The sequence below is a fragment of the Tasmannia lanceolata genome, unplaced genomic scaffold (genome assembly GCF_043159265.1).
Source record: "Tasmannia lanceolata isolate RefF3 unplaced genomic scaffold, GAP_Taslan_0.1 ptg000008l, whole genome shotgun sequence".
Lineage (NCBI taxonomy): Eukaryota > Viridiplantae > Streptophyta > Magnoliopsida > Canellales > Winteraceae > Tasmannia > Tasmannia lanceolata.
Window position 1 is genome coordinate 67,765,530 of NW_027518685.1, and position 72,089 is coordinate 67,837,618.

Consider the following 72,089-nt stretch of genomic DNA (forward strand, 5'->3'; position numbering starts at 1 on the left):
ACCCTTATGGGTATTGGGTTGCACATTTGTTGCACCCTAGGGCTAGGCAGCTGTCCGGCCCGGCTGGGTGTTTTACCTTTGCCAAATATGCATAGGGTGTAAGCCCAAGGGTTCCCCATGGGTACATTCAATCATCTTGTTTTGATGATTAACAAACGCAAATTGATTAGTTGTTTATGGACTGATCATTTGCCTTGAGTGTTGTGCTTTAGACAGGTCGTACACAAGTCAAATCGTACTAGCACGCACCTTGTTGGCCTATGGATGAAGATGAACCAAACACAATGGCAAAGGAGCTTGGAACATACTTGGACCAATCACACATTGGAAGTACCAAGGAGAAGCTCATCATCAACCATCTCAAAGCATTGAACAAACAAAGAAAGTTCATGAAGGCCAAAGGTGGAGGATCAAGAACCTAATGCAAAGGACCAAGGAGCTTGTACCACAACTTGAAGATGTCAAGCATGGAAGCTCAACAATAGAAGATCGCAGCTCAAAAGAAGAGTTCAAGAGAGTGATAGAAAGGGTAGAATGTATTCCTATCTCTCTTGCATATTCTCTTGTCAAGGCACATTGTTTAAACCCCTAAAAATATGTTTTTCAAAGAGACTAACACACCCTTTAAGGACTTAAATGGATAAGTGAATGGCCATGGTGGTGTACCAACATGTTGGGACCCATATGGCATTCAACACAAGAATGAACAAAACAGAGTTCCGAAGCAACAACCTAGACCAGCAACTAAATCCTATCAAAACTTATTTAAAACATTTTCAAATATTTTTGAAAATATTTTTAACAGATAGCTCTCATTTTTCTCATATCCGTAGAGTATAGGAACTTCAAAATCCGACGAGAAATGAGGGAGATATGAATTTTACAAGTTGGACACTGTTTGCTGGAAACCAGTCTCGGAACTCCGAGAATTATTCTCGGAGCTCCGAGCTCGGAACTCCGAGAACATTCTCGGAGCTGCGAGAAATGCACCAGATTCTAAACTTAAAGGTTCTGTTTGAATTCTCGGAACTCCGAGAATTTGCTCGGAACTCCGAGAATTTCTCTCGGAACTCCGAGAATTTTTCTCGGAACTCCGAGAAATGTTTTTCTTCAAAAAAAAATATAGCCGTTGGGGTGCAACGGCTAGTTGATTTTTTGACCCAGTTTTGACTGTTTTACCCCCCAAACGGTCACATGGAGTTGGGAGTTTATATATACCCATTCAAGGGTCCAAAACACTAGAGGAACATTGTCCAACTTCAAGAAACCATAGAAAATCATTTGTGAACTATTTTTGGGTTAAATTCTCTCACCAACCAAACTCTTTGTGCCTTGATTTGAGAAAATCTTTTGAGATTGGTTTAGGCTTAAACTTGTTTATTCTTGAGAGCATCCTTGGAGCTTCAACTTGCATTGTAGCCTACATAGAGGCAAAGCTTTTATCTTCTTCTTTATTCGATCGGTGGCAAGGGCATCCGTTGTTTTTAATTCCCTTGGGTGAACCGCTTAGAACTCGGCGGAGAAGGAGAGTCATTGTAAAGGTGGAAGGGCATCCTTATTTAATTCCCTTGGAGTGTAAAAGCCTCAGAGCCCGGCGTCGTGGAGGTCTCAATAGTGGAAATCCTCAAGTACGACCTTGAGAAGAGTGGAGTAGGCCGTTTGCCGAACCACTATAAATCTTTGTGTCACTTGTGTGATTGGTATTTCTCTCACTCTCTCTCACTTTCTTATTTGATTATTTGTGCTTAGAATTGAGTGAGTAGTCAGCATTGATAATCAACCTAAATATCTTAACCTTGCTAACTAGGCTATATTAAAATTACCTAATTAAGTTTGCTAATCAACAAGGGTTTTGAACTTATATTAATTTGTAATATTGTTTAAGTTCAATTATTTCAAACTTAATTAAACAAGGGATAAGTCTTTGGTGAAATCTTAGAAAAAGTTTTTAAAAGGTAAAGATTTTATAAACATCCTATTCACCCCCCCTCTAGGTTGCCAAACCAAGTCACTACTTGGATTTCAATTGGTATCAAAGCTTAGGCTCTTGATTAAGACCCTAACCGGTTAAGAGTTAAAAGATCAAACTTTTTGGCAACTTAAAAGATGGGATCTAGACTACCTATTTTGGATGGTTCGGATTATGGATCATGGCTGATCCATATGAAGACATACTTAAAAGGTCTAGATAAAGATATGATAAAGATAATTGAAAATGGATTTATGTTAAATGCTAGATCTAAAGGATTAAATGAATATAATAAAAAATTATCTTTACTAAATACAAAAGCCCTAATTGCAACATGTTGTGCATTACCACCACACATTTATGAGAAAGTATCCTCTTGTAAAAATGCTAAAAATGTTTTGGACTCTATTGAAAATCTTCAAAATCAAAACATGTGCTTAATGGGATTATCTAATGAAGACCCCTTGGATAATGCCGAATTCACACTTGAAGAACTTGTTGAAAATGTCCAAGAATTACATAAGAAACTTGAGGATCAACTAGCTAAGAATTCAAACTTGAAAAATAATTTAGCTAGTATTCACAAGGAGTTTAGGTCACTAGAAATAGATCATGCACATCTTAGTGAAGAAAATGAAATTTTTAAAAAAGATTTTATCGAACTAAGTAATACCATTGCTTCACTAAGAGAGGAAAATCAACTCCTTAAAGAAGAAGAAGAGAAAATCAAAATGCTTTCATCTCTTGAATTAATAAATTTTAAAACGGAAATCAATGACTTAAACATCAAGAATGAAACATTAAGGTTGGAAAATCATAAGTTACAAGAGAATGTAAAATTCAATTACCATCATGATCACTCTTGTAATTCATCATGTTCATCCCGTCCATCTACCTACTCTTATGCATCTTGTGACTATTGTGGTAGATTTGGACATTACAAGTTTAAATGTACATTTAAACTTGTAAAAAGTAGTAAGTTTGCTTGGGTTAAAAAGGACTTATCACCTAGGACAAACTTGCTTGGAACCAAGATGGTTTGGGTTCCAAAACCCCTAACATGATCTATATTGTGTTTATTTTAGATTAGGGGATGTGCTTTAATTGAATATCATTTGAAAATATATTTGTTGATACAATGTGCTTGTTCTTGTTTAATTTTTTTTTTGTATCAATACATGTTGTGCCTAAAATTGAAAATCCTTTCAAAACATGTGTATATAGATATCATATGCTCATATTTGCTTAACATATATCTATATATATCACCTTAAAATTCAAAGTCTATATGCTTGAATGTAATTAATTTGAGACTTTGATATGATGAGCCTAATTGAATATCATTTTGAGTTTCCTAGTTTAAGTGCCCACATATACTTAAAAATCATCATGCACTTAAAATATGTCATTCATCCACATGACAACCACAATAGAGCATTTAATGTGAAAACCATAAATTGATCATTATAGAGTGTACAACAACATCTCTTGCCCATGTGTTCAAATTAAAAGCTTCAAGTACATCTTTAAAATTTAAACTCGTTTTGGTAGTTGCTAGGAGTTAGGCTAATTGATCACATCATTCTAGAAAAACCAAAAGAAAAGAAACCCATAGGTTTTAAGACTTGAACTTAAATGAAATTATTTTTGGCAATCAAATAGTATTTGAGCAAAAATTGAGAAAATGCCAAAGTACTATTCTTTTAACTTTATTTTGGACAAACATGGCACTTGCTAGACAATTGAGTATTTAATTGTTTTAATATATCATTTCTAGCAAAAATAAGGTATTAGATGCTATGTCTAAGAAAACAACTCAAATCCCTTCTTAGATATCTTTTTGTGCCTTAGGTGAACAAACATGTTTATTACTTTGCACCTAATTGTCCTATCAAAACCCATTCTATTACATGCTTAATGATTTTCATCAAATCTAATAAGAATCATATATGGGTTAAAAATTAGTGTATTTCCAAAGAGCTTTAATTGGATAATCTCATGACTAAGATGAACCTTAATATGTATAGATATGTTATATGTATTTTGTTCAAGTAGTCATGAAAGTTCATAAATGGAATACATCTGTCCAAGGTAGTTTGCATCATTTGATACATATATTATAAAATCCTTGGATCTTTCCTTAAGTTCATAAAAGGATATATATTATATAGGAAAGTTAAATCATGAATCTAGATTCAATGTATGACTTCAAATGAAAATATCATAGAAATCTAGAATCATATTTGGGCATTTACTCACTTGAGTAAAATTAAAATTCACTAAGGTGGTTGTATATATTAGATTGTGATGGGAACATGTGCCTCCCACACATTTTTTGGTTTTCAATGGGTTTATGCACTTTTATGCCCAATGCCTTGTCATTTTACATGTGGTTGTGGATGTAGATGTAATGTTTGGACCTTGTACTTCATTTGTCATGTTCACTTTGTCCAAACATAGTAGACTATCCATGAAGGCCTTGATATGGATCATATCCTTCTTGTAAGGTATACTCTCACCTTCATGATTCATGGATGTCTCTCTAAGACATGGTACTTTATTAACCATTCTCATTATGTCTTAGTCCTATAGAATTGAACTCAAATTGGTTTATATATATTCTATAGGTATCACCCCTTGTTTGATAATATCTACACGTATGAGATGTTAAACTTTAATCTTAAAAGTCACTCAATTGGTGCCCTTAGCCTTCTTAGATTCTAAGAGGGAGATGGTACATTCACATTAATTAAAATATCTAACAAATTGGCCTTGTGCCAACATCTCAAACATGAATAGGTATACATATATATGTGATCTCCCTAGCTAGTAATGTATGTTACATACTTAAGGAAGTAACGCGTGAATTTGAAAATATGATATCACATTTAGGGGGAGCATGAGCCAAAGATTGAAAATCTTTTGTGCTATTCTTATTTATCATGATGAGCTAAACTATGGCTATCATTTTATCATGATAAACTGACACTTGGAGAGTAAGTGTCATTGTAGCCCAAGGGTTGAGTCTAACATGTCATCTTTTGGAAAATATATCCAAAAACCTTTGGAGTCTATGCAAGGACATCCCTTTGGATTCATGCATTGCATGATTCATTTTCAAAGGGGGAGCTTAAAGGTAAATTTGTCCTTAGTTACTTATCATATGATTCCTAATGTAGTTATCACCTCACATATGATAAGTTCACTCATTTGGAGCATGATTGCTCCATATGGGGTGTTCGGGCTTGTCTTGTGCTTTTATTTGTGTTTTAGAATTTAAGACAAGAAGCCCATAGCCTAGGTCTCAGTGACATATTCTTCTAGGCTTTTTGACTTATCTTGGATGGTCTAATATGATATCATCTATTCCAAGAATAAGTTTTGGTGGCCAAGTATTCCATTGTCATATCTTTGGCCTATTAGGTCATGTCATGCCTTAAATCTTAGGTTTATCTAAGGCCAATGACAAATACTAAGGGGGAGAGCTAATTATTGCTATCTTTATGTTTATATGGATCATTGTAAGATGCTTACACTATCCATTCAAGCATTTTCCCACTAATTATGCTAAAAATTGCATATCATTAAATTTTTTTGTTAAACTTTAAACTTGCTTGTTTTCTTTCATGATAAGTAAAATATAAGCTTTAACTTGCTAATCTATTATTATATTATGGGTCATAGGGTAGAATTATATTGGATATATATATACTAAGATACACCCTAAAAATTTGTGCTAAAATTGAAATGTCTTTTTGTTTTGCCAACATAGGCTTGATTTGTTTTGTTATTATTCATTTCCTATGTTGATTGTCTCTTATCATGCCATATATACTTTGGATTATACTTTGATTTTAATTGCTAACTCATGATAAGAAGTTAGGGGGAGCATCATATTTTCATTGAATATCTTTGATGCTTTATGTAATTGTGCTTAAATGCTTAATCATTCCTTTTTGCTAATGCCAAAAGGGGGAGAATTTGTATAATTGATTAGATCCATTACCATATGCATTCTCGTATTATAACTTGTTAAATATAACTCATGCATATGTTGAGGGGGAGTAGTAATGACTAATTTGTCTATCTTATCCTCATAAGAGGTTCCTCCCACCTATCTAATCAATTTGGTTTGTCATCATAAAAAAGGGGGAGATTGTAAGCCCAAGGGTTCCCCATGGGTACGTTCAATCATCTTGTTTTGATGATTAACAAACGCAAATTGATTAGTTGTTTATGGACTGATCATTTGCCTTGAGTGTTGTGCTTTAGACAGGTCCTACACAAGTCAAATCGTACTAGCACGCACCTTGTTGGCTTATGGTTGAAGATGAACCAAACACAATGGCAAAGGAGGTTGGAACATACTTGGACCAATCACACCTTGGAAGTACCAAGGAGAAGCTCATCATCAACCATCTCAAAGCATTGAACAAACAAAGAAAGTTCATGAAGGCCAAAGGTGGAGGATCAAGAACCTAATGCAAAGGACCAAGGAGCTTGTACCACAACTTGAAGATGTCAAGCATGGAAGCTCAACCATAGAAGATCCCAGCTCAAAAGAAGAGTTCAAGAGAGTGATAGAAAGGGTAGAATGTATTCCTATCTCTCTTGCATATTCTCTTGTCAATGCACATTGTTTAAACCCCTAAAAATATGTTTTTCAAAGAGACTAACACACCCTTTAAGGACTTAAATGGATAAGTGAATGGCCATGGTGGTGTACCAACATGTTGGGACCCATATGGCATTCAACACAAGAATGAACAAAACAGAGTTCCGAAGCAACAACCTGGACTAGCAACTAAATCCTATCAAAACTTATTTAAAACATTTTCAAATATTTTTGAAAATATTTTTAACATATAGCTCTCATTTTTCTCATATCCGTAGAGTATAGGAACTTCAAAATCCGACGAGAAATGAGGGAGATATGAATTTTACAAGTTCGACACTGTTTGCTGGAAACCAGTCTCGGAACTCCGAGAATTATTCTCGGAGCTCCGAGCTCGGAACTCCGAGAACATTCTCGGAGCTCCGAGAAATGCACCAGATTCTAAACTTAAAGGTTCTGTTTGAATTCTCGGAACTCCGAGAATTTGCTCGGAACTCCGAGAATTTTGCTCGGAACTCCCAGAATTTTTCTCGGAACTCCGAGAAATGTTTTTCTTCAAAAAAATAATATAGCCGTTGGGGTGCAACGGCTAGTTGATTTTTTGACCCAGTTTTGACTGTTTTACCCCCCAAACGGTCACATGGAGTTGGGACTTTATATATACCCATTCAAGGGTCCAAAACACTAGAGGAACATTGTCCAACTTCAAGAAACCATAGAAAATCATTTGTGAACTATTTTTGGGTTAAATTCTCTCACCAACCAAACTCTTTGTGCCTTGATTTGAGAAAATCTTTTGAGATTGGTTTAGGCTTAAACTTGTTTATTCTTGAGAGCATCCTTGGAGCTTCAACTTGCATTGTAGCCTACATAGAGGCAAAGCTTTTATCTTCTTCTTTATTCGATCGGTGGCAAGGGCATCCGTTGTTTTTAATTCCCTTGGGTGAACCGCTTAGAACTCGGCGGAGAAGGAGAGTCATTGTAAAGGTGGAAGGGCATCCTTATTTAATTCCCTTGGAGTGTAAAAGCCTCGGAGACGGGCGTCGTGGAGGTCTCAATAGTGGAAATCCTCAAGTACGACCTTGAGAAGAGTGGAGTAGGCCGTTTGCCGAACCACTATAAATCTTTGTGTCACTTGTGTGATTGGTATTTCTCTCACTCTCTCTCACTCTCTTATTTGATTATTTGTGCTTAGAATTGAGTGAGTAGTCAGCATTGATAATCAACCTAAATATCTTAACCTTGCTAACTAGGCTATATTAAAATTACCTAATTAAGTTTGCTAATCAACAAGGGTTTTGAACTTATATTAATTTGTAATATTGTTTAAGTTCAATTATTTCAAACTTAATTAAACAAGGGATAAGTCTTTGGTGAAATCTTAGAAAAAGTTTTTAAAAGGTAAAGATTTTATAAACATCCTATTCACCCCCCCTCTAGGTTCCAAACCAAGTCACTACTTGGATTTCACAGGGTCTCTTATTCCTTTTTACGTCATTTGTGTCTCGGAGACAAGCCTTGTCTCATGTAGAGAGTTTCCTTTTAGGAGGCTTACCTAGCCTCATGTTAGAGTGGCCTCCTCTTTTAGAGTGAGTCTTTGACTCGGTAGTGTTATTAGAGAGTCTCCGACTCATTTGTTCCCCTCTTTAGTGTTGTTAGTTCGGAGTTTCTCCTTTAGAGTTGTTGATTACTTCGCTTTAATTAGAGGCTAACTCAGTCTTATTAGAGCTTTGCTTGCTTGGGATCTTGGATCGTTTTCTCTCTTCTTGGGACGCTATCTTTCTTGTTGTGCTTTGTCTCTTTGAGGCGTTAGTTGCTTGTTTGGGGTTTCCCCTTTTTGCTTTAGGGCTTTGCCCTAGTTTATGGTTATGCTTGTTTGTTCTCTGTAAGAGTGAATTCATCTAAAGGTCCTGAGCATGGGAAAAGCTTTAAGACAGCAAAAACATTAGAAATTTAAAACTCAAAAACATTTGAAAACTTTAAAAATATCTAAAACATTTGAAAATATAAAAAACCTTAAAAAATCTGAAGTGTGAGTGTTTCTTTTAGAAGCGTAGTTTGAGAGTTCGTTTCGAACTACGTTGGCTTGATCCTCTTCCACGAGGTACGTAGTGCAGGTTGGGATTTACATCCCAAGTCCAGCCAAACTTTGCAAATAAATGCTTTAACCCTTTTTTTTTCTTCAAAACCTTGTTTTCAACAAGATCTTCCTCTAGAGTTAGGAGTTTGTCCTAGATAGAGAGTTTTAGAGTTAGGAGTTTGTCTTGGATTTGTTGTGTGCTTGTTTGTGTTTGTTTTAGAGTTAGGGGTTTGTCCTAGAGTTATAGGAGCGCCTCTGTCCGGTCAGTTGGCGATTCACATCGCCGACTGATGACTAGGTCTAAGATGCGTTAGCGATCCCATTGTTTTCCTTAGGACGCACAGCCTAGTTACACGTAGGTTGTAGGAACCACCTGCATTAGCTTAAAGCTAACCTGTATTTAGTTAGAGTATATAGGGTGTCCTAAAATCTACAATTCACTGGAATTTAAATAATTGTTCAAGAAGCTTTAATAATTAGTCCGGTCTTTTAGATCGAGTCTAAGATAGAGGTCTAGGTGTCTTAGGCATCCTAGCTTAGAATAGGTGCGGAGAACTACGTTGCCTTGATTCTCGTGGAGACGGGGATACGTAGGCTTCTTTGGATGAACATCAGACCATCCGAGGACTCGGGCTAATCATTTAGAGTCTTAGGATTTGCTGTGTTGTTATTGTATGTTTTGATGTGTTTTCTTATTCTCTTGTACTGATCCTATACCTTTAGCTGTAGCTTGCATGTGTTTGCACATCAGAACTTAGACACCCATTAGGCATGTCATTCATAACCTAGTTATCATTAGTTGACATTTATTTCGATTATTTTGTGTGTGCTTATTTTCATCTCCGAGACATGCATGATTAGATAGACGTTTTCTCGGAGATGCGTGTTCCCATTTCATATGATTTTCGCTTGAAACTCTTCAAGGTTAATAATAAATGGCATAAGAGACCAAGTGTTCGCACTCGGGCGAATTGGGGGCGCTCTTCGGACCTTCTCCATTCGTCATCAGGCACGGACCTTTTATATCTGTGGTTATCCATTGCAAACAGAGCATTTGTTTTGGTTCCATGGTGCATCCATGGATGGCGACTCTGAGTTATTTCTAGATATATCTTGGTTTCGAGCCCTGGCTCCGGATCAGGATGTATCTCTTTCCTTTTATATCGCCACTCATGCTATGCTATGAGGGTGGCACCAGTTTCGAGAGTTCCTTGGCAGAGCTCTCCTTCACATTGTGGAGATCTTAGAGGATTGCAGGAGGGATCTCGCGTCCCTCGGCAGCCGTCCTCGGATCGGGGTCCACAGGCACGAAGCGCTCATCGCCAGAATGAACCTCGCCATTCAGGCCCGCGCTCAGAGACTGAAGGCGTACTGCGATTCACAGTTAGTCGTATGTCAGATCCAAGGAGTATATGAGGCCCGAGAAGAGCGAATGATAAAATATCTGCAAAGGGTCCGTAGCCTGGCCAGTAAGTTCGGAAGTTTTGAGGTCATCAGAGTCCCCCGGACTGAAAATACAAAGGCTGATGTGCTCTCGAAGCTAGCAGCATCAGGCTACACCGCTCTCAGAGAAATCCGTATGGAGTTCCTAAAGACCTCCAGTATTGATGGCCAGCCCGTCGTAGTAATTCAAATCGACGATGAGCCGTGCTGGATGGATGAGATCATCAGATATCTGCGCAGCGGAGAGCTCCCCGGGGAGAAAAAAGAGGCCCGTAAAGTCGTACAGCGGGCAGCAAGGTTTTCACTTGACGGCGAGACTCTGTACAAGAGATCTTACACCCTCCCGTACTTGAAGTGTCTCCGGCCAACCGATGCCCTGTATGCCTTGCGAGAGACCCATGAAGGGATTTGCGGAGAACATCTTGGGGGCAAGGCCCTTGCCATCAAAGTCCTTCTAAGAGGCCTGTACTGGCCTACATTGAGACAAGATGCACTGAGCCTTGTGAAGAAGTGTGAGAAGTGTCAGATATTTTCTCCCGCCGTTCACCAGCCTGCCGTGCCAATAGCTCCGATCATCAGCCCTCTCCCTTTTGCTATCTGGGGAATGGACATCTTAGGTCCTTTTTCGCTGGCCTCCGGAGGCCGCGAGTTCGTCGTTGTCGCCATCGACTACTTTACTAAGTGGGTAGAAGCTGAACCTCTGGCCAAGATCACCGAGCAGAACGTCCAGAAATTTTTCTGGAAATCAGTGGTGTGCAGATTCGGGATACCCCGGGTCCTCATAACAGACAATGGCAAACAGTTCGACTCAAGGAACTTCAGAAAGTTTTGTGCAGATCTGAAGATTGAGCAAAGGTTCACTTCCGTGGCACACCCTCAGACGAATGGACAGACCGAAGTGACGAACAGGACTCTGCTGCAGGGGATAAAGAAGAGACTGGATGATAAGGCCGGACGCTGGGCTGACGAGCTGTACCATGTGCTCTGGGCGTATCGGACTACCCCACGCAGTGCAACGGGTGAGTCGCCTTTCAATCTCTCCTTCGGAACAGAGGCTGTGATTCCGGTTGACATCGGCATTCCTTCCCCAAGAATTGTTAACTTCAATGAACAGCTGAATGGGGACGGGCTCCGTGTCAACCTCGACTTGCTTGAGGAAGTCCATAAAGAGTCACAGATCAGAGTCGCAGCGTATAAGCAGAAGGTGTCTAGATACCATGACACGAAGATCCGACCAAGGGAGTTCCGCACAGGCGACCTAGTTTTGAGGAAAACGGCCGTCTCGCAGCCAAGAAGGGTGGGCAAACTCTCCCCTACTTGGGAAGGGCCGTACCGAGTCAAAGAGGTCATCCGTCCAGGAAGCTACCGCCTAGAGACACTTGACGAGTAGCTGCTGCCGCACGCCTGGAATTCCAGAAATCTTCGAATATACTATCAATAGTCTTTTCCTTTGCCTTTGAAGGCCTGTAAAGAATCTCTGTAATTAAATTTCAAAGAGAAATAAAGTGGAGTTGTCTCTGAACTGTGTCCCTCACTTTTGAGTCACTAGTATATGCCAGCTCCCCCGCCAAAAGACCTGCCCAGCCTGGCCGTCCACAGCCTAAGCCGGACAGGATATGGCGCAATCGCTAGACGCCAAAAGATTCTAAGTGTTTGCAGACTTAGAGAACGGCAGCGGTGCACTCCGGCGCGTCCAATTTGGTGTGAAGATCAGTTCTAACCACATGGACCGGCCCTAGTGGAGAACCACCTCAAAGACCTGCCCGGCCTGGCCGTCCAGAGCCTTAGCCGGACAGGATATGGCGCAATCGCTAAACGCCAAAAGACCTGCCCGGCCTGGCCGTCCACAGCCTAAGCCGGACAGGATATGGCGCAATCGCTAGACGCCAAAAGATTCTAAGTGTTTGCAGACTTAGCTCTCATTCTAAGTGTTTGCAGACTTAGAGAACGGCAGCGGTGCACTCCGGCGCGTCCAATTTGGTGTGAAGATCAGTTCTAACCACATGGACCGGCCCTAGTGGAGAACCACCTCAAAGACCTGCCCGGCCTGGCCGTCCAGAGCCTTAGCCGGACAGGATATGGCGCAATCGCTAAACGCCAAAAGACCTGCCCGGCCTGGCCGTCCACAGCCTAAGCCGGACAGGATATGGCGCAATCGCTAGACGCCAAAAGACTCTAAGTGTTTGCAGACTTAGCTCTCATTCTAAGTGTTTGCAGACTTAGAGAACGGCAGTGGAGCACTCCGGCGCATCCAATTTAGTGTGGAGATCAGTTCCAACCACGGACCCGCCCTAGTGGAAGACCACCTCAAAGACCTGCCCGGCCTGGCCGTCCAGAGCCTTAGCCGGACAGGATATGGCGCAATCGCTAAACGCCAAAAGACCTGCCCGGCCTGGCCGTCCACAACCTAAGCCGGACAGGATATGGCGCAATCGCTAAACGCCAAAAGATCTGCCCGGCCTGGCCGTCCACAGCCTAAGCCGGACAGGATATGGCGCAATCACTAGACGCCAAAAAGACTCTAAGTGTTTGCAGACTTAGCTCTCATTCTAAGTATTTGCAGACTTAGAGAACGGCAGTGGTGTACTCCGGCCAATGACATCCGGACAACCACTCCAGCTCGGCAGAAAGACAAGGAAGAAGCACAGACGTCATAAATACAAAAAGCAAGGCAGCCGTACAGACAGTTAGACAAAATTGAATTTGTATTCATATCACAAAAGTGCTCTTTTCGCCGAGCTGGCTTACAAAGAATGAGCCTCGTGGGCCATTACAAAAATTTACAAACAAAAATTAAGGATAGGAGCAAGAGGGCTGCCACTCAGGCCTCCCCGTCGGCCACCTCGTCGGTGACTGCCTCTGTAGTAAGGGCTGCAACCTGGCCGGCCTCGGCGGTTGGAGGGGTGACCTCGGAAGCCAGAACGACTTCCTGTTCTACCTCGATGGGTTGGGAGGAGTCCAGCTCGCCTTCTTCCTCCTCGTCCTCTTCCTCCTCTGGAGGTGCATACGGGACGGCCAGTCCGTCCAGAGAGATGTCGGGGTGAGCCTTCTTAACCTGCTCGGAGCAGAGAAGGAACCCCGCCTTATAGGCTTGGAGGCCCAGGTTGAAGAACTGTGTGTCCTTCCTCTCTTCGGTTTTCTTCACGGCCTCCCGCACTGCCGCTTTCACGGCCGCCTCGACAGCCGCCTTTTCCCTCTGATCGGCTCTATCCCTCGCAGTTAGGAGATCCTGCATGGCCTGGTTCTTGACCCTCTGCACCTCGTCCTTCAAGCTGTTGCATTCGGTCTCCTTGACCTGGACGGCTTCGCTAAGCCCGTCCTTGTCCTTTTGGAGCTAGCCCTTCTCGGACTCTATCTGTGTGAGCGTCTCAGAGAAGAGATAACTCTTCTTCGCCATATCCCTAGAGTACACCTGGAGCTGATAGAGGGCGGAGGCGATCGCCTCTGCACAGGTCTCCGGCGCCTCTTTCTCGACTTCCCGTCGGTCGCGTGGGAGGACGCCCTGGTACATCAATTCTGTGGCCACCCGGCTATCCCCGAGGCCGGTGTCCGTTTTCTGCACCGCCCAGTTTGGGCGGAAGACGTTGTCGCCTCTCGCCGCCGTGGCGGCAGGGATGCCCAGGACTGGCCCGCTGTGTTGGGGCTCTGTCACCCGTGCAGACCCGGAGCTCTGCCCGACAAGATTTGGCCGGCTCGGCTTAACTGCAAGCTTATGTGTCGCCCGGCTGCTTTTGAGAGGCTCAGCCAGTGCGACCATTGCCGGAGTTGACTCCGGCACCTTTCTTTTCTTGCCCTTGGGTTGGGGCTGCTCATGCGTTGGGGACGCCTGGGAGGTCTGCCTGATTTTGTCCAGCATGGACATCTGCTTCACCATTTCTGAACGTGAAAACAGAACAGAGTTAGAACTAAAAAAAAAAAAAAAAAGAGAAAGGAACAGTTCAAAAAATAAGAGCTGGCCTAAAAGAGTCTACGTACGTGCCGGCGTCGCACGACTGATTCCGAGCTCTACCAGGACGGCCTCCTCGGAGATCTCCGAGCAGTTTATTTGACCGCGCTTCAGCTCTTCTTTAATCAAAGCGAAGGTCATGTAGTCGTAGCCCTTAAGGGCTGGCTTCTGACTTAGGTTCTGGGTGTCCGGCGTTCTCCATTCCAACTAGAACGGCCAGTGGGAGCCCTGCTCGGTGTCCCTAGCATAGAAAAACCTGTTCTTCCATGTGTGAATGGAAGTAGGTATGCCAGTGATCATTTTTACTTCGGGCCGTTGGCTGATGAATATCCAGCCGCCGTCCTTGTGCCTTTTCAGGTGCGCACACATCCTGAAGACGGGCAGGGTGGGGTTCCTACGAAGCCGAACTCCCAAAAGGTGCAGGAAGCCGACCAGCGTCCTCCAAGAGTTCGGCACGACCTGTGTAACCGCCAGCCCGTAATAATTCAGCACATCGACAAAAAATGGGTGCAAGGGAAGCCTGAGCCCGGCCCGTAAGGCTTCTTCGTATAGGCAGAGATCTGCACTATCGTTGCTGGCCCGGTCCCCCTCAACGGCCGCCCTCAAAATGTACCGATCAGGGATGCAGTATTTGTCCCTGACGGCCTGAAGTTTGCCCGGCCCCAGCTGATTCACCTCGTACAGGGCCCCGACGTTGTACTGTGGGTTGGCCTCCATCCGTGCCTCCGCCATCACCTCGACGGGCGCGCGCGGCAAGCGAGGAACTACCGCTTCAACGTCTTTTTCGTCCTCGCTGGTTTCTACCCGGTGCGGTCCGTCCCCACGGACCGGGATTGTGTCTAAGTCCACAATCACTTCCTCTCCGCTCTCCTCGTCTACTACGATTATTATCTCCTCGTCCTCAACACCGGCCTCCGCAGGAGAGGCCGGTCTCGTCCTCTCCGACGCCCCGGACCCCGTACTACTAGTCGAACCAGACTCCTTTGAGCCAGAGTCCGACTCGGAACTAGTGCTTGACATTAAAAGGGAAGAAAAGAAAAGGTAAAAGAAATTACCAAACTGAGGTGCTGACCGAAGATCTCCGGGCTCACTGATCCGAGGCGGGCAAAAATTTGACTAGCCGAGCAGCAGAGAAGGAGAGAAGAATGTGAAAAGTGAAAAATGAAGAGTAAAAACTCCGGTATATATAGGCTTGGAAGAGCGGGAAAAATCCCGCCCTTTTCCCACCAGCCGGAGTGCGCCACGTCACCTACCGCATTAAATGCGCCGCTCGCATTAAATGCACCGTCCGCATTAAATGCGAGGTACAAGTTCCAAAGTGATAACGCCAAAGGACCTGCCCGGCCTGGCCGCCCAGAAGGCTTAGCCGGACAGGATATGGCGCAATCGCTACGCGACAAAAGACCTGCTCGGCCTGGCCGTCCAGAAGGCTTAACCGGACAGGATATGGCGCAATCGCTACGCGACAAAAGACCTGCCCGGCATGGCCGTCCACAGGCTTAGCCGGACAGGATATGACGCGTTCGCTACACGCCAAAAGACCTGCCCGGCCTGGCCGCCCAGAAGGCTTAGCCGGACAGGATATGGCGCAATCGCTACGCGACAAAAGACCTGCCCGGCCTGGCCGCCCAGAAGGCTTAGCCGGACAGGATATGACACAATCGCTACGCGACAAAAGACCTGCCCGGCATGGCCGTCCACAGGCTTAGCCGGACAGGATATGACGCGTTCGCTAAACGCCAAAAGACCTGCCCGGCCTGGCCACCCAGAAGGCTTACCCGGACAGGATATGGCGCAATCGCTACGCGACAAAAGACCTGCCCGGCATGGCCATCCACAGGCTTAGCCGGACAGGATATGACGCGTTTGCTACACGCCAAAAGACCTGCCCGGTCTGGCCGCCCAGAAGGCTTAGCCGGACAGGATATGGCGCAATTGCTACGCGACAAAAGACCTGCCGGGCATGGCCGTCCACAGGCTTAGCCGGACAGGATATGACGCGTTCGCTACACGCCAAAAGACCTGCCCGGCCTGGCCGCCCAGAAGGCTTAGCCGGACAGGATATGGCGCAATCGCTACGCGACAAAAGACCTATCCGGCATGGCCGTCCACAGGCTTAGCCGGACAGGATATGACGCGTTCGCTAAACGCCAAAAGGCCTGCCCGGCCTGGCCGTCCACAGGCTTAGCCGAACAGGATATGGAGCAGTCACTAAACGACAGCGGATCTGCCCGGCCACGACGCCCAGGAGGTTTGGCCGGACAGACTTCTGGGTCAAATTTCGGCAGGACTGGATAGCCCAGAGGCTCCTGCCCGGCCGTGCTCCCTCAGGCCAAGCTCTAAGGCCGGACCAGGCCGCCCAGAGGCCCCTGTCCGGCCGCGGTTTCACCTGGCCCATTCTGAGGCCGGCCTCAGCTACCCAGAGGCCTTAAGGCCGGCCAGATGCTGTTTTACCCTCTTTTTGCTTCCCCTAGCCGCTGTCACGACTCGGAGAACCAGGGGGCAACTGATGGGGTCCGAACTCAGCGATGGGGTCCGAACTCAGCAACCAATTGGTTGTTGACACGTGGCCCTCACAGGGACCACTGCAAAGCCAACACCTGTCCCTGCTAGGTATGACACCTGGACCAATCAGGGACTTCCACCTGCCCCTCCTAGGTATGAGACCTGGTCCATACAGGGGCCACCACCTGTCCTGGATAGGTGGCTCTGAACCACCACCTGTCCTGGACAGGTGGCTCAGGATCACACTATAAATAGCCCTCATTTGTGCTAAGGTGAGGGATCTGAAAATCAAAACCCTAAGCTTTCTGCTCTGACATTGCTCTGCACTCCTGCTCATACTGACTTGAGTGTCGAAGCGCCCGTCCGGAGCAACACTCCGGGTTGGTCTTCTGACCCTTTGTCTTCTTGTCTGTGCCCTTGTGCAGCGCAGGACTCCACCAACCCTTCAGCTGTGGCTTGTCAGATCAGCCCTTCCGGCCCTACCATAACCTGTTACAAATTTTAGACCTAACACCCCTGGTAGCCAATTTTAATTATTTAATTGAATTCCTTTACCAATCAAAAGCTGATTGTTGGTTGACTTCTTAGTAGTATTCCATTTGTGGTTCTTGAAATACCTCTAATCCGATACATGTTTTTAACTCAGCTATTGAGGGGCTGTAATCCTGTTCGTTTGAAGGTTTCCTTTTTCCTTCAATATCGACGCCTGCTAATTTCTGACATTCCCTCAACCTAAACATGAAAGGATGTTTTTGGGGGTCTAGCCCAACTGTGATGTTACTCAAAAGAGGAAGGGATTAGAAACACCCTTAACTGAAAATTAAAAAAAGAACCCTTGAGAGGAGCACGATTAACAAAATAAGAAATTGTTGATTACATCTCCTATTGTTATTATTATAAGTTGTTATATGGTAATTATGCAGTTAATGAATGTGCAAAATGTTATTTCATGATCCAAGGCAATCAGGTGTTATGCCCCAATACAGTTTGGCCATGCCCAAAAATCTTTTTCATCGCTATGTTTATTGAGATTTTTTTTGACTTCTAAATTGATCTCTGGCCATTTTAATTTTCTGACCATCTTTTTAAAGCATTTGCTTCTCGTTTTGTTTTCTATCTGTTTGAAGGTCACTAAGAACATGTGATGTATATGCTATTCTCGTTTTATTTTCTATCTGTTTGAAGTACACAAATCAGAAGGTTAGTACTGTATGATCATTTGATGTGAGGCACTAAACATATATTAAAATCCTACAAATGTATTCATGTGCTTTTGTGTGATTGTTTGAAGGTTTTAAGCAGAAGACAAAGAACAAGTGTTTGTGTTTTAGTGGTGAACAGTGATAATTGCTGTGTCTAGCATTGTTTTATTCTTGTGGTGATTGCCAAGAATTTAATATTGATATAATTTAATTTTTTGTTTTGTATACATTTGAAACATAAATTATGGGTTTTTTGTTATAAAGGTTGCATGGTTTCTATGAGTGACTTCTTTTTTTCTGATTAGGAGATCATTTATTTTGATTTTGTCACTTCTCTTTAATAGATTTTTGGTAAATTTTGAACTGTACCAGCTATTCACAAAAATATAAAATAAATAGCGAAGTGCCATTATCAAAATTTAACGTGTAGATATCAAGTCCCTCTTTTTATGGCTCACAGTTTTGAATCAATGCATTGAGAATCATACAGTCCAAATTGCATGAGGGAGGATGGAAGAGAATGCTGGATATTTGGAGGTGGTAAACAAAGGACATGGAGACAAAACTAAAAAACAGGTGAATGAAACAAATAAGAGAAGCTAAATCAATCAAACAAAGAGAGTTGAAATACTACAGGCATATAAAAATGTATAAAAAGGAAACCAAAAGTACTTAATGTCTACCCAGCCTAGCTGTTTGACAGGCAATGCATGGGTCTTCCCACTTTATTCACTCAATGAACAACCTCTTTTTATTGTCTCTTTCCTCTCCCATTAGATCTTAAGACCAGAATCAACCCAGATCTTGAGAAACAAAAAAAATTTGTTTGATAGTGAGGATTCTCAACTAATCCACTATCTGCAAAAATATGTACAAAAAGTCGATGCAGACGGAGGGGGTCACTATCTATATCCACTTTTGACTTCAACTTTTAAGGTTGCTCGAGTGTCTAGTCTCTCTTTTTATAAACTTACTATAAAATTTTCTACTTATTATCTATATATAATGGGGAGAAATTTTTTAGCTGGCCATTGATAAGCTTCAGGTTATTTAAAACCTTATAGATGCATGTCCTTATAGTAACTAAATATCATATCTATGTTACAGATCTGGATACTATATATGATGGGGAACTTGGGTGGCTATTGACAAGCCCCATGCTATTTTTTCGAATGGTAGAAAAGTTTATTAAAGAGGAAATAATGGGATAATCCCTGTCTCAGGGGTCAATACAAGACAGAAAAGAAGTATACAAATACAGACACAAGTACTACTAGTGGGCCGCTAAGGAGGGAGAAAATCAAACAACTCTAAGCCTTCCTTAGACACTCTTGGTCTAGCTAGCTTATTATTGGCTTCGCCATTTGCCAATCTTACATGCTGGAAAGAAATATAGGTCCCAATATAAATGGCTAATGGCCACACAATTCAGTACTTAGTTGAGTTTTGAGATAGAGTTGCTAAAATTCTTGGCATGCATGGTGGCTCCAACTATATATCTTCAAGAAGTAGCATTGTAGTGCATCTTCATTTTATTTTCAACATCTTTTTTTTTTTTTGTTTTTTACAAAATCCCCTTTGAACATTGTGGTATGTGATGACGCCAAAAATCTGACTATACGAACTAGCTTCGCAGAACCTGTAATCCTGCGCTCACAGAGAAAGCGTCAGTGGGCCCGAGTTGTGGCTCCGGACGGCCACTTCGACACTCAAGTCAGAAATGGGCAATCACAGATGATGGATGGGGAATGGGAGAGAGTTTATGTCAAGTTACCAGACCAAAGGAGAAGAGGGAAAATGGAACGCCTTTTGCTTGAGTGGGTAGCCTTTTTATAGGGGATGAGATCCACGATCTTGGAGATATCAATCGTATCTTTGATTTAGCCCATGTGGAGCGTGATGGCTGGAGAATAAGATCGTGGAGATATCAATCATACCTTTGATTTAGCCCACGTGGAGCGTGATGGCTGGAGAATAAAATCGTGGAGATATGACTTCCGCTGATCATGGGCGGAGATTGTGAATGGTGACTTGGGCGGGACGTTTTGAATTCAAAAGCCGCACCTTACGTGTAACGGCCGTCCGGATTAGTCGTTTGGGGGCGATATCCCCGCGATTGTGTTTGATTTCCCTGGTAGCTCGGTACCAGTCAAGGGAGAAGTATCAAGGAGGCCCAATCAATGTTCGTTACCGAGTGTTGCTGCGGGGGTTGTATTGATCTAGTTGAGTAATGGAGAAGGGGTCGGTACCGTGAATGTCAATTTTTACCCCCAACATACTGCCCCCCTACTTTCTTGTCCCTTTGTAAGGGTCAAGGAAGTAGTTAAATTTTCAAGCGGTGAGCCGGCGCCGACTCTCTGAAAATGATGGAGTTGAAGCGTCTTTATCGGGAATCGGCGGGTGAATTCAATGTGTCACATTGTTTAATAGGTGCGTTATTCTATCCTCAGTGGTTTTCGAGAAACGGTGGAAACATTTGAATCCCGCCTTTTTTTTTTTGCGCGCTTTTTCGAAAAGCGGGTCAGGCTATTATTATCCCGCTTCGAAGGAGATTTCAAAAATCGGCGGGACATTAAATCCCGCTCGATTTTCCCGCCTATTTTCCCGCCTAGAGACCTTTATAAAATGGGAGTGAGGGAAAGAACTATCTGCCATATCTTCTTTCTTTCTCCTTTATCTTTCTCTTTCATTTTTTCTTTGTTAAAAATGTCTCAGGAGCTCGCCGGCGATGATCAATTAGGGGCGATAATTCTGGTGGTAGAAGTGAATTCGCCATCGGATAGAGAAGAAGAGCCTCAGGTTTTTGTCGGAGAGCCGGTGTCTCTTAGAACCAGGGGATCGCAGAGGGCAAGAAACTCGCCGGCGGTAGGACTTGGTTCGCCGGAAGTGATGACTCCGGTGGCGATGATTTCCCCATCGGCTGGAGTTGAGGGGGTGGATCGTGGCTCCCAGAGTAAGAAGAAGTGGAAAGTGGAAACCCAAGAACGCTCGGGTTTCCCTGCTCCCAGAGATTGCCTTGCTCCTGGCGGCGTTCCCAGCTTCATTGCCAATTATAAGCGGTATTTGAAGCATACTATGGAGAGGGGACGCGGGGTGGCAGATCAACTTCTTCAGCAAGGCTCGGAGGTTCTCCGGCTGAGGGCTAAAGTTGAGAAGTTGGAAATGGAGAATGAGACCCTGAAGGTGATGTTACAAGAAGTAACCGAAGGTGATACGAGGATCGGCTCCGCGTCATCTGGTCTCGAGCCTCATCTGGAGGTGAATTTGCCGGAGGAGGATCTTGAGGAAGACCCTGAAGAGGATCTGGAGGAAGATCCGGACGAATGATTGCATCCTCGGCCACGACCTTGGCATAGTCAGTTTGAAGCCTCCTTCTGGGGCACAGAAGATCGTGCCAAGTGGGTGTCGTGGCGATGGTGGGGTCCAATGTCTGGTAGCACTTGGTGGTTCACTAGGCGTATGATACTGAAGTTCCTGGTGTCAACCCTTCGTAGTTTCCTTCTCGAGCACCTGGTTAAATATCCCAGTAGCATACTTTTGTCCAAGCCGGTGGACCGCCGACCGCATCTCATTCCTTCTGTCTTTTGTAGTTAGCCGTAGTTTAATGGAGTCTCGGATGTATTTCTTTTTTGTTTTTGGCCAAGAGGCCCTCCTTTTCTAAAGGTTCTTTTACTTGTAAATGAAAGGACATTTGTCATTTCTATTGTTTCTCAGTACTATTCATTACCGATGGTGGTGTGTGGTCGACACTCGTAGATGTATGTTAAATATGTTGTTTAATAATAATCAGAGCCGAATGTTACGACTCACGCATCATCATGCGAGGGTGCATCGTTTTAGTTGGAGTTACGTTCATGGCACAAATGTGCACATTCGGCTCCGAGTGTACCTTGACCTTAGCGTGGATGTCTCATAGCTTGAGTGTATCGCATGATTATTTTCACCAAACGTTATTCGGCACCCGGAGAAGGTTTGCTTTCTGAGTGCTTGTTGACGTGTCCTGATGGGTACTTCGAAGAGACACGTGTAACGGTCGCGACTCTTGGGTGACGGCGGTTTGGCGCTTCAAGTAATGATGGTGAAACGATGTATTTATGGCCTTGATAACCTTGTGCATATCCCGGAACGCCACGTGTCGTGTGACGTCAGAGGGATGCGACTTTTGAGTTTTCCCGCTCGAAGGCCTATAAAAGACCCCCCCCCCCCCCGTTTTTTCTTTCTCTTCTACTCTCTCTTTCTTTTCCTCCCTCATTCCGGCGAGACCCTCACGGGTTTTCCAGTATAAAGTTCCATTTTTTCCGGCGGATCATTTCCCTTTTTCTGTCGAAGTCTTCCATTTTGCTTTTTTCTCTTGCGTTGATCGGGGTTCTGTGAGATTTCAAGCTTTCCGGCCCAAATTTTCTTTTTTTTTCAACAGTATTGGTTCTTCTTCTCCGGCAAGCTTCACAGCCTTTCTCTCCAATTTCACCGGTGCATTTCTCAACCCGATCTTTGCATGTCATTTCTTTAAAAATAGTCATGTCGGAAAATACGGATTCACAGAACTAGTCGATTGAGCTTGTGGGAATGGAGGAATCATCCTCTTCTCACCATGTCCCGTCGGAGATGGAAGTGGAGAGCGTACCAGAGCAACTGTCGGTGAAAAGATGTAAAATTAGGACCAAGAAAGTGGGAGGTGGCACGATGATCGAAGAGAGCGGAGGATCCCAGAAGAGGATAGCGCCACGTCCAAAGAAAGATGTGGATCCGATTCTCCCTATTGAGCTTCCAGGGGCGGCAGAGTTGGTGCTGAGTGTTGCTCCCGTGAGTGCTGTGTTAGTTGAGGATAGGAGTGAATCATGTTTGGCACTGATGGATGTCCAAATTAGGTGTCTTGCTAGGGAGTCAGGAGGTTCATAAGCCGCGTGTGTCTCCCGGTGGGGCATATCGTCTTGAAGCCGCCATGAGCTCAACGGGCATTCTCCAACCTTCAGATCTCAGGCGGTTGCGAGAGAAATATCATATTCCGGATGAGTATGAAGTTCGGCTCCTTACCTCCAACGAGCGGGCGTGTAGCAGCAGCATGGAGGGAGAGACAGCCTTCTACAAAGATGTTATTGAGGCGGGTGTTCGCTTCCCTCTCCATCCGATTCTGATAGACTTTTTTGATTTCTTAGGCCTGGCGCCGTCCCGGATTTTTCCAAATGGGTGGAGGGGTCTTTTGGCGTACATAGTAAAAAGTAAAATGGTAAGGGCCCCACTATCCATGGATGTTATTCAGAAATGTTTTCTTATGAAGATGAAAGGGGATTGGGTAGACAATGCCCAACGGCGGACACTGATGATCATGGGCGGAGCTCCATCTTCCATTAAACGGTGGAAGAATGAGTTCTTTTTTGTGAAGCCGCCTCTAGCAGCCGGGTGGCGATTCCTCTTCGATTGGAGAGAGCCCAATGAGGAGAAAATGGGGTTGAAGTTTTCCTTAGGAACATTAAGTCAGCTGGTTTTCAACGATGTTGTAGGTAGGGTGTGGAAGTAGGAAAGGAGAGATTTGATGTTCGGAATTTCAAGTTCGAACGAGTATTGGTCAAATTTGGTCTAAGCAACGTTGTGGTAGATTCGGAGGATGAGGCTCGGGGCAGAGGTGTGGAAGGGGGGAGGAATATGAAACGAGTGTCGACGAGAGTCAGTCTGGTGATTCCCTCTTCCGACCTTCTTTTCCGTGTTTTTGTTTGCTTCCCTTTTATTATGTCATGACTTGTTTCCTGGTTTTATCACAGAAATGGTGGCGCAAAGTTCGGGCGCTAATATTTCTGCTTCGGCGATGGAGGAGGCGAGACGATTGAAGGCTGAGGAAGTAGCTCGGTAGAATCATGAGAGAGCCTTGAAGTGCCAGGCGGCTAAGGCTGGAAAAGGGTCAGCTCCGAACATAGGGTCCAAGGATACTGCATCTCTGGAGAGGCCCGTTCATGGTAAGCGGCAAGCGGATTTGCCAGGGAAGAGCCCTAGTAAGAAGGGAAAGTCGGCAGAGGGGAGGGTCTTAAAGGTAAAGACCCAATTGTGACTCAAGAGACCCTGCCTGTCGAGGGTTGCGATGGAACCCAGGCTCTTTTCAAGCCGGTGACTCTTTCGAAGGATCAGGCGACCCAACAGGGGCCTTATTTTGATCCTAAATGGAAGGTGGGTATTGAAGATTCTACCCTTCGTAACCCGAGGGTGGCTATAGAGATGGCGATGACGAGCGTCTTGCGAAGAGACTTGGCGGAGATGGAGAAGTGTTCGCATTATTCTTTGGGCCGGGACATGGTCGCTTTGGCGAAGAAGGTGTGTGCTTTTATCTTAATTCTCCGGACGTCCTTTAGGGTTTACGAATACTTATTTCTCCCCTTTTTGTTCACAGTTGTCAAATATTTGTTCTTATACTTCACGGCGCATGGACAAGTACCAATCTCTCTATGCTCACACATCCAAGGAGGTAAAGAATTACGCGGATTCGCGGGCAAACGATAGGAAGGTGTTCGAGAAATCCTTGGCAGATGCGAGAAAGCTTCAGGCAGATGCCCAGGCTGAGCTTCAGAGGGTAAAGGACAAACTTAGCCGTGAAAAGGAGATCCGTGCTAACCTCGAAAAAGTGCGGGACGAGGTTGCGCAGCGTGAAGGAGAGATTCGGTCCCTGGCGATTGCCGAGTTTCGCCAGTCTCAAGAGTATCAAACGGATATGGCACTTCATGTCCTGGAGTTTGAGGCGAAGGGGTTCATTGACTGTCAGAACCAGGTTAAGGCCATAGACTCCACATTTCCCGTTGACAGGCTGGAGGGACCACCGAGGACCGAACTTTCCGAGGGAGAGGATTCGGAGGCGACTGAAGCGAACGAGGCAAACCTCGCGGTTGCTTCTCCTGGAGTGGAATCCTCTGTCCCGCCCATGGGAGCGTCCTCTATTGGAGAAGATCTGGAGAAGGATGCTTAGGGGCAGGGCCCTTGCAATTTTCTTTTCTCTTTTGTTATGAACTGGATTTGTAAAATTAAATTTTATTGTGGTGTGTGACGGAAGGGTTCGTCCTTCGAGGCGATCCCTACTCATGGTGATGCTTTTGAAACATTTTTACCTTTTTACTGGTGATAGTAAATTTTTTCCTGATTCTGGCGATATATTGATTTGTTTTTTGAAGCAGTACTTTGTAGATAGACTCTTCACCGAGCCTCTTTGGGCATCGGTTTATGAGTCACATCCTTCAAGTAGATAGATTCTCTACCGAGCCTCTTCGGGCACCGGTTTATGAGCTGTGTCTTTCAAATAGATAGACTCTCTACTGAGCTTCTTTGAACACCAGTTTATGAGTCATATCTTTTAAGTAGATAGACTCTCTACCAAGCCTCTTTGGGCACCGGTTTATGGGTCATATCTTTTAAGTAGTTAGACTCTCTACCGAGCCTCTTGGAGCACCGGTTTATGGGTCATATCTTTTAAGTAGATAGACTCTCTACCAAGCCTCTTTAGGCACCGGTTTATGGGTCATATCTTTTAAGTAGATAGACTCTCTATCGAGCCTCTTTGGGCACCGGTTTATGGGTCATAACTTAGATAGGCTCTCTACCGAGCCTCTTTGGGCACCTATTTGCCTGTGAAATCCATTATTTTTCAAAAACTACTGTGGGCCCACTTGACATGATGATCCAAATCGTTCATCTGTTGGCCACAACTTAAATATGTTGTATCTGGTAAATAATCTCGATAGGATGATCCTAACTCCCCAATCTATAGAGGTATCTAAAATGTGCAGTCTCTCTACAAATCGGAGGGTTAGGATCATCTCGTGGAGATGCTTATTTAATTTGTGGCCCAACATATGAACGGTTGGGATCATCCTATGAAGTTAGTCTCACAGTATTTTTTTTGAAAAATAATTGACTTCGGCGTGCAGAATATAACCCCCCCTACCTACTTTGCACCATGTTTTGATACGGTGGGTCCTACCAATTTCCCTCAAACACATGAATAGGGTGGGGCCCACCATGTATACCAATGCTCACTATCTCCACCCAAATCCATACATAGAGTCAGGCCCACCATCTTACAACATTTATTTGTTGTGTGGGTCCGACCACCCAAATTCATATTCATGTATAAGGTGGGGCCTACCATTTTGCATCTTGCTTTGATAGGGTGGGCCCCACGATTTTAATGGAATGATAAATACAGTAGTTGGATTGTTGGGTGATCTTAGCTCACTTCCCAACGCTCCATCTCACACTACGCACGTGCCGCCGACACGTCCACTTTCTTACAGATTTTTAGCCTATCATTTGCCCCTCTTTGTCTACAGAAAGCTCTGCTCGTCCTTTCTCTGCTCTGCACTACTCTACTCTTCTGTTCCTTTCACTGAGCAATTCTCTTCTCAACTTATTTTCTTAAAACCCACTTCAAATTATCTTACACCCATCTTTTGAAGCTCTTATTTTTAAATTTAATTGCTGAAATGTTTGGACTTTTTTTTTTCTCTTTCCTCTTTCTATTTCTCTAACAAATGATACATCTGGGTTTGCTCACTTTCTGGGTTTTTTTTTGTTATAACTAATAAGTACTTAAAATTCGCAACCCATTGTAAGAATTTTCATCTTCTAGTAAATGATTTCTCCATCTGGGAAAGAACAGTGAAACTCATACTCACTCCACACCAAAAACCATTTTGCATTGTTCTTCACTTTCAAATCAAAATTTTAAGTAAAATGGGAAAATATTTCATGGTCTTTCTTAGTCTGTAGATTTTACACTCCATTTTGCACCAAATTTCAGCTTTGTTTGCTATCTTGAGTTTCAGTCCCTCCACAATTAATTTCCATAAATGGAAAGGACTTAGATTTAGACTCAATTATGTGACTAATTTCTAGTCTTTTAGTTTCCAGTAATAGAAAATTTGGAGTTCTTGTTTATTTGCTTCTTTCTTATATTGCTGAATTTTCATTTATGTGATGTAGGACATTGTTTGTTGTTTTCTTTAGATTTCTTATATTCCTTTTTGTTTATTAGTTCTATTTGCATTAGGATTATTTACAGATAGCAATAGTTATGTATAAATTAGGAGTCTAAATCGCCGCATTAGAATGTAAATATTTTTATCTGTGTTCTTTCTACATTTACCAATCTTTTCTTCTCAACCATAGAAAAACCTCATGGTTTTACCTTCCTTACAATTCTCATTTTCTTTGTTCTTCCATTCTCTTTTGCTCAATTGCTTCCCTCTGAAACCATGGCCTCGTTCCGAGTTCAACGCATTTTGGAGTACCCATCTGTTCTCAATGGCTGGAACAGGTGGACTAATTTCTGTTACATTCCTCCTTCTCAGTCTCTTAAAATCGTCTGCTCGGGAAACCGAGTAACCGAATTAACTGTCATTGGAAACAAAGGATCCCCTTATCCCAGTAAGGTCTTTTCCATCTCTTCTCAAACTCTATCTTCGAATTTTTCGATTGATTCTCTTTTCACCACTCTTTCTAAGTTGTCGAGCTTGAAGGTGCTGTCACTTGTGTCATTGGGTTTGTGGGGGCCTTTACCTGTAAAAATCAATCGATTTTCGTCTCTTCAAGTTCTGAATATAAGTTCAAATTTTATTTATGGGAAAATCCCATTGCAAATTTATTCTTTGACCAGCATTAGAGTCTTATTTTTCATGATAATTTGTTCAATGGAAGTGTTCCTGATCTTAGGAGCTTAACAGTTCTTGAAGAATTAGACTTGGGTTGCAATATCCTCGGACCGGAGTTTCCCTCATTGGGGAATAAGCTTGTCAGTCTAGTATTGAGAAACAATTCTTTCCACTCTAGTGTTAATTCTGAACTTCAGTCCTTTGATCAGCTCCAAAGATTAGATATCTCTTTCAATCAACTTGTGGGGCCAATCCCATCTCTTTTGTTCTCTTTACCTTCAATTCAGTACTTGGATTCGGCTGGTAATAAATTGAGTGGAGCTCTTCCAATGAATACATCTTGCTGAAATGGATTCAATTTTGTGGATCTCTCTCATAATCTTTTGATTGGAGGTTTGCCTCTCTGCGTCCGTTCTAATTCTTCAGACCGAATTGTGTTGTATTCATGGAATTGTTTGTCTTCGGGGGATTCAAAGTATCAACATTCAAACTCATTTTGCCATGCAGAAGCTTTGGCTGTAGTTATGCCAAGTAAACAGAAGGAAACATCAAAAACCAAGTTAGGCCTCTTACTTGGAATTGTTGGGGGTATTGTGGGATCTTTGGTAGCATGTATGATGTTAATATGGGTGATAGTTAGGAGCTTGGGGAAAAAGAATGAAGGGAACTCTAGATCCCAGAAATCTGTCATAGGAAAAACGTCAGTTCGGATATCCCCAAGACTGGGTACTGAATCTAGTAAGCTGTTCTTTCTCTTCCACCATTATTCATTGCTATCTGTCTATAGAATGACCATGAATGATATTTCTTTCACTTTACCATCCTTGAAAATTTCAGTAGAAATATATCCAAGTTTTCCAGACTTGCGTCTATGGTTTAAGGGCCTAATCTTTCTGAATTTCTTTTGTAATGTTTCTGCTTGGTAGTGTATATAGACTTTTGTAAAAGGATTCTTGCATGGAGCACTCAATGTTTCTTTGATAGGAATGATTAAAATATGTGAAGCCAATTTTATCTTTGACAAGGCATATGTCTCAGGCAATGAGGCTAGGAGCACTTGGGCTCCCACCATATCATGCTCTTACTTTGGAGGAACTCGAAGAAGCAACAAATAACTTCGAGCCATCGAATTTAATGGGGGAAGGATCTTAGGGTCAGGTCTGAGAGTGAATCTATTTCGGATGGAAAATATCACCTACTACTCTTAATAATAATCTTATATATTTGTTCGAAATGCTTGGGGACAAATGATCATGTAATAAAATGTTTCAGTATAATGTTGACTGTGTCACCCTAGCCACTGCATAGATTAACGAAGGCGAAGGAATAGGTAGATCATATATGAAATGTTAATACACTCTAAAGAAAGGATAAGGGAATGATGTTGTATTTTCCTTCTTTTATCTAGACCTGAATGGACTACCCAAGTCGTGGCTCTAACCATGACATAAAAGTGAATGTTTCCAATGTATGTGCCTGTGAGCATTGAAACGAAACTGATTACAGAAAATAGATGATAGATTTTTAACATCTGGTAGACCTCAATGAGTCCTGTTTATTTGCCCTGTTGCCACCATAATTTAAACATCCTATCTCCTTGATCAAATGGCTATCTTTTAGTGCTTTGCCAAGAACAATTTAACTGTTGATTTTTGGCTATGCCTGTTGTGTCAAACTCTTCTGAATACTAAATATTTTGTTCATGGGTTCAACCCAAAAATCCCCTCAAATTTCAGTCTATTAAGTGGTAAGGTAGTATAGACACCCCATTTTGACCGAACCTAGTAGCGTCGTTAGATTATAAATCCTGCTAAATCAGCGTTTTAGAGTCCCAATTTGTACCTTAAGATAGGTTAGGATCCCAGGTAGGTCCTTTTAAATTTTCGTTTGAATCCGTTAGAGTTTGCCTAGCAAACGAGCGAAGTTTCTAGTGTAGTGTAGTGTAGGAATAAGAGTGGCGATTTAGCCAGAAAAGGGGGTGTACTGGAACAAGGAAAGCCAGTTCAAATTTACTGCAGCTTGCTGTCCAGGAAGATATTTGGGTGTGCAGATTAATGTGTAGCTTAATTAAAGGGTGCATTATCTGGGAGCAGGGCAGTTTGGTAAATAGGAAAGATTCCTTTCTTCATCTCCAAGTTACAATTAGGCTTAATCATGAGTTAATGAGGTTTAAGGCTAGGATTAGTTGGGAAAGAATATTAGGAAGCTTCCTAGGAGGTTTAGAGGCTTTTGATCTCATCCCTTTATTCATAAAGGTAATTTGAAGGGCTAGGATCATAGAAAGGAAAGAGAATTTCTTGCCTTGTTTTCTAGTTGGACCCCCCCTGTAGGTTAGAAAATGTACAAAATACACTATAGGTGGCTGTCTAAGTAGGGAGGGGGGGGGTCTGAATATATCATTTTCCTTTAATAAAAACCCATACGAATTAGGGTTTTAAAGGCGAGAGGAGATTTTTCGTTGAAAAATTCTCAGAGGAGAGGGAGAGAAACAGAGAGCATAGAGAGAGTGAGAGAGGGATTTCGGCCTTCTTCTCCGGCACCATTTCCAGCCGGATCTATCATTTCCACCCTCACCCCAACCATCTTCTTATTCTTCTTCTTCTTCTTCCCTTATCTCCACCATCACCATCTCTGCAACCTATCTCCACCATCACCATCTCTGCAACCCACCTCCGCCATCACCATCTCTCAGCCACATCTCAAAACCTCTCCTCCATTGACCTCTAAAATCCTAGATCTAGATCTAAACCCATTTACTCCGGCAACGGCCATAGATTCCGGCCAACACCTTCTTTGCAATTCGCATCTCTCCCTCTTTACCACCACCACCCAGATCCTATTCCAATTTCATTTTTTTTATCCCCATCAAAACCCATCACCATCACAGCCGGCAACCCCTCTTCTCATTTCCCCAAGACCTCCTTCTCTGGCCTCATTTCCCGCCGAAAATCCGGCCATCCCATCCTCCACCGCTGGCTGATCCTCCACCATCATCACCGTATCCCATCGGAGAAGAACGGAGCTTGGGCTCCACCTCATCCGACGGGCCACCATAGCCTCACCTTCTTCCCCTATTCAACCTCCCATTTCTCTGTTTTTCATCACCATCTCTTACCCATTTCAGTAACCCCAGCCTAAAATTTGACCCCATAGCAACCACCTCATTTCAATATCCACCGCCACTTAGAAACCCACATCAAATTCTCCACCACCACCATCTTCCATCAGCCCAACAATCCAGGAAACCCTTTTTGATTTTTATCTCCACCATCACCCTTAGCTCCTTCCTCAAGCTCTTGTTTAATTTGTTCCAAAGCACCCTCTCCATTGCAATTCACTCAAACATAGTTCTAATCCCTAGATTTAAGATTCTCTTCTACTTGGGTTTCACCCATTTTTTGAGACCGAAACTTCCTAGTTCAGATATGTTCCTCTGGTTAGTAATTTCGAAAAGAGGAGAGAAGAAGAAGAGGAGGCTTTGGACCAGAGCAATTTATTTAGGCCTACTGGCGTTGGATAGAATAGAAAGCGATCAGCATTGGTGAAATTCTGGATTTCGTGAGTTGCGTGATTTGGGGCAAAGAAAGAGGGATCTTCATTTTTTCTCTCTACTGGCTATGTATTGGGGTTTATGCATTATATTAGTTTTCTCGTATATATTCTTTATGACTCCGGAGTTTACTTTGCTTATCATTGTTATCCTGTTATTCCATTTTTAGTGCCCAGTGCTCATGGAATCTGTTTAGGCATTACTTGGTTTTTTTCATATACCTTAACCATCCAGAACAGACCTACATCTATGACTTGATTATCATTTGTCATTTTCATCTAACTGTATTATGGATGGTTAAAACTTAACTGTACATTGTAGGGTTCACCTCGAACCACATGCTTCACTTTGCATTTTATTTGCAGGTGCACGGTTATTTTTATTATTTTCTTCTTTTTGTTTTTAAATTTAAAACTTTGAATTTCTGGACGCCTATAATATTCGTTTGAGTGGATAGGTTCTAATTGCTAAACCTCCCTCTTGCTGTGTGGTTATTACATGTTTGCAATGTGAGAACATTTTTTTATTTTTTCTTTTTTGAATGGTAATGTGGGAACAACTTCCACATGTCTTAATTCTGTAATTGTTTCTTTGTTATATGGCAGGGTATACTTTCTTAGAAGTTTTAGTTTAGGTTATTTCCTTTTTTGAATTTATTGAGGTTCATGATTTTTCAATAAATACAAGTTTGGCTTCTTGTGGTGGATGTCAAAACTGTAGATCTCACTTTTATATGGTCCAATTGGAGAAGTTTTGTACAAGATTGTTATACACTTTGAATGCTTCAGTTTGGTTGTGGCTGATTTGTTTTATGATGAAGTTGCAATGGACCCTTTTTTTTTTTTTTTTTTAATGGCACAGGGTACCCCTACCCCGTTTAGGAGTCCAACCTTCGTTCACTAAATATTATGGCATGTAGTTAAATTAAAGCATGAACCTGGGTATACCTTTTCTGCGAGAGCCCAGTTCAAAACTCCACTTTGACTATGTGTGTAATTTGTGACTTATTTCTCTACATGGACTTTAGGGTAGTGGGTATTGGTCATTTGATACAGAACGGAAGGTGTGTATTATCTGTAGTTGTGATCTTTTCCAAAATTAGTTTCCTATTTGTACTAGGGTATTTCATTAAGAAATCATTGTTGAGAAGGTGTTTATTATCTATAGCTTGTTTATTGTATTATCTTTAGGTAGAGTGTTTGTAGTCTTTTAGGTGCCCTTAACCCATAAGTAGCCCATTCATTGCAAGGGCAAGGAAAGAATCATCTAGAGCCCTATTAGGAGACATACCTTGTCTCATGAGGCAGTTCTCTTTTGAAGACAAGCCTCATTGTTTAGAGTTTATCTCTTAGGGAGTATACCTTGGATTTAGCATTAGAGGAGTCCGCCCATACGAAACAGGCTTTGTCTCATTTATAGAGTTCATCCTTTTAGGAGGCTTGACTAGCCTCATTTGTGGAACACCCTCATAAGTAGAAGACTAACTTAGTCTTTTTAGTTGCCCTGACCTTGCTTATCACTATAAGGGTGATGATAGGGGTACTGGGAGCTCACCTTTGTGTCTAGGAGGCATACCTTGCCTCGTTTATAGAACCCTTATTTGGAGACAAGCATTGTCTCATTTAGAGAGTTTCCCCTTTAGGAGGCTTACCCAGCCTCATGTTAGTCTCCCCTTTTTCTAGAGTGAGTTTTTGACTTATTTGCCCTTGTTTTGATAGTGTTATTAGAGAGTCTCTGACTCATTTTTACTCTCTTCTTTAGTGTTGGTAGCTAGGGGTTTCTCCTTTAGAGTTGTTGTCGTTCTTCTTTATTAGAGACTAGCACAGTCTTATTAGAGCTTTGCTTACTTAGGATTTTAGATTGTTTTCTTGTTCTTGGGGCACTTGTTTACTTGTTCGTGGATTGTTACATCTTGTTTTGGGATACTAATTTGTTGGTTTGGAATTTTTCTTTTACCCTAAGGCTTTTACCCTAGGGTGTTGCATTGTGTGTTCCCTTTGGCCTTTGACCAAAAGGGTGAAAGCATTTGAAAATTTAAAATCCAGAACATTTGAAATCTTAAAATTACAAGAACATTGAAATCATTTAAAATCACAAAAACATTAGAAATTTGAAACCCAAAAACAATTGAATATTTTAAAACCCAAAAACATCAGAAATTTAAAACAACAAAAACATTTGGAAAAATATTAGAAGCATTTGAAAATCAAAAACATTTGAAAACATCAAAAGCCTTAAATCATTTGGAGTGTTAAATTTTAGTGGTAGTTAGGAGAGTTCGATTTTCGAACTACGTTGGCTTCATCCTCTTCCACGAGGTACGTAGTGCAGCTTGGGATCTTTATCCCAAGTCCAGCCAAACTTTGTAAATAAATCATTTGAATTATTTAAAAAGCACAAAAATCTTTTAAAACCTTGTTTTCAACAAGATCTTCTTCTAGAGTTAGGAGTTTGTCCTAGATAGAGAGTTTTAGAGTTAGGAGTTTGTCTTTTGATGTGTTGTGTGTTTTGTTTGTGTTAGAGTTAGGAGTTTGTTGCGTCTCCATCCGATCAGTTGGCGATTCACATCACCGACTGATGACTAGGTCTAGGATGCGTTAAAGATCCCATTATTTTTCTTAGGACACACGGCCTAGTTACACATAGGTTGTAGGAACCACTTGCATTAGCTTAGGGCTAACTTGCGTTTAGTTAGGGCATATAGGGTGTCCTAAAATCCACAATCCACTGGAATTTAAATAATTGCACAAGAAGCTTTAATAACTAGTCCGGTCTTTCAAGTCGAGTCTAGGATAGAGGTCTAGATGTCTTAGGCATCATAGTTTAGAATAAGTGCGAAGAACTACGTTGCTTTGATTCTCGTGGAGGCGGGGATACGTATGCATCTTTGGATGAATACTAGACCATCCAAAGAATCGGGCGAAATTCGTTTAGAGTTTAAGATTTGTTGTATTGCGTCTTGTGTGGTATCAAGTTATATTGCATGTTTTGTTGTGCTTTCTTATTTTCCTGTGCAGACCTTATACCTTTAGCTGTAGCATGCATGTGTTTGTCCACCAGAACTTAGACACCCATTAGGTAAGTCACTCATAACCTAGCTGTGATTAGGTGACACTTCTTTCGTTCATCTCGTGTGTGCTTATTATTTAATCCCCGGGACATGCATGATTAGGTAGACGTTTTCTCGGGGATATTTTATTCCCATTTCACATGATTTTGCCCAAAATTCTTTGGAGTTAATAAAAAATGGCATAAGAGACTAAGTGCTTACAGTCGGACTAATTGGGGGTGCTCTTCGGACCTTCTCCATTCGTAACCAGGCACGAGCCCATATATATGTATATATATATATATATATATATATATATATATTTCTGGTTATCTATTGCACAGAGGATTTGTTTTGGGGTTCCATGGCCTATCCATGGATGGCGACTCTGAGTTTGTTTTAGGTATGTCTTGGTTTGAGGATTTATCCTTGGATAAGAGGTATCTCATTTATCACCACTCGTGCTAGGCTATGAGAGTGGCACTTATTTTGAGAGTTCCTTGGTAGAGCTCTCCTTCACATGTGGAGATCTTTGAGGATTGCAGAGGATCTCATTTCCTCAGCACCCGTCCTCTCGGATCGGGGTCCACAGGTAGTGAATTTTATATAAAATTATCCTCATCAGTTCTCAATTCCCTTAGCAACCTAACTCCCAAGTTATGAATGGATCAAGAGCAAAGAAGAAATGTTTTTGGGTGTTTACAGTTAAAATCTGTCTGACGAATTCCACATAACTAAGATGGTTTTCGAATTTTTTATTTTCTCAAAATTTGAACAAGTAATCACACGCGCTCATGGTAAAGATCTCAAGGTAATATAGGTTATTTGCATACATTATAGGCTTAATTCAGTCGGTAATAGTGTTCAACTCTATCGAAAAATGTTTATTTTCACTTGTATGATTTGTTATTGTCAGTTCATTTTGAGTTTCCACACTTTTATAATTTCATGTAGTGAAAAGTTGGATCCTTCAAAATGCATCAATGCTATGTTTTATATTTCCACAAGTAGTTGATTGGATTTACTTTTTCTATGTTTGAAACTTCACTTGGTCAATCTTTGACTCGCACAAATCAACTTGATTTCAGATCTACTGAGTCAGTAAAACTCGTTGATCCACCCGATGCAATCAACTCGCTGGGTAAATCATTGACTGCCTGATTCAACCCACTTTTGCTTTGGGTTGACTTCTTGAACAATGATAAGATTTAAAGCACGACCATATCTCTCTCTAAAAGGTGTCTTTCAATCACTAGTTATATTTCAATCACTAGTTATATTTTTAACCTAATTCATAAAACATACCAAGTGATTTTTCTACCTACGTAAGACAAATTTGGGAGCTATAGCTCATGAACTAAAGTAACTCAAGAGGACAGTAAATTACAGTTTTCTTGTAATGTCTATGTCATTAGAGTTTCAGACATGGGCATCTCGTAGGAGGATTTCAGATGCCATACATGTACTCACGAATTAAGATAAATGAAAAAGACAAAAGATTTGGACTGTTCTATTTAATGTCCCAGAAATAGGGATAACATTCCCATTTTCATATGTTGCAGTTACCTTTCCTGATTATGGTGTATCTTACTTGACCAATATACAATATTTGAAAAACTGGAAGTTATTATTCTTTTCTGACTTTGGGTGATGATTCCATCGTCATATCTCCATGAATTTGATAGAATTTTGTAAATGAATATGGTTAAAACATCATCTCTACTAGACACAGACTAATTCACTTTCAATGTTGACATCTGAATAATTTCACATCATCTTGGCTTCTTTTGCAATTTTAGTTGTACAAAGGCTGGCTCAGTGACGGATCAGTGGTCGTGGTGAGGTGTCTGAAACTAAAGCAAAGGCATGCTCTTAAAATCTTAAAACAGCAAATGGAAGTAATTTCAAAGCTCAGACATCGCCATTTGGTCAGCATTCTTGGACACTGCTTTGTCACTTATGAGGAATCCCCTAATGCCACTGATACCATCTTTCTTGTCTTCGAATACATTTCAAATGGGACACTGAGGAGTCATCTTACTGGTAAGGGGAATAACCATTACCCTATTGCTTTTCAGCCATTAATATCTGAAATATCATAAGATTTCAATTCTTATAATTTATTTGGCAGAACGGCGAAAGCAAGAGATGCTGAAATGACCACAAAGATTAGCTGCTGCTACGGGAATTGCGAGAGGAATCCAATTCTTGCATACAAGAATTGTGCCTGGTGTTTTAAGAAATAATTTTAATATAAAGAATATTTTGTTGGATGAAAATCTCACAGCCAAAATTAGTGATTATAAGCTTCCAAGACCATTTATCAATAAGATTACTAAGGTCAGCTCCACTTAGAGTGAATAGTTCAGTTTTTAGTTTTTGTTAATATGAAGTATCCACATTTACTTAATACACCCCTAATTTTATTGATCTTTTTTTTGTTTGAACCAAAAGGTCTCAATTTCAGCTAATTTTCATCTTTAATAATGTAGGTCGGTTCTGAAAGCCCTTTCAATGGAGCAGAACTTGCGATCTTGACAGGTAAACAACCACCTTTTTTGATATAATGCTTATAGCTGGAGTGTGTCTTATATAAAACTCAAATCAAAATTAAGTGTAGTTTGATCATCGTCAGCCTAAAAAGCGTTTATATTTCTTACATGTGGGAGTGTATATAGTGATGACCACCAAGCATGTTACGGTGAATTCAGTACGAATTGGTTTTTACTTTCTTTATCTGCAGTACTGGACATGGTGATACAGAAGATGTTTATCAGCTGGGAGTTATTCTACTAGAAATTACTACAGGAAATCCCATCACATCTCAGACAGAATTGGATGTCTTGAAACTTAAGGTAAACAACCCATTCCTCCATTTTACTATTAATGCATTTAGAGAGAGAAATTGAAATGTTTTTTTAAACTATTTCTAAGCTATTAATCAGCTATTTCTAAAACATATTTCTAGTTTTTAAAAAACACGGAAATCTCTTCAGAAAATATCCAAGTGTTTGGATTATTCAAAAAAAAAAAAAAAAAAACCTCCTTTAATAACTGGAGAAAGAAGGTTTTGGTAGTATGTTACTATGTTAACAAAATGAATTCCTTGTATTAGGAAATTTTGAACCCATGATTGCGAGTTGTGACGCGTCATTAGACATCAAGATTGAATCATGAATAGATTTTTAGTTCATAATAGTATGTTGAAATTTTAGTAATTTTTTTTAAGTTTATGTATGTTTTTTTGTGGTTCACAGCTAGAGAGAGGCCTAGCAGAAGGCCCGAAAAAACTGAGGGGGGAAACTGATCCTTCCATTAGAGGTACTTTTGCCTATGAGTCCTTAAAAACTGCAGTTGAGATCACCATAAACTGTCTATCTGAAGATATTGGTCAGCGTCCATTGATAGAAGATGTTCTCTGGAACTTGCAGTATTCAGCTCAAGTTCAAGATGGATGGGCGAACAGCGAGAACCTCGGTACACATTCATAGAGATTAATCTATCCTTCATTTTGTATTTATTTTTATCACTTGGTGGTATTTCAAAAATTCGGATCATGGTACTTGTTTGTATATTTCTACCCATCCTATTCTCCTATGGTTCTTTCTATTTTTTATGACAGTGATTGATAATGAAGGGAGGATATGTTAAATGAGCAGGGGGAATAAGATGTCTTATAAAACGAGAAAATCCCGAAATAATCCCGAGAATTTAAGAAATATCACGATATTTTCATTTTTATAATTCATTGTGAAAATAGCATGATAATTTAATGATATTTTTTATTTTATACTTTTTTTCTTAAATTATACATTTTTATTTAGCCTACTGATGATATTTGTTAGAAAATTAATCAACCTTAAGCGGAAATAGATCGTTACCTCTGCCATGATGATCAAATTGAAGGTGCAGATGATGCACATTATCTGAACACGTTGAATACTCTCCTTAAAGAACTTAGTTTTGATGTGGCCTTCAGATCTATCCAAAGCCTTATGCTTAAATCAATGTGAATCCCAAGTAGGGCAACCATGAAACAGGGGGGGGTGGGAATTGGTTGGCTATTAAAATTTTAAGCTCTTTAAACTTTGATCTTTAATCCTAACACTTTTGCTTATTAATCTTTAGTTGAGTGGTTAGCCAAGTGGAATGATAATATAAACACGATAAGCATAACTAAGAGAAGAAAAGAAGATAACGGAAAGAGAAATGTACACCAATAATTTATAGTGGTTCGGCCTTCAAACCATGGCATACTCCACTCTTCTCAAGTTTTGCTCCTTGAGGAAATGTACTATTGCTATCCTCCCTAGTAGGCCGTATGCGAGCCTATACAAGCTTGAAGCTTCAAGGGGTTTAATATTGGTGCCCTTCCACCTTTGCAATGAAAATGAATGAAGAAGAGAAAGATCTTGCTTTGCCTCATTTTAGGGGCTGATTGCACGATGAAGAATGAAGAAGAAATCTCTCACAATATAATACAAGTCGAGCATAATCCAATCTCTCAAAGGTTTTAGCCAAATCAAGACACAAGAGATGGAGAGAGTGGTTTTAAATCCAAAATAAAACACAATATCTTGTGATATTCATCTCATGATCAAGGGGTGAAAGACATAAAACACATATTATTAAGATATAATGCATGATTGGTGTGCCTTTGAAATGTTGGATATTTTTAAAATATTTTATTTTTTAAATTAGAAAAATGAGATTTTTCAATGAGAAATTTGAAAGAGACATTTCTCTGTGTGAAATGATGTTTCCAACTAGAAGACACTTTAGGTTGTGAAAAAGTATTGTTTTAAAATGAAAGGGTACTTTTCATTTGACGTGGTGCCTTCATATCCTTTTTATTTTCTATTAACAAAAAAAAGAGGCTTGCGGTCTCAATTTTAAGATAACTTTCTCCCCTTTAACTCTGCTCTTTTCCTATATGTAAGGGCATACTTGTCCGGAATTCAGGGTGTAGACCTTGTTCTTGGCGTATGCATTATTTTTGTAGGGAATTTAACCGGGTAGAACTCGCCCCTAAAAGCGAGTTGTTAGAAGGAGGGTGCCCATTCGCTTATAACCCATCCCCATCCATCTTACTTAACCGATGTGGGACTATTTTGCTATTGCGTGGAACCCCAACAATCTCCCCCTCCACGAGGAAGCAAGGTGGACAATCTCGCCCCTCCACGTGGTGGCAACGTGGGAACCACAAGATACTACACCGGGGTTTCCGAGATCTTCCCCGAGGGACATTTCTGCCCTCGGAGGTAAACCAGGGTTTTCGAGATCTTCTCCGAGGGACATTCCAACCCTCGGAAGCAAACCATCTGTAGGGAATTAACCATGTAGCTGTTAGAAGGAGGGTGCCCATTCCCTTATAATCCATCCCCATCCATCTTACTTAACCGATGTGGGACTATTTTGCTTTTGCGTGGAGCCCCAACAATTTTCGTGGGACTTATTTCTGTGTAGCCACCTTCATAAGTGGAGAAAAAGAATCTATAAGAGAAAGCTTCGTTGTGCCTTGCCTACCTCTCTTCCTCTCCTATTTGATTCTTTGTTCTAAAGAGTCACTTTGTTCATCCACCGTTACAATTTGTCACAACATGAAATGGGCGACTTAGATCAACCTAAGTTGACACCCACTATGTCCTAGTGGGGCATGCCCCATTGTCACACAATGAGGTGTGCCCAAATGAAACATATTGACAATACAATTACTCTACTCTACCACGAATTGAGTATTGGTTTGGTGGCATATTTCTTACTCGGTTTTCTTGCATTTTTTTCCTTCCTTTTGTTCCTTTAAAAATCAAACAAAGTTTGGAAATGCCATCTTTTTTAGGAAAAGATAAACGAAAATGGGTGAAAATATTAGAAAAGAATGGAAAAAGTATCATTTCCCGTATATACTCCAAAAGATTACCAACAATTTCAATGAAAGGTCTCTTAATCTCCATTTCAATTATCCATATCTATGCCGTGTTATACACTTCAGACGACCATCTGAATCACACTACCTACCAAGTTTCCCACCTACATTCGTGGTGGTGGTCCCACTAATTAGCAATTGTGTATTCCACATTCTCTTTTTGAAGGGAAATGATATCTAGCCCCTTTTTCTTCACTGGCCACCCCTGTTGAAAAGAGTAGTCATAAATACACTAGAGGGGTGGCCCGAGGAAGAAAAGGGGGTGAATATATCACTTCCCATATAAGGACATGAAAGGTCATTTCCAATCCACCATTTTCATTCCCATCCGACATGAGGCAATGTTGCAGGCATGGAATCCAAAGGAAACTACAAAAGTGGGGAAAATCTCTTATATATACAACACCATCGTCTCAATCACTCATCAGATCATCATGGGCCCACCTTCATCTACAACCATGCAGAAAACACACAACTAATCATAGTAACCTTCAGATCAAGATCCTAGAATTAATGATCAAGAAAAGAACAGAAGAAATAATGATGAAAAAGTACATTTGCAGAAATAGTTAAGATTCTTGGTCCAACGGTAAGGTTGCTCCAATAGTGGTCACAGGTTCGAGTCACGAAAACAGCCTCTCTCCAAAGCAAGGGTAAGGCTGCATACATCTAGCCCTACACAGACCCCACAATAGAGGCAACCTCATGCACTGGGCTGCCTTTTTAGAGATAGTTAAGATTCTGTGAGTGTATTGATCTGTTACATGGTCCAAATTAAATGATATGGGTGGGACCTACATATTCTGATACATGTAGGTAAAGAACACTTCATTTAGGAAAGTACGAGGCAAATGTAAGTAAATGAAATAAATACACATGCGAAAGATGCCTAGCATTAAAACCCTGTTTGGATTGCAATAAAAATATTTCCGAATGAAAATACTTTCTCTTCAATTTTTTAGTTTTCTATGACCCTATTTGGTTAATTTAGAGGGATACTATCAGAAATTGAGGGCCCCTAAGTAAAAATTGAATAGGGTTGGTTTGTGTAAAAAAAGTTTGGAATTTTTTGAAATATTTTTCCTTTCCATACTTCTCCGAAAAATTCTTGCAATCCAAACAGGGCCTTAATGGAAATGGAAAATGCTAAAATGAAAGACACTTTTATTCGGGAAATGATAAATGCGCCCCTTTCCATCGCTTGGGACACCCGGTTGCATTGTACGTGGCAATCATGTCACTTCATTCCTTAAATGTGAAGTACATCAGCCCCTTTGTAGTCATAGATACACTCTACCCAGGTGTCCTAAGGGATGAAAATGGGTGCATTTATCATTTCCCTTTTATTCTCCTTTTTAAAAGACATTTATCAAGACCCACTTATGCTTTGTTTACATGCTAGATTTCTGTGACATTTTGGTTTTAATGTTTCTCAATGTTTAAAGAAATCAAAAGATTTTATTTACTATGTACTTTTTATGGGTTGAAACGGTGGGAGACATTAAAACCTATAAATGAGGGAAAGTGGAAACGTTAAGAGGGCTTTTAAGAGGGGTGGAGACATTTCAAGTTTATTCTTCCCTACAAAATCTCTGTTTCGATAATCTCAAAATGGGAGAAGGACCACTTTCTAGTGAGGTCTCTTCATCTCTATAAAAGCTATATGTTTTCTTCTCCAGAAACTCCATTGATTTATTTTTGGTTACATCTTTTATCATCTTTTGTAACACGGGTGGTGACGAGTTCGAGGGATCGTGTCAAACAATCAGTTGCTTCAAAAGCTTAAGCGGCTGGAGAAGGCATTATTTAATCTTTTATACTTTAGCACCCCCTCCTCACTTGTGGCCCCTCTTTTAGGGTTGGCCTACATGTGGCACCTGTGTCCTCTCTTTTGGATTTGGCCATTGCATATGGATTTTTGTTATCAAGGAGGTTTGAACTCGAGACCCTTGCATCCGATACCATGTCAAACAACCAGTGATATCAATGCCAGGCCGTGGTAACTCTGGTGTGCCTCTGAGGATGAAAAATCCCTCAGGGAAGATCTCAGTAACCCCGGTATGCTAAAATATCTCTCGGGAAGATCTCGTAGTTCCCACGTTGTCTCCACATAGAGGGGGAGATTGTTGGGGGATCCACATGAAAGCAAAGATCCCACATCGGAAGTGTAATAGATGTGGATGGACTTTATAAGGGAATGGGCACCCTCCCCTTAACGGCTAGCTTTTAAGCGTGAGTTCTACCCGCGTCCCCACAGATCGATTCCGGAAGAGACCCAATGGATTGTTGTATCTTGGGAGCCGAACGCCGATCAACCCAGTGCAGAAGGGGGCACATCATCTCCAAGGGTAGCCCATTTTTCGGGGCTTGTGTAGCGTGTTTTCAATTACTTTGATTTGGAATATCATTCCGGGGCTTGAGTAGCGAGTTTTCCGAGCTGGGCCGGGCCGGGTCAGGTTAGTTTAGCATAAGCTGTCGTTATGAAAACATTTCAAAACAGTTTTCAACATAACTTTTCATTAATCACGTCTCTTTAACTTTTTTAAATATTCGATCGAGAATACTTAAAAGTTATTTTAGAATATATTTGTTCTCTCCCTTCTTCCCCTGTAAAGTTTGGTCCCTTTTCTGTTCTATTTTTTTTTATCATGGCAAACATAATCATTTTCCCAAGGCGACCAGGTTGTGTGAATGCACAATCCTAGAGCGGAGTTGTTGTATCCTGGAGGCATACATTGGAGATCCCATATGTACCATCGATTAGTCGTTTATGAGGGCAATATTTGCCTTATGGATAGTAGATCCATATTCATGCCTCAAGTCAGTCAATAAGTCACTTCTTTACCATTTGATTCTTACATTACTTTCTTGCGATCAATTACTTCATTTCCGCCGTTTATTAGTATAATCCTAAAGCCCATGCTTATTTTCAATCACAAGTAGGACCTTAAAGGCAGTAAAACTTTCACTATAGGTGTAGAAAACTACATCTAAAAAAGAAAACCCCATAAATGTGAATAATCATACTGAAAATATGTACTATAGTGAATAGTTATACTTAAAATGTTATTAGTATGGATAATCACACCGAAAATTTATGATAGTGTGGACACCTACACTGAGTATTTTATAAAGTGCGGATTGATTCAGTGAGAAAAGCTAAGCTAGTAAGGATGGCTATCATATATGCTAGTGTGGATAACTACAATGAAAGTATGTCTTAGGTGTGGATCTCCACACTAAGAAAACCATGCTGGATAAGGTATGGATAGCCACAATGAATTGTAACTAGATTTTTTTTATGGGTGAGCTGGGGTTTGGCGGAACCCCTACCAGTGCATTGAATAGAAGGAAAGAATACAAGAAGAACAGATGAAACTAGAGAACAAATTACAAACAAGAGTACAATTTTCTTCCCTATCTGACTGGATTATTTCCATGAGCATTGGAGGGATGAGGAGAAGAGGGATATCTTCTTCCTTGCATGGGCAACCTCACTTTGAGAGGAAGTCTGCGGCCGAGGCATGTGAGTTATGCACCAGGCTCTGAAAGTGTTGAGGATTTTTCGAATGTGGGTTATCATTGGGATATTTTCCATGGGGGCTTGAATTTTCCCCGTAATTACATCTACTGCAAATAATTAATCGGCTCTAATCTATAGATTTGAGGTTCCCCATTTTTGCACCATTTTCACTCCCATGAAAATGGATGAGAGCTCTAGTCCAAAAAACTTTTCTTTCATGATTTCAATGGAGAATAAACCAAGAATCATTCTTTCGTCATGTTGAAGAATTCCACCAATTCCAGCTCCTTCGATATTAATCTTGAGCTCTCCATGATCATGATTCTTCATTTCATATGGTTTGATTTGGAATATGCTTTCAGTAATACTGTCTGGTGTTAGAGAGTGTAGCATTTCTGACCCTTCAACAACCAGCATTAGTTAGCACACTAATGCTAGTCTTAAGCAAGTGTTGTATTTTTTAGGTGCCTTGAAGTCCTCCTTTGGAATGTATTAAGCTAGTCATTAAGATTCCTTTTCAGGTCTACCATAAGGCCTTGTTTGAGTTGCAAGAAAAAAATTTCAGATGGAAAAAACTTTCTTGGAAAATTTTCATCTTTCCACAATTTAGATGGAAATGATATGATTATGGTTAATTTGGAAGGATATTATTATAAATTGTAAGTTCCTCTTAATAAAATTTGAGTAGTGGTGGTTCCAATTAGCTTTTTCATGTGTAAAACAAGTACGAAATCTTTGAAATATTTTTTCCTTTCCAAACTTTTCCTCAAAATTCTTGCCATCTAAATAGTGCCTAAAGGATTCCAAGTCTGTTAGGAAGAGCTTGAAGTCTTCTGTAAGTTTCAGAAAGTTTTCACAAGCAAGCAAAGCTTATTACTTTCCTTTTTTCGCTAGGTAAGCTGGGATTGAACTGCCGACCTCTAGGTTATCTTGTGCAGTTGTGGATATACTATACTTTGATGGCTGTAGATAGTTAACAGTTTGACCTCAACCATTTTGGCATATTTTATGGATTTACTATGGGGTGATGATAAATTCGCACCCCTTGTAGGATAATTCAAACCCTTTAACGTGAATTGAGGTAAAAAAAGCGTTAAAGGCTGATGCTTGTTTATGCTTTTTGACACTTTTTGACGTCAATTCACCTTAAATGGGTGCGAATCATCCTATAGGGTGTGCGAATTTATCATCTCCCTTTTCTATATTCCAATGACTAAGGTAAATGATATATATCTTGATGAGTTTGTGTTATATGGATTAACTATATAGTAGAATGTTTTGATCAAGGTATTCCATATTGTTTGTTATATATATATATATGTATTATGTGATATGAATCTACTTTTGAGAGTGATGATAGATCATACAGGTGGCCTTGTTTTCACCATATATTATCTCTCTTTAGTGTGTATGATGTGCCATATATAATCAGTCGATATATCTAACACACAACATCCACATTGGATGTGGCAATTTGTGGAATATGACGAGAACAAGGTTTATAAAGCCCTATTTTACACCGTGATCTTTTCTTCGTATTTGGAAACTTTTATATGAGGAAATTGAGCTCTATCAAAATAAATTTTTATAAAGCCCTATGGAAAGAAAGTATCAAATTTTATTTTTTCAAAATTTCTACTTTAAAACAAAAGAACTAAATGTCAATTGTTTATTGTCTAGGACTAGATATATGCACCCATTGGCTACATATTACTATTTCCTCCTCTTCTTCCACTTCCGGGTTTCATTGGTAGTCGGTGGTGCAACAAACACATTTCAGGAGATGAAAAGATAGGAAATATGATATGAGAAGAAGATGACAAAATGGTCTTTCGAACCATGAGACACGCCTCCTAGGTCAATAGTTTTTAAACTACCATTCATCCAGAAATTCAGAAACTTTGAGTAATTACTTAGTAAAATGTCTATATATATAGTGAAGATATCTCAGCTATCACTCTAAGAGGATGTTATAGTCTAAAGAGATTGCTAGGAACAACCAACACAATCTGGGACATCCTCACAATGCAGGTGATGATTATCTAACAATAATTTATTAAAAGTTCAAGCAGTTATTTTTTTTGTGCCATCCCAACCATATAATTGTTGATATGGAGTGATCAACACCATCGTTTTGGGTAGGCGGTTTGATCTTTGTGGTCATAAGCCATTCATTGCAAAAATATCAAATTATTAACTTAAAACTCAAGATAAAGCTTATTATTAGTTCCAACAATCATTTTGCATTACAGCTAAAGAAAAATTGTACCATTATTTGAAACAACAAGTTTTCAAGTAACTGCAGAATTCTGAGAGCTTCTCAATCGACCGGTCAGTATATGCATCCATAGCTCTGAAGTATTTATGCCTCCCATTTTTGTTGAGGATGAGAAAGCCGATGAATCCCCAAAATCCCAAAGCATATGACATTGCCACGAATGAGTAGAAAATCACAGGATTATCAAGAACCCTAGAATTTTTTCCCTCATCTCTAGGAGGTTGTGAAGGGATTTCCAAGGAGCAATTTCTTTCTAGTGGTGGTCCACAAAGATTTGGATTTCCCTCATAGCTATCCTTACCAAATGTGGTAAGGTGTTTATCAAAAGGGATCTTACCTGATAGGTTATTGTAGGCGACAGAGAAAGCACCAAGTGAATCCAGTTGAGATAATTCAAAAGGGATTCTCCCAACTAACTTGTTGTGGGAAAGATCCAAACTCTCCAAGCTTTTTAGGTTTTGAAAGGATTGTGGAAGATGGCCAGTTAGCCGGTTGTTGGAAAAATTTAATGAGAGAAGCTCTCCCAAGTCTCCTATTTGGAATGGAATGTCATCCTCCAACTGATTCATGGACAAATCAATTCCAGTCATCAAGCTAAAAGGAAGACCCTCGTAAAAGTAAGTTACACCCTTTGTGGTGAAAGAAGTTGAAGGCCTAGGATGAAAGTATGTACGACTTACGAAAAGAACAGAAATTTGGATTTGCTCTGTTTTCTTCCATGAACTTATGTTGTTGAGACAAGAAGGTATATTTCCAGAAAAAGAATTGTTAGAGAGATCCAAGGTATGGAGGTTACTTAGTTGACAAAGTTGTATTGGAATGTTTCCTTGAAATAAATTATTCCCTAAAAGAATTGATACCAATTTTGAGAGGGAGAATAACCAACTAGGAATAGTGTCGGATAGGGTATTTTTTCGCATATCAAGAATCATCAAGTCAGGGCTATTTAACAGGCCAGATGGAATTTTTCCAGTGAAGTTATTGTGGCTGGCAAATAAATATTGCAATCGTATCAAGTTAGCATCAACTGGGAGAATGTCTCCTTGCAATCTATTACTTGATATATTGAGGTAAACCAGCTTATTGCAATTTTTGGTGAGTTGATGTGGCATTTCTCCTGAAAAGTTGTTGGAAGATAGGTCCAATATAGATAAGCGTTCTATTTTACCCATGGATGAGGGGATCCTACCTTGCAAAATATTTTTGGATAAGTTGAAGTAATTCAATTGAGGGAAGAGTGTGCCGATGTTTGTAGGAAGTGACCCGCTTAGATTATTCTCAGAGATATCTAGAATAGTGAGAAATGATATAGTGTTTCGGGTAGACTGAGGAATTGAGCCTTCGAACAAGTTACCCGTCAACGACAAGGAATCACTTGACATATTGTACAATAGCCAAGATGGGATGATCCCTTTAAGAGAGTTATGACCCAAATTTAATTCAGATAACTTAACCTGGCTAGAAAGAAAGCTAGGAATGCTACGAGTGCTATGTTTGTTGAGGTTGCAATTTTCTAAGGACAACTGCTGGAGTTGAAAAGTAGGAACCCAATGTGGATGTTGGGTTTCGACCACTAATTGGACATTGTTTGAAAGGTCAACACCTGAAAGCTTCGAGAGGTTGGCAAAACTAGAAAATGAGAACACACCCGTGAACTGATTATTTGAAAGATGAATAGACTCTATCTTCGTTAGGTTGTTGAAAATGAATGAAGGAATCTTCCCTGTAACGCAATTGTCGGAGAGAAAAAGCCGTCGCAGGTTATGCATGCCTTCCATACATGGATGAATGCCCTCAATTGAATTGCTCATGAGATACAAGTAACTTAGGTTCCTTAGTTTGCAAATCCCTGTAAGAATAAGACAGAGAGAAAATGGTGACAAAATTAGATTGATGTTGCAAAATGATAATGAGGAAGCCCCATTGTATTGTATGATTATGAGGCAAGATAAAATTCTTCGCTAAAAAACAAGTTTCTAATAAAATTTTATTTTTCTTTTTTTTCCAATTTATTAGTGTAAATGTAAAATAGTCATATTTTGGGAAATAATATTCTCACACCTTGACTCAATGTAAGGCTTATCAAATGTAAGGATAAGATCAATCAAAGGTGGGACCCTCAAGACCACCAACTTCCTCTGGATGACGCCTTTATACATCAAATCTCCAACGTGGGGTCCCCTTTTTCATTTTTTTGCTTATCTTCATAAAAAGGCCAGTGTAGTACGTAGAATGAGATAACAATAATATGTAGGGAGGTTATCATGCTTTGTCATGTGTGTAACGTTACAGTCATTATTATTTTTTAAGACAAATTATCCCTCTTGTTAGGAAAATGATAAAACATTCCGTTATGTTTGAGAAAGTCGTGAAGGAAGTTCCGCATCCTTTTTCAATGTTTTGTAGGCCTTAATCTGACGAATGGGATCTCAGTTAGGCATAAGACTTGGACAGTATGGGTTGACTTATGATGGTCAACTTGATCAACGGTCTTGATTACACCCCTGACCATATGTGGAACTTAATGTTGACCCTAGGCTTCATCCTAACCATGACCACTCAAAGTAATAACATAATTAGTCCTGTAAACATGTGGAGATGATATACCCTAGGCCCAGTCATTGTATTGGTTGTCTCTGTGTTGTGACTTGTGAGATCCAAAGATCTTAAAAGAGGGGGTGGGAATATCATTTCCCATTTTCTTTATTAAATCTATAGTTTACTTTTCTTAAAGCGGGTACTATGCTAGAAAGATAACAAAATCCTGTCAAAAAATACCTGTTGAGATGGCGCCAGATGTGAATGTCAGATTATTCCCTGATAAATCCAGGGTTTGAAGGGAGGAGAGGTTGCCTAGACATGATGGAAGACTTTGATCGTGAAGATTGTTAGATCCGAGATCTAGTAGTGTGAGTCTCTTCAAGCCACATAAACCTACAAGAAAAATGATCAAGAAATAAACACCCAAAACCCATTTCATTTATTACTAAACAATAAATTGCTCTCAATGGAATATAAAACTAAAAATGCTAAAAAAATGCTAAAAAATCATCTTAAAGTTGTTGTTATCGGGTGGTTGTTGTTACATTACATATACACAGTATCTTTTAACCATAGTAAAAAACCCCCATTTTCTGTGGAAAATGTTTTAAGCACTTTTAAGATGGTATTAAATACATTTTTTGCCCAACTTTCCAACTTTATTACCCCCACTATATTTTTGTAAATGACAAAATTTTTAATGCATTTTTTTGTGTTTTCATTTTTTACTACATTTTTTGAACCAATAATGTATTAAACTCGAATTTTTCCCATCCCCGTCCTTTTTGTGGTGCCGAATCACGTTTTGCTAAGTACGCTTTTAACTTAGGTTTCGAGCGCGGTGGATCACGTTTCATCTGGGACGGTTGCTCTCCAATAGGCTAAGAAATTGCAAAGGAACAAACGGAAATGGACGTGCTTTGCTATTATACTCCTTCTCATAATCGTGGTTATCATTGTCGTTGTTGTCATCAAGCCTAGGAGTAAGAGTGGTGCGTGATTTGCGTAGTGTTTGTGTAATATACATCAACAAAAGCCCAACTAAAATCTTTCATTTTTTTTTCTTTTTTCTTCTTTCCCCTTTTTCTGATCTATGGGTGCAAAAATTGAACTTCCATCTTAGGTATTGTATTAGTGTATATTCTAGGCTACTAATGTTGACACTCCCATGTTTTGATAATTGCACTAACTCATCTTGTCTTTTATCATTTAAATAGCTGTCAAAGGTTATTATAGTTCCCCAAAAGCACTCAAAGCAATTAAGAAAAGACAAGCTGAGATTCTGCAATTATGAAAACAGAGTAGTGCCAAATTCTATTGTCACAAGGTTGGAAGATTATTTTAGGGGGACTGATATCTGCACTACCGTATTTTGATAATGACACTACAATATGCAAGATGGTATAAACATCCACTCATAAAAGGTGCAAAACAAAGTGAGTAATGCCATTATCCAAATATGGTCTGCCAGTCTGCCTTAGTTATACTATATCACAGAAAAGTTTTACATTACTTATATGAAAAATGCTAAAAAAATCACCCTTAGATTTTTTTCCTATTATCACTTTCTGGGCCCACTGGTGCCATGTGGAAGTTGATCAATTCTGTTGATCATGACAGCCACAAAAATGGGCTCTTTATCATTTTCCCAATCTTTATCAGATGCTATTTTCTTTAATGATAAAATCCTGTCAAGAAAAATAATAAAATCCTGTCAAGAAATGCCCCGTACCGGTTGAGATGTGGCCAACTGTGAATGTCAGATTATTCCCTGATAAGTACAGGTTTTGAAGGGAGGAGAGGTTGCCTAGACATGATGCAAGACTTTGATCGTGAAGATTGTTAACGCTGAGATCTAGTTTCGTGAGTCTCTTCAAGCCACATAAACCTACAAGAAAAATGAACAAGACATAATCTTAGGGCCCGTTTGGATAGTTGATATTGTGTATTTGGATTTGGAATTGAGTTTTGAATACAAAATGAATAGATCCGGCAGCTCATGTTGAGGGAGACAGATTTGTGGATTTCCAATTACTTATTACCACAGCATATTTGGAAATCTGATTTTTTTCACTGTCACTAGCTGATTTGGAAATCCAAGGATTTGATCCGGATCCAAATCACAACACAAAAAGGACTGCAAATGTGAGAAATCCAAATCAAAATCTTCTGGGTATCCAAATGGGCCCTTACTGATGGGATGGCCGTTGGGTGTGGTGCCAGGGCCATATGCGCTGCCTCATGATAGTTTGCCATATCAAGGGCCTTGGTTACGCACACCCTTGTGCATATGTGCAATGTATCCGATCTTGGCCTAGTATTCATCCTATGAGATTTGTTTAAGCCCTGTTTGGATTGCAGAAAAACTTATGAGATTTATTTCAGCCCTGTTTGGATTGCAGAAAAACATTTCTCGCAGAAAATATTTTCTTTGATTTTTTATTTTATTTCACAATTTAGAGGGGAATCATATGGTTACGGTTTAATTAGAGGGGTACCATTATAAAAAGAAAGTCCTAATAAATAAAACTTTGTAATCACTTAATGGAAAAGGGAGAAATTTATAAAAAATTTCTATTCCAAACTTTTTAAGAAAATTCCTGCAATCCAAAAGGGCCATATGCGTAGTTCCTCATGGCGTAGCCCACAAGGTTGATTTAATGGACTATCACGATTTAATGGTCAAGGGTGTAATTAAGACCGTTTATTTAATGGACTATCATGAGGCAACCCATATAGTCCGATCAAATCCACCCCAAACCCTTCTTCAAAACCCATCTCGATTAACCCTCTCCTTAGATCCCATCTTCTCCAGCCGTCCTTGCCGGAATCCGGCCTCAAACCCGTTACCCAAAGCCCATCTCCATTTTGCCACCACCATCATCGGCCTCCCTCAAAACCCCATTCTCGCCACCTACTTTCTCTTCCCAACTCCAATCAAAACCCTCTCCTCAAAACCCACCTCCAACTTCTTCTCCCTGATTTAGTTTTAAAAGAAAAAAAACAAAGCAATAGAGAGAGAGAGAGAGAGAGAGAGAGCTAAGAGGCAGAGAGCTAAGAGAGAGAAAGGGGTTTTGCAGGTTCTCTTCTCCGGCAATCTTGCCGGTGCCGGCTCCCCACCTCCGCCATGGCCGCCCACCTTCAATCATTTTCCTTCTTCCCTCCTACCTTTGCTACCTACTCAAATCCATCTCACCTTCTTCCAGGTAAAACCCATCCTCATCTACTTCACAGCCATTAAAACTCTTATATCACCTCCATCTACCCCATCCACCATGCCCACCATCTCCCTCAAACCCATTTAGCTAGGCCCCATTCCACCGAACCCCCTACCCTCATCTTTTTAAACCCTCCTTATGATCACCATCATCTTGAGAAGTCTCGGATCCGCCCCCTTTTCTGGCAAACCTCTTGCGGCGATTTTCTTCCGCTAACATTGAAACCCGGCTTAGCTAATCCAATCTCTGGTAATTCCGAAGATTCCGTCGACATCAGTTGAAGTTCAACCATTCTACAAGTAATTTTCCTTTTCTTCTTATTTTGTCTGTAGATTTCAATCAGTTCATTGCATGGATTAGGCCCATGTCATTAGCCTGTTCTTTGGATTTCTAGTGGGAACGATAGTAGGCATAAAAGAAAATTTGCTATTGGATTATCTATATTCCTCATTTGGGTGTCTTGACAATATGAGAGTAATCGGTTTTGCTGATTGGAAGTTCACTCCCCCCATGATTTTGCTTTCCCATATTGTTTCACTCACCCTCTGCCGTTTCTTCTTTTGGGAAGTGATGTTCACACTGCAGAATGTTTCCTGACCCATCCCTTTGCCCTCCATGCCTCTATGCTTATCTCATCATTTCTCAAGGGCTTAGGGATTTTCCCTTATTGGAGCCCATCCTTTATTGCAGGACTTAAAGGTTCTTTCATCTCCGAGATGATCATTTTCTACAGGGTTAGGGATTCATTCATTTCCTTCTTCGGGTTCATCTTTTCACACGTTCCTTGGGATTCTCTTCGCATTTCGGGATCCCCATCGATTTTGGGAACACTCCTCGGGTTTAGCGATGACGGAAGGCAACTTCTTGAGACAAAATCCCCTTTCGATGAAAAGGGATAAAAATACATAAAAATCAAATAACAAAAATCCAAAAAACATCAAAAAACACTCAAAGCGTTTTTCGAAAAGCTGGGTCGAACTACGTTGGCTTGATCCCTTTTCACAGGGTACGTAGGCAGCTTGGGACCGTCATCCCAAGTTCAGTCAAACTTTTCAATAAAATCATTTAAACCCTTTAAAAAATCTTTCAAACCTTTCACACCAAAAATCAAAATGGGCAAGGATGAATGATTACCAGGTCACTAGGAACCTTCCTTTCATTTCATTTCCGATTTTGATCGTGGTTTTCTGATTTTATCGGTTTTCCGAGGTTTTATCGGGTTTTGGGACGGGCGACGACGTAGCGTGGCCCCTTCACAGGGATTGTCCTCGCTGAGCCCAACGATAGGCTATGACGATCGTGAGACTTATCCGATCTTTAGCGGATCAGGATCGCTGAGCTTGATTCATCAGAATCGCTCCCTGAGCCTATCGTACGCTCCCTTTTTTTTTCCCTGGCATTCTTGGTCCTCATATACCGTTGATTTTTCGATTCATTTCTTTCCCTGTATCTTTTACCTCATTGTGTGTTTATCTTTGACTTCTTATGTGCTACTGTTAGCTTGCGTACTTTCCTAGCATGAGATTGAATATTAATTTTTTTTCTTAGCATCTTCTCTTACATTGGCTCGCATGCTAGTGTGTTTATTCTATTACTTTGGTAGTTTACTGCTGTGCTTATCTGTCCTCTCACCTGCTTAGTTGTAGCATTTATTCATCTTATCTTGATCATCTGCTTAACTGTAGCTGTGCGTGCGGATGTTACTGCTTTCATAGATGTGATGGGTTAGGATTAGATGCGGTGAGTTAGGATTTCGATGTTTATTTTCTTTCGCCCATCCCCGGGTCATGCATGCTTAGATAGACGTTTTCTCGGGGATACTCGTTCCCATTTCACATGATTTTAGCCCAAAACTCTTCAAAATTAATTAAAAATGGCATAAGAGACCAGGTGCTTGCACTTGGGCAAATTGGGGGCGCTTAACACCTTCTCCATTCGTCATCAGGCACGGACTTTTGTATCTCTAGTTATCCTTTGTAACAGAGTATTTCATGGGATCCAGGGCCTACTTCCTTGGATGGCGATTCTTCTTTGTTATAGGTACATCTCGGATCCAGGCTAGTCCTTGAATCGAGAGGTATCTCATTTACATCGCCACCCATGCTGTGAGTGGCATCATTTCGAGAGTTTCTTGGTAGAGCTCTCCTTCACATTGTGGAGATCTTAGAGGATCGGCGTGGGATCTCATGTCCCTCGCCCACCGTCCTCGGGATCGGGGTCCACAGGTGCTAGGGCCATATGCGTTGCCTCATGATTGTTTGCCATATCAAGGGCCATGGTTACGCACACCCTTGTGCCTATGTGCAATGTATCTGATCTTGGCCTAGTATTCATCCTATGAAATTTGTTTAAGCCCTGTTTGGATTGCAGAAAAACATATGAGATTTGTTTCAGCCCTGTTTAGATTGCAGAAAAACATTTCTCGCAGAAAATATTTTCTTTGATTTTTTTTTTCACAATTTAGACGGGAATCATATGGTTACGGTTTATTTAGAGGGGTACCACTATAAAAAGAAAGTCCTAATAAATAAAACTTTGTAATCACTTAATGGAAAAGGGAGAAATTTATAAAAAATTTCTTTTCCAAACTTTTTAAGAAAATTCCTGCAATCCAAAAGGGCCATATGCGTAGTTCCTCATGGCGTAGCCCACAAGGTTGATTTAATGGACTATCATGATTTAATGGTCAAGGGTGTAATTAAGACCGTTGATTTAATGGACTATCATGAGGCAACCCATATAGTCCAATCAGAGATCACATATGTCAGATTTAACAACTATCAAAGCTTTAGCTTCTATTGGTTAATTTCGCCATGAGACATGATACTAGCCTATTTGTTAATTTCACCAACGACAGTCATTATCTGATCTCCCCATCCATGTGGACAAGATGAGTTAATTTGCTCTATTGTCGAAACAAGTTTGTGCCTTGATCAGTTGCTTTTCGAAAATTGAAAAAGGGTGCAGCCACTAAAGATCCCTAAGGCCTATACCAAAAGCGTATTATATGCATCATCTTATCTTTGAAATTATGAGATAAGTGAAAGTGAAGAGAAAAACTACTTCAACCATCATCATTTCGGATGAGAAAATTACTAATGCCACTCCGTACCTGTTGAGATGCCAATTGGGTTTGTAAGATTATTATATGATAAATCTAAATCTTCCAGGGACGAAAGGTTTCCTAGACATGATGGAAGACTTCGATCATCGAGTTGGTTTCCCCAGAGAAGTAGTTGCTTGAGTCTCTTCAAGCTGCATAAACCTACAAGAAAATGATGAAGACAAAAAAGTATGAGTGATGAGCACATTTATGTGTGAATTATAGGTAGGAAAAGCACGCATTTCTCTCATTTAAATCGGTACTACTAAGGTATTTTGTGTGTTTTTGGTGTTTCAGGTTGTTTTCTGGATTTTCACAGAAAATAGGGCTAAGAGATGGAATTGCAAAGAGAATTCAAGGATCTATATGAATTCAATGCTGCTGGAATCAGGTTCCTGAAATGGAATCAGGTTACTGAAAAGCTGCTGGAATTGTGCTGGAATCAGTTGTTGAATGGAAAGAAATTGCTGAATTGGAATGGGAATCAACCAAGCCTAGTGTAGGCCCCACCATATGTAGCTTGAAGAGCTAACGTCAGCCTATGGGAATGATAATTTGGGATGCCATCTTTGTACCTTCCATTCGGACAGTTCGAATCATCCTTTGGCAATGAGTTGAGGAGCATGGTCGATTATGTCGTGGCTAGTCAATTCAACGGTTCGGATTGCTCTATAGAAATGACTTGACGGCACGGCCCATTTATTTTGCAGTTGCCCATTAAGTGAACGGTTTGGATCAACTTGTGGGACTGGAATAAGAGGCACGACCATTTGTTTTGTATTCCATAAAATGGATGGTTTGGATTATCTTAAGAAGTGGATTGCCCGTCTAAAAACTTTCCATAAGGGTGAGATTAATTGGCCATCTATCAATGGCATCTATCAAATTTGGAATTGTCTTGCACGTGGTAGTGATTTACAGCCATGCAAAAAGCCATGCAAGATGCTGTGTGATTCTTTCTCTCTCATACGTTAAGAAAGTGGTGTGGGCCCACTATTCTAGTGTGATCAAAAGGGTGCGTAACTATCACTCCATTCCCTTTTTGACGTTGATACACTCACACTGGGTGTTTATAGTGATCAAAAGTGCAGCCCATATGATCTCACCCATTCATTTCTCACATCCAAAACCACAATCCACCGACCTCTTGCCTATTCACTGATTTTTACATCTTGCCAAAATTGCCACTTTGGTTCTCACGGTTGTGGCCCAACAATAGCAGTTTCTAAATTCTAAAAGTGGGACCCACGTGTTATTGTGCATGTGAATGGTGGCAACTTTCCAAATAGGTACAGCATGTTACTTTATTTTTTTTTTAGTAGCCACGTTTTGGACGTTTTGGGATGAAGCAAGAAAATAGTATTTTCTATATGCATGCATATGTGGGACCCACTTGGAATTTCATTCACATACTTGCTCATTACACAGCAACCCATGTTTTTGGCTGACTTGAATTATGTGAGTTACCATTTTAGCTAACGCCCATTAGGGGCTATTACTAAATTTTAATCGTGGCACTTTCTAAGGTTTGAACGACCAAGAGGGGTGGAAAAGAAACTTTCTTGAGGGGGTGACATCATCAGAATCTTATATAAGTTGATATTGGAAGTTGGTGCTATTTCTAGACACACTCAACCATTCAAACAAAGAAAGAGAAGAACTACTTTCTAACGTGTGTATAACTCTCTCTCTCTCTCTCTCTCTCTCTCTCCTACATATGCATTCAGATAGCAGACTTTGAAAAAAAAAATTGTTCACGTTATTTTATTTTCTCATTCTCCTCTCTTTGATTTTTTTTTTCGACCAATAGTTTCTTCCCCATTCTGTTGTGTTCATCATAGTGCTTGCTCTCTCTCTCCCTCTGGGTTTGAGGTGTGTTCATTCGTTCGATCCAACCGTCAAAAGTTCATCCAAGGCGACACCATGGCTTGAAAGAAGACGGTCAAGGATTCAACTATTGCGAAGAGGAGAAAAAGACTAAGTGTTTCTACTCTTTGTTCTTTATTTTTATTCTAATTCAATGTATTTTTGTTCAAATATCAATTAAAGAAGTTATTATTGTTTCTTCTCTCTTCTCTCACTTTCTCTCAATGTCTCTCTCTTTTTATTTCATTTTCTGTGTTTCTTTCCTCTTCTCCATGAGTAGCTAAACCCACTATACTTAGGGTTTAGATGAAGCCAAGGGGAAGGAGAAAGAGAAGTAATTAAAACAAGTCGATTATATAACAAATTATGTAGGATTTTATTTTTGTACAAATCCCAATCATCCATGCCATTGGCTTTCCCCTTTCGTATGGATGATTGTTGATTGACAAAGATTAAATTCTATATAATTAATATAAATTAGAGGGTTAATTCGATTAAATACTCATAAATAATGACATCTTTTAGATCTTATTATTTATTGACTGTTTAGTTGGATTTTCAACCTAATTCAAGAATTGTTTTAATTAATCAATCTAATCCAAACCCATGGTAGATTCTAACCCTAAGTAATCTTTTATATTGAATTAAGATTTTTACACTATTCCAAATTACTTTCGCAATTTTTCAATTAACTTAGGCCTTTAGAATTTTAATTTTCTAATTAGATTAGATAAGTAGTTAATAAAGATCATTAAAATTTTGGTACACTTTTGCCTAAATTAAGATTTCCAAATCAAGATCGTAGTTGAATTTGATTCTTAGATTGAATAGAATACACGCTTATATATAGTGTTGGCTCCGAGGTCTAAGTCCACGGAAATCCTGAGTCCATTCCAGGCAACATTATATCATAGCTAGTATTCTAATCGGTACAAGAATAGGATTGACAACTAGATTTCTCTTCCCTGAGTTCGACCCGTATTTACACGATCCGTGCACTTGCGGTTATTTAATTTCTCAATCAATGAGCACATTTCATTTATTACCAAAAAACAAATTCCTTTCAATGCAAAGGAATAATGCAAAAAACGGTGATTCTTAGGCCCTGTTTTCTTTTGGATTAAATCAATCAAAGGTGTGGCCCTCATGACCACCAACTTCCCTACGATGATGCCTGCATAAAATGGACCCAATTTCCGTTTCTTCCCCTTATATTCCCTTTTTTCTTTTTCTTTTTTTGCATATTTGTCCAAGAATAAAATTCTTTATAATAGCATTGATCTACCAACATATGAGCATGAGTTGAATGACATGAATAGTTAAAAAATGGACCTCACCTTACAACAAAAATATGTTGTTTTAGCTAAAACCGAATAGTCAATTGCAAGAAGGAGAATTTGTTACTTTTGCCAAGAGACATGATACTAGGTTCTTTAACCAACCCTCGTTTTAAGGTTTCCAAAAAAAAAAAAGTTAACTTTGTTGTATTATATTTTCATAGTCTACGAGATAAATAGTCATTATCAATTCTTCGCATCCTTGAAGACATATAACTTCCTGGGCTCACATCCTGGGCCCTCCACTTGTGCCCTGTGGACGTGATCTGTTTTGTTAACTAACTGGCGAACTTAAACCTGGCACATTATTGTTTGCCCAACCTTGATTGAATGATTCTAGCACTTGAGTATTAGGCTTCGTTAAGGTTTTCTCTATCAGAAGCTAAAGCTTTGATTATTTATAGTAGTTAATTGGGTAAATGGGATGTCCATTAGGTACGGGACTAGAACCATATGGGTTTTCCTCATCATGTTTCACCAGATCAATGATCTTGATTCCACACCCTTGTCCCTATGTATGACATGATGTTGACGCTAGGCTTGATCGTAAGACTCATTTGAGGTTTTGTTTGAGCGATGTTCTGTTTAAGGATCATTCACAAAAGGCTAACCTGCTAATTTTCTCTTATAAATACAATACCTCGATTATATGAAGTCTACCTTAGGGATGTCCTCCTACTTATGTGGAAGGAGGGAAATCTCATCTCATACAAAACATGAAGCATTAGTGTCAGATATTTTCTTCTAGTATTGAGGCAGAGTTTGTTCCATGCTACAAGACTGCGATACAGGCACTATGGTTGAAGAATTTTATCACAAGGCTTGGAGTCGTGCACTCATATCTCTAGGCTATATGTTATTTATTGGGATAATGTTACAGTAGGTTTCTTCTCTAGGGAGAAAGAAGAGTGACAACGACAATAAGCATAATTACTTAAAGTATCATATTGTTAGGGAGAACGTTAGGGATCATCATTTGGGTATTAAGTAGGGGTGGACATGGTCCGGTTTGGTTCGGTTTTGGGCTAAACCCAGGACTGAACCATATATAATCGGTTCCCTAAAATTGGAACCAGAACCATATATAATCGGTTCGGTTCGGGGTTTACCCAACCTTCACCAATGGCCCTGTTTATATATGAATTACAAGCACTAACAGTAACAGTAACAGGCGCAAATTTGGGCAATGTAAAACTTATATGAAGTATGAAGAAGTACAAGCAAGTGGGATAATCATGCCCAAATTTTGGCAATGCATGAAGCCATGAACTACAAATTTGGGAAATAATAAGGCCCTAATATTCAAAGCAAACAGTCCCTAATATCCAAAGCAAAAATCACATTAAACCAATTCAGTTCTCGGTTCGGTTCTCGGTTTCGGGATCCCAAACCCAGAACCGAACCGAATTTGCACCGGTTCCCGGATTTCTGATCCGGAACCGAACCATATAGAAATGGAACCGAACCGAACCGAACCGAACTGAACAGAACCAAATGTGCTGGTTCGGTTCGGTTCCTCGGTTCGAACCGGAACCATGTCCACCCCTACTGTAAAGCACATATACATTGTGATGATAGCCGCATACCAAGTGACAAAGAAAGGCTTCCATACATATCACATAAGGGGCATGTAGAGCATATGGGATTGATTAGTTCATTTAGGCGCTGTTTGTTTTGGATTTTAAGAATCGTTTGTGAGTCCCAAACTGATTATTGGAATCAAAATTATATTTAATTTTTAGTCCAGTAATCAGTTTTGAACTCACAATCCATTCTCAAAATCTAAAACAAACAGGGCCTTAGTGTTTGATCACGATTACAAGACACTTTTAACTTTAATGTTGAAACAAAATTTGATGATTCGTATCATAGGTAAAATTTATACATTTGGATATAGTCAAAGGAAGATTAACCACGAGCAGAACATAAAGTTGGAATGGAATGGATTTTAGTTAGTCTTATCATAAAGAGTGCACCACATTAAGTACTCATAAAAGGAAATCATTATTTCCGTGATATATGGAATGTAATGCTCATTATTTGGGTATTTGCTGCCATGATCTATATATTTAGTTCTCTTTACATGAATGTATATTTTCCCTGAAAGACTAGACTAAAGAGATTATTTGTTAAAGGAAATGATGTATACCCATACTTCAGAAATTTAAAGTGTCCAAAGCCCGGTCTTTTTTTACCCAGAACATAGCAGTGTCAATATGGACCGCTGGGAGAATACTGGAATAATCTCTCGTGAGATCTAATACGGTAGCCGACATTGCCACTTAGATTTTTTATTAATCCATGTTTAGGATATTTGCTAAAATGGATTTTAGATAAATTAAAGATTAAATCTATTAGAAGTTCAACTTTAAGAAGGAAGGTGTGTTTCACTAGGAGGGTTAACCGAAAACTGACCATTCGTCTTAATGGAATACAGAGTGCTAACTGTTAACAACAAGTATTGTGGATCCTATACTTATTATCTTCTTACATCTCTACAAAACAACAAATCCACTTGATCTTAAAGGATTCAACTTTTGTTTCTTATATTCTAGAAGAACACAGAAACAGAGTACCACCGACACTCTGTTTTTGAGAAAATTCTATGCTTTTTGGTTGTTCGATCCAAACAGGCATTTGAGAATTGGTATTGATGAACCTTTGATCCATTTTGAGCTGGAAGGAGAAAAGACAGTGTGCTATGTGTAGACACCCCATTTTGACCGGACCCAAGTTCGCTATGCTTGGGAGAAACCCCATCCGATCATTTCCGCCATGTTTCGCATTTTTCCGTGAGAGGTTGAGAGAGATTATTCATAAGAATCCAAGCGAGGGAGAATTTGGACCCGTTTGGTGGGCCCGCATTGAACATTTGTTTAAAATTCGAATCAACCGAGGGCCCACATTGTGGGGCCCGCGTTGTGGGGCCCACATTGTGGGGCCTCAGTAGGGCCTCTTGTGAGGCCTCTTATGAAGAACAATAATGATGGATTCTCCACTAAAGAAACATGATGGGCCCTCCACTAAGAACAATAATGATGGATTCTCCACTAAGAAACATGATGGGCCCTCCACTAAGAAGAATGATGATGGATTCTCCACTAAGAAACATGATGGGCCCTCCACTAAGAAGAATGATGATGGATTCTCCACTAAGAAACATGATGGGCCCTCCACTAAGAAGAATGATGATGGATTCTCCACTAAGAAACATGATGGGCCCTCCACTAAGAAGAATGATGATGGATTCTCCACTAAGAGGGACAACATGATGAGCTCTCCACCAACACATCTCTCTCTCTCTCTTTCTCTCCCTATATATATCTTCCTTCCCATCCATAAAAAAGAGGAGAAAAAGGAGAGATTTATCTTCCATTATCTTTTTCTCTTCCATTATCTCTTCCAATCACTCCCTCCAATCCCTTTCCCTATATTCTTCTTCCATTATCTCTCCCAATCACCTCCCAATCCTTCCCTCTAAGAGAAAGTGAAGACGGCGGAACGGATCGACGGCAACATTTTTTTTGGGGGTTTTCTTTGCTAATTGAAAGGGTAAGACAAAGCGTATATCCGAGGATTACTTACCCTAGAGACAAGGAGAGCTAGCAAGGTTGGTATTCCAAAACCCTCTTTCATATATCTTAAACTAGAAGCATGCTAGGATTGAATTTGTGATTTATTTTTATTTTTTCTTATTGTTATTCAAAATATGTTTTTTTCAATCTCTGAGTGTTTTGAACATTAAGAAGTGTAGAAATCTGGAATTTCGAAGAATTTTGACTTCGTTTTGACCGTAATTTGACCTTTTGAACTTTACCCTCAAAGGGGTAAAATTCTAAAGATTGAATTTAAGAAGATGTCAACATAGATCCAAAATCAATGAAAATTTAAACATAACATAATTGTAAGATTTTGAATTAGTACGAATTTCTTTATGAATTCTTGATTTGATTTAAAGGGTTTAAAAATTCATTTAACTCTAGGGGTATTTTTGGAAAAAACCAATTTTCAAAAACTCTATAATGTTTTCAAAAGTGAAATTTGGATGAGATGCAAATTAAATCTAATCTAATCTCTCGTGAATTTTTCAAGATTTTTGGTTGCTGTTGGATATTTGTTTATGATTTTTTACGTAAAATCATGCATGCTGTATTAAATCTGATAAAAATAGTAAATTGCAATGAAAACTTCTGAAAATATTTGTTTGATAATTACTACTGGAATTACATGTTTTCATAAAGTTTAAACTGATTTGGATTTGATTTACTATGTGTTTCTTTGTTAATTCATAATCTGGATGGATATTTGTAAAATCGTAAATTAATAGTAAATCATTTTTAAAATTTATGAAACTTTTACAGTAATCCTTTCTTATTGTAATACACATACTATAGAAATTTCATATTGTTTTGAATTGATTTGCTATACGTTACTGTGTTAATTCACAATCTGGACAGAAACTTTCAACATTGAAAAACTAATAGCAAACCACATTTAAAATCTATGAAATTTTTATTATAATCTTATATAATTAAGGAGAAGTTACTGTAAAAATTTCATCTTGTTCTGAAAAGATTTGTTATATGTTGATGTGTAAATCTACAATCTGAATTGAAACCTTTTAAAATCCTTGAGTAAATTGAATTAAAATCAAATTGTTTTAAAAATTTCCAGATCATAATATTCCATCACATATTCAATCATTAAATTATCAAAATAGAAACCTTAGGAATCACTGATTTCCTTTGTAAAATCCTGATGCTGTGATTAGTTTGTATGTTTTATTTTCTCATCACATTTACTCAAACTTAATCTAACAAAACCTGAAGGCATCATAGATTGCGCGAACTTATTGCACACACTTACATCACTTGCATCTAAACCCCTGCATCTCACATGCACACACGTCCTATTTTAGGAACCCGGAGTGTTATCTAGCATGGTTGACTGGGATTTCATCACCTGGTGCCTCTGTGCTAGAGAAGCATTCCACCCTTAGCCTAGTACCTTTATGGTACGTAAACGGATCTCTTGTTCACGTACTGATACGCCGGACACTGGTACAGTATATCGAACATGGATTCGCGCTAAGGGAACTCTTGGCCTTACCCCTAGATTAACCCACACATGCATGTAGTATACGAACACATGTGCATCACGTGTGTGAGCCTAGTTTAGGATATCCTACCCATTTGTGTCTAGATTAGGCCGTAGTCCATCTTCCAATGGCTACGATCGGTCCTAGGTACACAAACAAAGTCATGAGTCGAGATCCTCTCTCCACTCCGCTAGATTAGAGTTAGGGTTGATGCCTTCAGGTAACACTGATAAAATGTGCGAAGATTAAAAAACTTTTCCTTTGGGGTTAGGATGTAAATCCCATTCATTTTCAAAGATCTCATAGGATTAGTCATTCATGATCCATCCGTTGAAAGCAATCTTATGCTATCTCATCTCATCTTGATCACAGATTTTCAATCTTCTATTATCTGATTCGATCGTGTTTCCATCTGATTCGAGAGTCTTTTGACTCATCTGTCTTTAGTTGGTGTTAGTGGAGTCTTTGACTCGTGTTTTCATCTCTTTTAGAGAGTCTTTGACTCATTTATCCTTTAGTTGGTGTTAGTGGAGTCTTTGACTCCTGTTTCTTTTCCTTTAGAGAGTCTTTGACTCATATATCCTTTAGTTGGTGTTAGTGGAGTCTTTGACTCGTGTTTTCATCTCTTTTAGAGAGTCTTTGACTCATTAATCCTTTAGTTGGTTTTAGTGGAGTTTTTGACTCGTGTTTCTTTTCCTTTAGAGAGTCTTTGACTCATTTATCTTTTAGTTGGTGTCATTGGAGTCTTTGACTCGTGTTTCCGTTTTTAGAGAGTCTTTGACTCATCTGTTTCATTTGTAGTATTATTAGAGAGTCTTTGACTTTGTTATCTCATTTCAGTGTTATCAGTTGCTCCTATTTGAGAGTCTTTGACTCGTTTATCCTCTAGTCGCTTTTATTAAAGAGTCTTTGACTCATTTATTCTTCAGTTACTGTCATTAGAGAGTCTTTGACTCATTTGCTCTTATAATAGTATTATTAGAGCATAGTTTCCCCTGAACACCCTAGGGTTTGTCCCTAGGATGTTGTTTTGTATATTCCCTCCGGTCTTTGGCCAAAAGGGTGAAAACATAAAAAATAATTGATTTGCTGTAAGTGTTTGATAGGTAGAGAGTTCGTTTCGAACTACGTTGGCTTGATCCTCTTCCACGAGGTACGTAGTGCAGCTTGGGATCCACATCCCAAGTCCAGCCAAACCTTTAAAAATAAACATTTTAAACCTTTGAAAATTACAAAAATATTCAAACCATTTTCAAAAAGATCTTCCTTTAGAGTTAGGAGTGTGTCCTAGCTGTTTAGGTTGTGTTCTAGAGTTAGGAGTTTGTCTTGATTTATATTGATATGGTATGTCCTGTCGTGTGAGTGTCCCTAGAGTTAGGAGGCCTCGAGTCGATCGGTTAGACATTTAGTCGAACCGATGGCTAGACTAGGCATATAGTCAGCCCGTGGTTTTCATTAGGTTGCACAGCCTAGTTACACATAGGATTGTAGGAACCACCTGCATTAGCCTAAGGCTAATCAACTTGCATTAGTTAGGGCATATAGGGTGTCCTAAAATCCACAATTCACTGGAATTTTAATAATCATACAAGAAGCTTTAATAACTGGTTCGGTCTTTTAGATCGAGTCTAGGATAGAGGGCTAGATGTCTTAGGCATCATAATTTAGAATAGGGCATCGAACTACGTGGGCTCCGATTCTTCCCGAGGCCGGGATACGTAGCGCAGCTAGGATGGATGGCCATTCTGGTCCGAGTCCAGTCCTGCATTAGAGTTAGGACTTGTCTTGTCCCGTCATACATAGCATAGATTTGTGTCTCATGTTTTGATATGTTTTCTTACTTTCTTGTACTGATACTATACCTTTGGTTGTAGCTTGCATGTGCGTGTCCACCAGAAACTTAGACACCCATTAGGCATGTCGCTCATAACCTAGCTTTGCTTAGGTGACACATTTTTCATTTCATTTTACGTGTTTATTTCTCCATTCTCAGGAAATGCATGCTTAGGTAGACGATTCCTGAGGATTGTTCCCATTTCACATGATTTTTACTCAAACTTCTTTGGAATTAATGAAAATGGCATAAGAGACCAAGTGCTTGCACTCGGGCGAATTGGGGGTGCTCTCAGACCTTCCCCATTCGTAACCAGGCACGGACCCATATATATTTCTGGTTATCCATTGCACAGAGGATTTGATTTTAGGGTTCCATGGCCTATCCATGGATGGCGACTCTGAGTTCTTTTTAGGTACATCTCGGTTTCGAGCCCTGGCTCCTGATCAGGATGTATCTCATTCGTTTTGTATCGCCACTCGTGCTATGCTGTGAGGGTGGCATCCGTTTCGAGAGTTCCTTGGCAGAGCTCTCCTTCACATTGTGGAGATCTTAGAGGATTGCTGTGGGGACCTCGCGTCCCTCGCCGCACTCGTCCTCTCCGGATCGGGGTCCACAGGCTGGCGACTCTGCTGGGGAGTTCTTGAAACATTGCCTAACTCTTTAAAAATGCCATTTTTATTAACTTTGGAAAAATTTGAGCTAAAATCATTTTAAATGGGAACCTTTTCGCTTAGAATCCAGGGGCACCAGATAGGTGCGTAATTAAAACAAAGAATTCACACACTACATATCATGCATTATCATATTTGTTATTTCTTTCATTTTTGTTTTTCCTTCTTGGCTCCACGTGATAGATTCAATGCGTGCCCGACTGGGATGTCTTCACCCTGATGGTACTGTTGAATCTATTTCCAAGCTATGCGCCAGCGCTGTAGCCGTAAACACTCGGTGCACTTGTGTTTACAGCAGCCGATGAGCAATGAAGCATACTATGTATAACACTCGGTGCACTTGAGTTATACATATTAAGTATGTTTCATATGCATAGTACCCATTAGATTGAGTCCGGAGCCCTACTTTGTTTTATATATATTATATATATACTTACTGACCTAGTGAAGCCCAACTAGGGAGTACCCGTGTGTATATTGCATTCATGTAGGGTCGAACATGTGTTGCTTACACATGTGGAGCCTAGAGTTAGGAGCTTTGCCCCATTTGTAGACTAGGGTAGCTCATTTTTACATGGCTACAGCTCGGTCCTAGTACACTCATCAGTCTGTCTTGAGTCGAGACTTCCTTGACTCCGTTAGATTAGAATTAGGGCTGGTGCCCCTGGTTAGGATTTGTGTGTATGTGTATTTACTTATATATACTGATTATGTATATTATGGTTCTCCTCTTAGTCAGAGATTCCTTATTCCTTTCAGTCGGTTATATCCATTCCGAATTTAGATCTAGATCTAGTCAGTGGATTTTGACCATCATTACCTTGGCCGGGTTTAGCCCTTGATCTGTTGATTATAGGGTTTGACCCATTGTTGTATATTCTCACCTTTGGTTAGTCCATATGTTGATCACCCTTTTCTAGTAACCGTTATTCATACCTTTCGATTGAGCTAGGGTGATCCCTTGTATAGTCGTTATACTGCCGGATTTTATCCAGAACATTTTGAGCATGACGGCTACTCTTTAGAGTCTGTTTACTTAGTCTGGACCTTGACCTCCTCGTATAGCCGTTATGCTGCTGGATTTTATCCAAAAGCATGTTAAGCATGATTGCTATCCTTTGGAGTCAGTCTGCCTTGTCTTGATTTTCATGTATACATCATTCAGTAGGATTAAATCCTTACCCATTTTGTCTTGAGATCTGGCCGATAGCTCGTTTGCTGTCCTTATGACCATGATCTACCATTTCTGATCATATTGATCGTACAGTTGTTGATATCCATCATTCAGATTTTAGATCTGGTCTTTGGCCCTACTTTTGTCATTCTTATGGCCATGGTCTATTATCTGAGCCATTGATTTTTCATTGATCCATGTTTACCTATCATATATCTTTTACCCTTGGATCATATCGAAATCATTAATGGAAAAGTTTGATCTTACCTGTATTCTTTGAGTGCATGATCATTGCTGAGATCGAAATTTATTTTGATTAGGGATGTTTATCGTTCCTGACTCTTTCATTCCCAAAAAGAAGAGCAGTTATACTCAAATGAGACTTCAAGGTGTGGATTGAGAATTCATTGAAACCCTGTTGATGTATGTCATATTATCACTGTCTATTTTTCCTTGACCTTTATAGACAGTATTTCTTTGATTTTCAGAATAAAATACCCTTTGGTGTATTTCAAGATTACTCTTTTCTCTATTTGTTCAGAATCTTTATCCCATGACTATTGATCTAGTGTGTGTGCTTCCAAGTCAAGAGTCTGTGTTTAGCGAAAGACCATTCTTTCTAAAGACTGACCATTTCCAATCATACTTGATCCAGGCAGTCTATTGTTTTACCCACATTGTCAACATAAGCCTTTTGTTGCCCCATTTAACCTAGACCTTGTGGAGTTGCTTTTTCTGGGATTTCTACTCCGGGATTGAACTTTATAGTTATCATTATCATGAGGAAAGGTGTATCACCTATAAGCTTTCAGTGTCAGTTCACTACCTTTGAAGAAGTGTCCTGTATCTTTAGATTTGTCTTTTATTGAGCGTACATCAACTTTCTTCTCTCTAAGTTGAAAAAGTTCAGTTACGTAGATGTTAAAAGAAAAAAAAAATGAAGTCATGTCTGTCAGTCTTTCTTATACAGAGTCAGTGTTCTGTTTTCTGTCAGAACTGATGAAGAGCCCATCGAGGCGCGTCAAAAATCATCAATGTACTTACAGTCTTCAATTCCATAAAATGGTTGATTTCGTATCTTTGATACTCTATGATTCACTCTTAGATCTAATGTTTAAATAACTAAAGACCCCCTTCTCGGATGAGAATGCAGACGAAATTCACCTCGAGATCTGAAAGATGGTCAAACGAGAGGAAGAGCGTCGAGCATAGCCACTTAAAGAAGAAATCGAAGCCATTGATAGAGGTATCGAAATCCGAAACTCGGGATGGATGTATTGGAAAAACTTTATCTCCTAAGGAGCGCAAAGAATTGATAAACCTGTTTAGAGGGGTTTGAGGTAGTTTTGCTTGATCCTATAAGGATAAACCAGGGGAATGCCCTGTCGTTGATCAAAGCAAGACTTCATCTGCTTTAGACATCCAGTTGAGGAATAAAATTTTAAAGAGATAAGCGTCAGGCATCCTGTGGAGCTGATGAGATATTGAGAGAAGATTTTCAGACAGAGTTGTGGAATCTTGAGCATAAATTCAAGATCTTTGAGACGGGAGTGGAGCACAGTGGTTGAAGTTTTGCCAGAAAACCACCAGACTCCTCAAAAAAAAAAAAAAATTCAAAGGCTTTGAACCTTAAACAAAAGGGCTTGTACATCAAATACATCAGGAGGTCATCCTTGATCGTTTGAGCTTTTATAGCCAAAATCCTAATGTTTTAAAATCCATTTGTAAACCCTTTGGGCCAAAAGCAAAATTAAAACAACTTCTTTTCAAACACATTATAAACCCGGGGCATTTATGCACCCGAACTACGTCGGACCTGATCCCCACCTCTTCAGGGGTACGTAGGCAACTTGATTAATTCAAGTTCGGTCAAACCTTGGGATAAAATTCCTTTTCAAAATTTTGAAGCTAAATGCTAAACCATTCTTTGAAAAATCCCAAAGCGAACTACGCGGACCTGATCCTCCATTTTTGGGGTACGTAGGTAGTCTGGCTAGACCAGATTCGGTCCAAATCTTTAGAACCTTAGGTATTCAACCCTTTGGAACCCAAGCTCACCTAGAAAGTCCTTCTGGTGAAACAAGCAAAGGTTCGAGGCGAATGAAAAGAAAAACAGAAAGAAAAGAATGAGAGTCTGAAGACCCACTAGGTTGAAAACCCGAAAGGGCGGCCTAGAGATATACATTTGCTAAGTTAACAGCCAAAAGAGTTAGCTTATGCAAAAAGTCAGGGTAGTGGTCTGCTGGATTGAAAACTTGAAGAGGTAATCCAGTCAAGGGCAAAGACTTCCCATGAACAGTTGAGTTGAATAGAAGCAGAAGGAGTTCCTCAGTTACGTAGAATTCCCAAGTTTGAGTACAAGCAAAAGTTGAGATAAGTGGTCTTTCAGACTGAAAGCTTGGAAAGCAAAAGTTATGACTTCTTTTGAAGAGAGAAATCAGGGAGACGGAGAAGCCACCTCTGCACAGGGCAGAATCCTGGAATCCGAGTAGTGTCAGCGAGACTTATTTTGACACCTTTTTAAACTAGGGGCATTAAGACCGAGCAATCCGAAAGGGGTAATAACCATGACGGAGATCCCGATGGAGGAAATTAGGCCATCTTGACATAGTTTTTTAGACTACTCTGAGAGTGGCTGACCTTACCATTAAAAAATGATACATTTGATTTAAGAGTGAATCAAAATTTAGTCAAATCATTTGAATATTGTAAGTCTTCTTTGAAAGAGTCTTCAGGAGTCTGTTCCTTGTTTATCATTGTTTTCTTTTAGAATCAAAAGTGTTTGGCACTGGAGAGAATGGGTGTATACCTTCCAAAGTGAAAAGAAAATTCAAAGTAGATCCTGGTTTAAGAATCAAAGAAGGGCAAGAGATTTTTTATTCTGACCTGCCTGAAACATCAAAGCCTCAAACACTGAGCAAAATGAAGAATTCTTACGTTCAGCCTTTGTAGAGTTGGTTTTACCACTATACCAAAGAAAGAACCCATGCAAACTCAAATTTTTTCTACTTACCTTGGTTCTGCCTTCTTAAGACTTTGTCATGGAAGCACATCATACTAGGGGCATCTTTTATGACTTGCGTCATAAAAGATATTACACAATGATAACTGGGATATCTATTCTTAGCAAATAGAAACCAGAGAAGCTTGAACATACTCTTTGAGTTGAATTCCTTGATCCAATTGTTTCTTTTGGAGTCAGTTTCAGAAACTTTAATTCCCAGCGGAGTATAAAATCTACTCCTGCATCCTTCAAACCTCATCAGAATGCTTCTCACCTGTTAAAGAGAGTCAGCACCTGAAAATCTCATCAATCTATTTGAGTTTTGCTTTCAGCAAAGATCATGCGCTCCTAGTTATTCTTGGTAAGAGATGACTGGCCCATTAGTGAAATCGATCAAAGATGGTAAATTCTTCATTCCTTTTGAAAGATTTTAACAGAGTTTGAAATTACCGAACTTGCGTTACGCAGTTTGGTCTTTTTGAAAGATTTTAACAGAGTTTGAAATTACCGAACCTGTGTTACACAGTTTGGTCGTTTTGAAAGTTTTTAACAGAGATAGAAATTACCGAACCTGTGTTACACGGTTTGGTCCTTTTGAAAGATTTTAATAGAGATGGAAATTATCGAACCTGTGTTACACGGTTTGGTCTTTTTGAAATGTTTTAATAAGGAAAATATTTCCGATCCTGTGTTACACGGATTGGTCTTTTCTTCCTTCTCCCGGGTATTTAGTACCCCGATGATTAGTAGTGTAATGTCAAGTAGTGACTTACCTAATCATCGTTCCACAATGTGCAGCTTCTTAACGAGTTAGGAGTCATGTGTATCTACGAAGAGGTTTGTAGGGGACTGTTTAGCAGGACCTACGAATTTGGGTTTATGTGGAACTGTTTAGCAGAACCGCGTGATCCAGAGTGATTCGCTACCTTGAAAGAGAGGAGTCAGAGTTACTCGGATAGTTAAACAGATTTATTTTCAGTAATGATCTGTATAACTATCGCTAGGCTTGAGACTTAGTCTCGCCTCTGGTACTTAGTACCCAGATGATTAGTAGTGTAATGTCAAGTGGTGACTTACCTAATCATCGTCCCGCAATGTACAGCTTCCTAACGTGTTAGGAGTCATGTGTATCTGCGAAGAGGTTTGTAGGGGACTGTTTAGCAGGACCTACGAATTTGGATTTACGTGGAACTGTTTAGCAGAACCGCATGATCCGGAGTGATTCGCTACCTTGAAAGAGAGGAGTCAGAGTTACTCGGATAGTTACACAGATTTATTTTCAGCAATGATCTGTATAACTATCGCTGGGCTTGAGACTTAGTCTCGCCTCGGGTATTAGAAGTTTGAGTTTAGCTTGAATATTCGATTACCCTAATAATTGGTCGAGTCTTTGACTGATCGGCATGATAAAAAAAAAAAAAAAAAAAACTCTTTGAGTGTTTGGTTTTGAACTTGTTTTGGACGAGTTTCAATACATTGGTCTTTGGCCTATTTTTGCAGGTTTCTAAAAAGAAAAAAACTCTTTGAGTGTTTGGTTTTGAACTTGTTTTGGACGAGTTTCAATACATTGGTCTTTGGCCTATTTTTGCAGGTTTCTAAAAAGGAAAAACTCTTTGAGTGTTTGGTTTTGAACTTGTTTTGGACGAGTTTCAATACATTGGTCTTTGGCCTATTTTTGCAGGTTTCTAAAAAGGAAAAACTCTTTGAGTGTTTGGTTTTGAACTTGTTTTGGACGAGTTTCAATACATTGGTCTTTGGCCTATTTTTGCAGGTTTCTAAAAAGGAAAAACTCTTTAAGTGTTTGAGTTTGTGCTTGTCTTAGACAAATTGCAACGTGGTTTCTAAGAAAAAAAAAAAAAATGAAAGCTCTTTGAGTAATTGAAGTGATTGGTTTGTTTGTTTGGTTTGTGCTCTTTGAGCAATTGTTATGTGTACTTTGACTTAGCCTGATAAAAAAAAAAAAAAAAAACTCTTTGAGTGTTTGGTTTTGAACTTGTTTTGGACAAGTTTCAATACATTGGTCTTTGGCCTATTTTGCAGGTTTCTAAAAATTTTTTTTAAAAAAAAAAAAAAAAAATGATGAAAAATGAAAACTCTTTGAGCGACTGAAATAATTGGTTTGTCTGTTTGGTTTCTGCTCTTTGAGCAGAGGTTATGTCTACTTTGGTTTAGCCTAATAAAAACAATGTATGTGTGTTTGTGTTTTTATAATTGTTCGTTCGTTTTTGTTATCTAGTTTAGATAGTTGAGTCATGAGTATTAGGGAGAGACTATCTCTTTGAGATGTCTTAGTTGCCGAGTTAAGAGTCGGTGAGAGGCTATCTCCCTATTGTTGGTAGAGTTTTATCTTTGTGAATATCGTTTTAAAACTGAAAACCCAAAAATTTGCTTTGCTTTCGGGTCAGTCAAAATGTGTCGTCTGTTCAGCTTTGCCATTCGCGTGTTACACACGCTCTGCCAAAGAGGGGCATCTGTAGACACCCCATTTTGACCGGACCCAAGTTCGCTATGCTTGGGAGAAACCCCAT

At 40.0% G+C, this 72,089-nt stretch overlaps 1 pseudogene across 1 annotated transcript; it reads left to right on the forward strand.

Moving 5' to 3' along the window:
• Positions 1-24,821: 24,821 nt before the first annotated feature.
• On the forward strand, positions 24,822-37,621 carry LOC143883253 (putative LRR receptor-like serine/threonine-protein kinase At1g14390; annotated as a pseudogene). The gene is made up of 9 exons (XR_013252343.1): positions 24,822-24,978; positions 26,905-28,131; positions 28,412-28,544; positions 35,785-36,028; positions 36,117-36,325; positions 36,478-36,526; positions 36,664-36,676; positions 36,729-36,840; positions 37,243-37,621. The product of XR_013252343.1 is annotated as a putative LRR receptor-like serine/threonine-protein kinase At1g14390 (transcript).
• The last annotated feature ends 34,468 nt before the right edge of the window (positions 37,622-72,089 follow it).